General features: G+C 48.4%; 2 protein-coding genes and 1 long non-coding RNA gene across 3 annotated transcripts in view; 1 reads left to right on the top strand and 2 right to left on the bottom strand.

Moving 5' to 3' along the window:
• Positions 1-16906: 16906 nt before the first annotated feature.
• Actr5 (actin related protein 5) lies at positions 16907-39963 on the bottom strand. Its single transcript, XM_004666686.2, has 9 exons — positions 39589-39963; positions 38513-38742; positions 36911-37080; positions 31795-32012; positions 31031-31213; positions 24758-24874; positions 23973-24112; positions 22057-22189; positions 16907-17925 (listed from the first exon to the last, which is right to left on the bottom strand). The coding sequence occupies exons 1-9, from the start codon at positions 39961-39963 to the stop codon at positions 17668-17670; spliced, it is 1824 nt and encodes a 607-aa protein (XP_004666743.2). The 3' UTR covers positions 16907-17667.
• Positions 39964-57073: 17110 nt separating this feature from the next.
• Slc32a1 (solute carrier family 32 member 1) overlaps positions 57074-60876 on the bottom strand; it is a 4568-nt gene continuing 765 nt past the window's right edge. The window contains exon 2 of the mRNA XM_004666685.2: positions 57074-58679. Within this exon, the coding sequence (XP_004666742.1) occupies positions 57492-58679 (1188 nt within the window). The 3' untranslated portion in view covers positions 57074-57491. The remainder of the gene's footprint in view (positions 58680-60876) is intronic.
• Positions 58872-60876, top strand: part of LOC123462933 — a 2549-nt gene continuing 544 nt past the window's right edge. The window contains exons 1-2 of the long non-coding RNA XR_006638573.1: positions 58872-58970; positions 60175-60417. This is a non-coding gene — a long non-coding RNA (uncharacterized LOC123462933). The remainder of the gene's footprint in view (positions 58971-60174; positions 60418-60876) is intronic.

The raw sequence follows: 60876 nt of genomic DNA, 5'->3' as shown, positions 1-60876 counted from the left end.
AGTGAGTATGAGGATGTCCAAGGCCCCAGAGAAAGCAAGGGAAGATTTGAATCCAGCTCCATGTGCCTGCCAGACCTGTGTATGCCAGCTCCTGCCACTGGGCCTGCGGAGGCACCAGCACGGGTCGCCTGTCCTCTGCACTGCCCCAGACCCTTGACTGGGTCCTCTCCTCAAATCCTGGGTAGCTCACGCCGCCCAGCTCTGGCCCCACCTGTTTATGCTGGCCTGCCTTAGACAGTCCTCCCGAGACACCCCTGTACCCCTCCCACAGTTAAGAACAGACTGTACAAGGGTATCAATGGCCCAATGCCACCCCATAGCTCTGCACAGCGCCCCATTGGAGCCAGGCCTCCAACCCCCTGGACTCAGGCAGCAGCCAGATTGAGAAGCTCTGGCTCGCTGGGAACAGCGCCACCTTGTGTACAAAGTCAGAGTCGATTTCTCCAGGACAAGTATAACCCCGTCTGTGCCTGGAATGCCAGACACCAGTGAGGCCTGTCCCACTCAGCTTCCCCTGTTTGCAGACACCCGATGAGGCCAGCAAGAAGTGTAGGCCCACAGACTCCTAAGTGGATGCAATCAATGGTCCTTCAGGTTTCCTCCTCCTCCTCCTCCTCCTCCTCCTCCTGCCTCAGCCTCCCAAGTGCTGAGAATTACAGGTGGGCACCACCACCCCCAACTTGCCTGGCCTCTTTCTGCTGTGGTTTGAATGTAAACTGTGCCCCCCCCCCCAACAGGCTCATGTGTTTAAATACTTGGCCCCCAGCAGATGGCCCTGTTTGTGAAGGTTGTGGGGTGGAGTCTTGCTGAGGTGAGTCGGTTACAAGGGGGCTTTAACGCTTTGTGGGCTGGCCCTGCTTCCTGTTTGCTCCCTGCGTCCTGATTCTGGGGCAATGTGACCAGCTCTGCAGCCCCTTCAGCCTGCCATGCCTTCACAGCTGTGGCAGCGGGGATGGACTCTACCCTCTGGAACTGTAGCTCAAAATAACTCTCTCCTTCCTTAAGTTACTTTTGGTTCAGGCATTTATTTCCAGCAACAAGGAAGTAACTGATACACTTTTAATATCTGTGTGTGTGTGTTTCTGTTGTTGAAATAGTCTCAATATGTAACCCAGGCTGACCTCAAACTTCTGCAGCAATAGATAACTCCCTGTTGTTAGCCCTGTCTGCTTAGGTGCCCTTCTTTAAACTTAGACGGGCTGGAGAGAGGGCTTAGTGGTTAAGGCGTTCGCCTGCAAAGCCAAAGGATCCTGGTTTGACGCTTCAGGACTCACGTTAGCCAGATGCACAAGGGGGCGCAGGTGTCTGGAGTTCGTTTGCAGTGGCTGGTGTCCCTGGAGTGCCCATTCGCTCGCTCTCTTTCTTTCCCTCTTTCTCTCTCTCAAATAAATAAAATATATGTTAAAAACAAAAACAAAAAAACTTCTAGATGAGTCTCTTCTGCCACACGGCAAAACATTCCCCAGGTTGTCAATATAGAAAGTAACAAGCCCCTCCCCCCAGCTCTGGGATCCCTGGGGCCTTTTGCAGCCCTACTTGCTTGGAGCTCAGGTCTCCGAGGTCTCCGAGGTCTGAGAAGCACCTTCAGGGGAGGCTGGATCCAGAAGCCTCAGATGATGTGTGCTCCCCGCTCTCTGCTCGGCTCTTCCGGCATTCACTCTGCACGCAGGCCTTCCCTGCGTAGTGGGCGGGACTGGCCGTGTTTAACTCAGTGAACAGCTGGAGCCCCTGGGGACTTCCATTTGCTCGCGTGGCCATGTGCCATGCCAGGGCCTTCCATGTGACAGCCTGTGCCATGTCACGGTGACAGCTTGGCCATTTCTGACATCCAATCCGGGGACAGACAAGCAGTGACGTTGCCGTTGAGACTAATGTAACGCTAACAGTTTCATAATCGCTTTACTCTCTTGCCTCCTACTTAACCAAGGACATCCCCTATTTTAAGCTTATTTTTGTGCATTCTATAAGTCTATCCTCATATACATTTTAAAATAGTGTTTATTTATTCACAACCAGAGAGAGAGAGAGAGAGAGAATGGGGGCACGAGGGCCCCTTACCACTGCAGACAATCTCCAGAGGCAAACACCACTTTGTGCAGCAGATTTGGATCCGCAGGCTTTGCAAACAAGTGCCTTTAATTTCTAAGCCATCTCCTCAGTGCTTCTCTTTGATTTTTTTTAAATGTATGTAACAGCACACTATTCTTTGCTTATTTTCTCCCTTTCATTAGCATGGCCTTTATTTTTGCTTGGTTTTGGAGTTATTGTGGGGAGGGGAGGGAGGCAGGATCTCACTATGTAGCCCAAGATTGCCTTAAACATGTGATCCTCCTGCCTTAGACCCCCATGAGCTGGGGCTGCAGCCCTGTACCACCATGTCTGGCTTTATTATATTTCAAAAATTTATTTAGTTAGTTATCTGAGAGCGGGGTGAGGGGAGATAGAGAGATAGGATGGGCACACCAGAGCCTCCAGTCATTGCAAATGAACTCCAGATGCATGTGCCACTTTGTGCATCTGGCTTATGTGGGTACTGGGGAATAGAACCTGGGTTCTTTGGCTTTGCAAGCAAGCATTTTAACTGCTAAGCCATCTCTCCAGCCCCTACTATATTTCAAAAATCTTTTGGTCTGGCACTTTCATTTGTAATTATTACCATTCCCAATTATATGCATGCCCACATGCCTATTTGTACAGGGACATTTTTGCAGTACTATTCATAACAGAGTAAATTTGGAAACATTTATTCAAATGCCAGTCAGAGGTGGAGTGACTAAATAAGCCTCATGTGAGGTAGAGCATGATGGGATAATACTCAAATGTTAAGGCGAGTGAGAATTGTGCAGGAGCCATGCTAATGACCCCTCCAAAGCCTATTATGTGCCCCAAGGCCTGAATAAAGGGAAGTGCTGGGACAGCCAGGAAAGAAAAGAGGCGATCACCAATCTCTTCATCTATAATGAGATGCTAATAAATATACCAACAGCATTTAGGTACCTAACAAAGTTATTCTGAAAAATCACGGAGGACAATTCAGAGCAGTCCTGGAGACTCCTGGGGGAGGAAAGGAAGAAGAGAGGGGAAGGAAAGGAGCGAGGGAGGAGAGAGTGTGTCAGGAAGACAAGCCTGCATGTGGGGTGATATGTGTATATGTTTGCGGGTGTGGGCACACGCACGCCACAATGGACAAGCTGAGGTCACAGGACTACTTTGGACGTTGGTCCTTACCTTCCTCCACCTTGTTTAAAGAAGGGCCTCTTGCTGGGCGTGGTGGCGCACGCCTTTGATCCCAGCCTTCGCACTCGGGAGGCAGAGGTAGGAGGATCACCATGAGTTCGAGGCCACCCTGAGACTACATAGTGGATTCCAGGTCAGCCTGGGTTAGAGTGAGACCCTACCTCAAAAAAACAAAAAGAGGGCTGGAGAGATGGCTTAGCGGTTAAGCGCTTGCCTGTGAAGCCTAAGGACCCCGGTTCGAGGCTCGGTTCCCCAGGTCCCATGTTAGCCAGATGCACAAGGGGGCGCACGCATCTGGAGTTCGTTTGCAGAGGCTGGAAGCCCTGGCGCGCCCATTCTCTCTCTCTCCCTCTATCTGTCTTTCTCTCTGTGTCTGTCGCTCTCAAATAAATAAATAGATAAATAAAAAAAATTAAAAAAAAAAACAAAAAGAAGGAGGAGGAGGAGGAAGAGGAAGAGGAGGAGGAAGAGGGCCTCTTACAGTTTATTGCGCGTACGCCAGGCTGGCTGCACCATGAGCTCTCAGGGACGCGCCTGTCTCCTCCTGAATCTCACTGTAGGAGCGCCAGGGTTACAGATGCCCAAACTACTGCATATGGCTGTGTGTGGGTTCTGGGATTATTTTTTTTTTTTTTAGTATTTTTATTTATTTATTTGAGAGATAGGCAGTCACAGAGAGAAAGCATGGGCACACCAGGGCCTCCTGCCACTGCAAATGAACTCCAGAAGCATGTGCTACATTGTGCTTCTGGCTTGATGTGGGTCCTGGGGAATTGACCTTGGACCACCAGGCTTTGCAAGCAAGTGGCTCTAACCACTGAGCAAGGTCTTCAGTCCAGTTCTGGGGTTCCTTACACATGCAGGGCAAACACTTTGCCCACTGACCCACCTCCTCAGCCCTGCTATACTGGTATGGCATCTCTCTGTGTAGTTCAGGCTGCCCTTGAACTCCTGATCCTCCTACTTCAGCCTCTCAAGGCCCGGGAGTATAGGCATGTGCCCTCAAACCAGGACCATTTCTAAAAGTCTATTATAAAGTGACTAAAATAAACTGTTCATGATGAATTCCAGAATAAACAAGAGGGATGAATGGTGTGGACAAGTGAGTCTGGAAGTGCCCCAAGTATACAAGTCATTTTATAAATAATGAAAGTAGGATTTGAATCTGTGGAGAAAAGATGGATTACTCAGTAAATATGGCCTCAACTGACTGGTCACTTGAAAAGAAATTCAGTTCCAGCCCTATCACAAACCTCTGCCAAGACAAATTCCCTCTGGATGAGTAAATCACGGTTCACATATGCAATGAAATACTTATAGCAAAAGCAGACAAAATAAACAAAAGGGAAAGAAGCTATTAAAGATGAAGTATGAGGCCCAGCTAACATAACTCGATGCACCTTTTCATTTTCATTTTGTTTCTCTGCTGGCACTGGGGATAGAAGCCAGAGCCTCACATGCTAAACAAAAAACTGCTACAGAACCACACCCAGCCCAGCACGGATGATGCTGATGGTAGTTAGGAATGAACAGTGACGTGGCATTGTGGTTTAGATCTTCAATGTCCCCCAGAGATGGGTTAAAGGTGTGATCCCCGACTTGGTGCCCCTGACAGGTGGTGGAAGCTATAAGAGGTGGGCTCAGTGGGAGGTCTTGAGTTGCAGGGAAGCATATCTTTTTTAATTATTATTATTATTTGGTTTTTCGAGGTAGGGTCTCATTCTAGCTCAGGCTGACCTAGATTTCACTATATAGTCTCAGGGTGGCCTTGAACTCATGGTGATCCTCCTACCTCTGCCTCTCAAGTGCTGGGATTAAAGGCGTGCACCACCACATCCAGCTCCACCACCATGCCTGGCTTACATGTCTTTTTAAAAAAATATTCTTAATTATTTATTTATTTGAGAAAGAGAAAGAGAGAGAATGGGTGCACCGTGGCCTTCTAGCCACTGCAAACAAACTCCAGAAGCATAGGCCACCTTTGTGCATTGTGCATCTGGCTTACATAGGTGCTGGGGAATAGAACCTGGGTCCTTAGGCTTGCAGGCAAACACCTTACCCTCTAAGCCACCTCTCCAGCCAGAAAGTGTGCCTCTGAAGGGCACTCACATGTTCTCCTCTTCCACTTCCTCCTTTTCTGGCATTTTTGCTCCCACATAAGCTCCTCACTGTGATGCACTGCTTCTCCACAGGCCCCAAGGCGACAAGGCCAATGAGCCATGTACTGAACCGTCCAAAACCGTGCACAGAAAGGAACCCTCTTGCTTTTTAAGCTGACTGCCTCAGATGTTTGTCACAGTGACAACGAGCTGGTGGCCAGCACAGGCAGCCACATTAACATGAGTGCAGAAAGCAGCACAGTGTTTTTTTTCTCAGGGGGAAGGAGATTGGGTCAGTGTGATGGACCACATGGGGACATCTGGGGTTTCAGTGTGTATGTCACCATCCACGTCATACAGACATTGAGTTCTATGCCATTTTTGTATGGTTACAATAAAAGGGTCTAAATAACCAATTATTTGAAAACAGGTTCCCCCCCCCCCCCCGTTATCTCAGACTAAGACATTTCTAAGAATGGCACCAAACCCCCAAAGCAATGTTTAAAAAAGTGCTTGATTTTAGCCCATAAAGAGATTCTGTATGGAAATCAAATACCTCCACACTTAGATCTACTAGTTCTTATCGTGGGAAATGTTCACAGGGTTTTTGTGTTGCTTTGGTTTGGTTTTGCAGTGTGTGTGTGGGCGGGGGGTGGGGTTTGAACCCACGGCCTCCTGCACTCCAGATGTGGTGGTTTGAATCGCATGATCCCCATAAACTTGTGCGTTTTGAATGCTTGCTTCCCAGCTGCTGGTAATGTTGGAGGTGGAGCTTTACTGGAGGGAGGTGTGCTGTTGCGGGCAGGCTTAGAGGCGTTAAAGATGGAGTTTGGCTCATTGTCTTGTTGCTGCCGTCTCTCTGCTATGGTTGTATGATGAAGTGAGTCAGTTTCCTCCACTGTGCGGAAACTTCCCCTGGACACTGTAAGCCTGAAATAAACCCTCTCCTCCCATAAGCGGTTTCATTCTGTAGTCTCAGGGTGGCCTCGAACTCACAGCGATCCTCCTACCTCTGCCTCCCGAGTGCTGGGATTAAAGGCATATGCCACCGTACCTGGCTATTTTATTTCATTTACTTACCTATTTTGTTTTTTTGAGGTAGAGTCTCACTCTAGCTTAGGCTGACCTGGAATTCACTATGTATTCTCAGGGTGGCCTCGAACTCACAGCGATCCTCCTACCTCTGCCTTCCAGGTGCTTGGATTAAAGGTGTGTGCCACCACACCCGGTCAAAACTAATATTTTATTTATTTATTTATTTATTTATTTATTTATTTATTTAAGAGACAGACAGCAGAAGAGAGAAAGAGAGAATGGGCACTCCAGGGCCTCCAGCCACTGCAAACGAACTCTAGACATGTGTGCCCCCTTGTGCATCTGGCTAACGTGGGTCCTGGGGAATAGAACCAGGGTCCTTAGGCTTCACAGGCAAATGCCTTAACTGTTAAGCCTTCTCCCTAGCCTGAAACTAGTATTTTTAAAGAGAAAATATATCATGTGTTCATACTGATATTTGCAATTCAAATTTTGGATTACAGAATTTTATTTCACTTGATTTTATATTTTTATATCTTGTTATACAGTAATATTTGACTCCTAACATTAGCATATTTATTTGAATACAGATATATATATTTATCTCCAGAATCACCATACCAGTGCTATTATTGGCCCTTTCTTTTTGTTTTAGACCATATCCCACTAAAGATATACAAACTATTTTTTTCTCAACTGTGAAAGTCACCTAAAATAGCCATTTCAAGTAAGTCTTCCCAGTGGAGGCCGTCGCTGAGTTATATAATCAGGCTTCCACGCTCGGCTTTTAAGGCTTGCACTCTTATTTGAAGTTGGTTTGTTTTTAAGATTGTGTAGACATGCATGCTTTCCAACTCCAATGTGCAAAGCTCACACTGGCTTGTTTGCGATGTTGGGGATGGAAGCCAAGGCCTTGCGTATATGCAGGGCAAAATCTACCTCTGCCAGGTGTGGTGGCACATGCCTTTGACCCCAGCTCTTGGGAGGTAGAGGTTAGGAGGATCACCGAGAGTTTGAGGCCACCCTGAGACTCTGTGGTGAATTCTAGGTCAGCCTGGGCTAGAGTGAGACCCTACCTTGGGTGGTAGGGGGCGGGGAGCTCTACCCCTGAGATGTATTCCCAGTCTTCCAAAACATGGACTGTTTTGGTTTTTAGATAGGATCTTTCATTTTTGTTTTTTGAGGTAGGGTTTCACTCTAGCCCAGACTGACTTAGAATTCACTATGTAGTCTCAGGGTGGCCTTCAACTGACGGTAATCTTCCTACCTCTGCCTCCCGATTGCTGGGATTAAAGGTGTGCACCACCATGCCCAGTTAGACAGCCTTTCTTCCTTCCTTCCTTTCTTTCTTTTTCTTGTTTGTTCATTTGTTTTTCAAGGTAGGGTCTCAACTCTGGTCCAGGCTGACCTGGAATTCACTATGGAGTCTCAGGGTAGCCTCAAACCTACGGCAATCCTCCTACCTCTGCCTCCCGAGTGCTGGGATTAAAGGCGTGTGCAGCCACGCCTGGCTAGACAGAGTCTATGTAGCCCAGTCTGACCTCCAATTCTCAATGGGCCCTCCTGCCTCAGCCTCCCAAGTGTTGGAATTATAGGCGTTTGCCACCACACCCAGCTAGAATATGTGTTTTATTTATTTATTTGAGACAGAGAGAGGGGGAGAGGGAGAGAGAGAATAGGCACACCAGGGCCTCTAGCCACTGAAAATGAACTCCAGACACATGCACCACCATGTGCACCTGGCTTACATGGGACCTTGAGAATCTAACCAGGGTCCTTAGGCTTTGCCGGCATGCACCTTAACCGCTAAGCCATCCTTCCAGCCCTAAAATGTGACATAAGGGCTGGAGAGATGGCTTAGCAGTTAAGCGCTTGCCTGAGAAGCCTAATGACCCCGGTTCCAGGCTCGATTCCCCAGGTCCCACGTTATCCAGATGCACAAGGGGGCACATGTATCTGGAGTTCATTTGCAGTGGCTGATGGCCCTGGCACACCCATTCTCTCTCTCTCTCTCTGTCGTTCTCAAATAAATAAAAAAATAAAATAAAATAAAATGTGACATAAGCAATAAGTGATCTCAGCACTTTGGAAGTGGAAACAGAAGGGTCAGGAGTTCAAGGTCATCTCTCAACTACATGGGGAGTTTGGAGACCAGCCTGGAATACATGAGACTTTGTCTCAAAAAAACAAAACAAAAAAAAAAAGGGGCAGATCCGGGACTCGTGGCGGACAGTGACGTGGTCCATTGGATCCAAAACAGAGCGGGGGAGGAAGCCGTCGGCCCAGAGCAGCAGCAGCAGCGACGGCGGCGTTCCGTGGTCTTTCTGCCGAGACCCCGTCCTTCCCCGGCCCTCACCCTCCCCACCCGCCGGTGCTGTCTGGGCAGATTTAAACAGTCAAATAAAATCAAGCTGGGTAATCACGGCAGAAGGTGGCTTCGATCCCTGTGAGTGCGTTTGCTCCCATGAACATGCGATGAGAAGGCTGATCAATCTGTTGTGGCAGTCCCAGACCTCCTGCACAGACACAGAATGTCCCCGGGAATTGCCAGGACCCTCTGGTGACAATGGCACCAGTATCGCTATGATCTTGATGGCCTGGATGGTAATTGCGGTGATCTTGTTCTTGCTGAGACCGCCTAATCTAAGAGGATCCAACCTATCCGGGAAGCCAGCCAGTCCTCATGATGGACAGGATCCACCAGCTCTCCTGCAGACTAATTTTATGACATGGGAAGCAAAGACAGCGAACACCTTGCAAGAACAAATGACTGAAGATGATCAGAGTACTCTTAACACCGTTAGAACTGATTTCCTTTTGCACATGCAGTATGGGATGGTATTGTTTTCATGAGCTTCTAGAAAATTCACTTGCAACCTTCATTTTGCTTTCTACGTTGCCACCAGTCCTATTTACAGTATATTTGAGTAAATGATTACATTAAGAAGTTATATGGGGCTTGTTTGGTTGGACTGAACTTAAAACATTCCACTCATTCTGTTTGTGTGATCATCATTTTTGTGATGGTTTCTGGCCTAATTGAAGGAAGGTTGAGATTTCTGTATTTAAATATTTTAGTTTTAACAGGGCTTGAGTTTTTTCTTTTATCCGGTATTTATGAGGTTATTTGGGGTTATCTGTGCTTGAGAGACAATTAGAATCACCCTGTATTTCCATTACTGTGGCAGTTTATTTCTAGTGGCAGTTTTCTCTAGTTCTTGGGACTGTGTCAGCTTTGGGAATATTTTACAAGTTATAGCTGAAATCTGTGTCATTCATTACAACGCTTATGTGGCTAGAATGGAAAAGGGGAATTGGTTGTTGACTACTACTTTTTTACTCCCATTAAACATGTCTAATGTGAAATGCGCTTTAAATAAACATGATTGATTAATGTAAAAAAGGGGGGGGCTAGAGAGATGGCTCAGAAATTAAGGCGCTTGCTTACAAAGCCTAGGACCCAGGTTCTATTCCTCAGTACCCACATAAAGCCAGATGCATAAAGTGGCACATGCATCTGGAATTCATTTGCAGTTGCTAGAGGCCTTGGTGTGCCCATTCTATCTGCCCTTCTATTTCTCTCAAATAAATATTTAAAAAAAAAAAACACCACCTAACTAAACATTGACTGTCAAAACGTATTTTTTCAGGGCTGGAGAGATGGCTTAGCGGTTAAGGCATTTGTCTGTGAAGCCAAAGGACCCAGGTTTGATTCCCTAGTACCTATGTAAGCCAGATGCACAAGGGGCACATGCATCTGGAGTTCATTTGCAGTGGCTGCAGGCCCTGGTGTGCCCATTCTCTTTCTTCTCTCTCTGCTTGAAAATCAATAAATAAAAAAGAATAAAACAATGTTTTTTGGTGCCTATGTGAGTGGTATATACATGGTTAGGTGCAGATTCACGTGTGTGGAGGCTGTCGGGTGTCCTCTACCCCTCACTCATGTTTCCTTAAGACAATCTCTCACTGCATCTGGAGCTGCCACCTGTCCGCTAGACTAGTTGACCTGGAAGCCCAGCAATTCTGTCTTGGCTCCCCACAGGACTGGGATTACAGGTGTGCATGGCCAGTTTTAATTTTTTTTTTTAAATTTATTTATTTGAGAGAGTGAGAGAGAGGGAAAGAGGCAGAGAAAGAGAATGGGCGAACCAGGGCCTCCAGCCACTGCAAACGAACTCCTGACATGTGCGCCCCCTTGTGCATCTGGCTTACGTGGGTCCTGGGAATCGAACCAAGGTCCTTTGGCTTTGTAGGCAAATGCCTTAACTGCTAAGCCATCTCTCCAGCCCCACACTCAGTTTTTTTTAAATGTTTATTTTTACTTATTTGAAAGTGATGGACAGAGAGAGAAAGAGGCAGATAGAGAGACAGAATGGGCGCGCCAGGGCCTCTGGCCACTGCAAATGAACTCCAGACGCGTGTGCCCCCTTGTGCATCTGGCTAACTTGGGTCCTAGAGAATCGAGCCTCAAACCGGGGTCCTTAGGCTTCACAGGCAAGCGCTTAACCGCTAAGCCATCTCTCCAGCCCTCAGTTTTTTATATGTATGCTGAGGAAGCAAACTCAAGCCTCAGGCCCTCATGTCTGTGGCAAGTGCTTTTACCCATGGACCCATTTCCCCAGCCAGGGGAACAGAGCCTGGCTGTGTAGCCCAGGCCGCCCTGGAACTGCAGCCTTGGCCTCCCAAGTGCTGGGATTACATAAACACGGTCTTAAGGAAGCCACATTCGTAGCAGGAAGACAAACTCACAAAACTCTTCTGGCTCTCCAGCTCCTTATAACTTCACTGCGAAGCACAAGGTCGTCCACAGAAACATTATTACTTGGATGGGCATGTGACTCAGCAGGCAGAGTACCCGCTAAGCAAGCACAATGCCCCTAGTTCCATGCCCAGCACCACATAAACAGCATGGTAGCACATGTCTACAATGCCAGCACTCAGGAGTTGGAGACAAGAGGGTCAGAAGTTCAAAGTCACCCACAAGCTCACAGTGAGTTTGAGGCCAGCCCGATTACATGAGACCCTGTCTCCAAAGCAACAAAGGTTATTACATACACCTAAGAAAGGCTATTGATTTAAACATCTCTTTAGTTTATCTTTTGAAGTAGGGTCTCACTCTAGCCCAGGCTGGCTTGGAATTCACTATGTAGTCTCAGAGTGGCATTGAACTCACAGGATCCTCCTAAGTATGCCTTCTATGAGCAGGGATTAAAGGTGTGCCTACCACCCCAAGCCTATTTTTTTTTTGGGGGGGGGGTTCAAGGAAGGGTCTCACTCTGGCCCAGGCTGACCTGGAATTCACTAGGTAGTCTCAGGCTGGCCTCGAACTCATGGTGATCCTCCTACCTCTGTCTCCCAAGTGCTGGGATTAAAGGTGCACACCACCTCTCCTGGCCTTAAGCACATTTTTTTTTAACTTTTTTATTTATTTATTTGAGAGCAATGGACACAGAGAGAAAGACAGATAGAGGGAGAGAGAATGGGTGCGCCAGGGCTTCCAGCCTCTGCAAACGAACTCCAGACGCGTGCGCCCCCTTGTGCATCTGGCTAACGTGGGACTTGGGGAACCGAGCCTCGAACCGGGGTCCTTAGGCTTCACAGGCAAGCGCTTAACCGCTAAGCCATCTCTCCAGCCCCTTAAGCACATTTTTAAAAACAGCACACTGTCTCGTAAGCCAGGAGGTTTGAGTCCTGTCGTGTAACATTTGCTGCGGAGTGCAGACCAGGATAGGAGTCCTTTTATTTTTAAGTTTATTTTCATTGATTTGCAAGCAGAGGGAGATAGAAGAGGGAGCCGCGGCAAAGGAACTCCAGATGCCAAGAGCCTTGACCACTGAGCCATCTCCCCAGCCCCAGAAGTCCTGTTCCGGAGTCCGCATGGGGCCTGGGGGTAAAGGCGGGTTGGGGGCCACCTAAGGCCTCGTCCTAAGGCCTGGGGGACCAGCTTCCCATGCTCCGGAGCTGTGCTTGTGTTCAGGCTGGCAGGGAAAGGGGTCCTCCTTCTCAGTCAGGATTGGGTTCCCGAGGCCGGGCTCCCACTCCCCAGTATTCCATCCACGAACGAGAGCATAACCCACAGGCTGAGAACTCATTATGGAGGGGAAAGGGGAAACATGAAGTTCCAAAGTTCTTATTCTCTTTGACACAGGTTCTCACGTAGCCCAGGCTAGCCTACAACTCTCCATAGATTAGGCTGTCCTTAACTGCCTGACCCAGCCTCCACATTGCAAGTGTTGGTTAACACAGGCTGCCTCCACATCCAAGTCATTCTTTTTCTTATTTTTATTTTTTTGGGGGGGGCTTTGATAAGAGAAAGCCAGGGCCCCTAACCCACACAAATGAACTCCAGATGCATGCGCCAACTTGTGTAGTCAGCTTGCATGGATACTGGGGAATTGAACGTGGGTCATTTGGCTTTGTAGGCAAGTGCCTTAACCATTAAACTCTCTCTCCAGAACCCCCCCCCCTTTTTTTTGTATTTTTTGTTGTTCTGAGACAAGGTCTCACTTTAGCTCCAGACTGACCTGAAACTCACTGTGGTGGTTTGATTCAGGGGTCCCCCGTAAACTTAGGTGTTCTGAATGCTAGGTCCCCAGGTAATGGCTATTTGGGAATTAGATCCTCCTGGAGGCAGTGTATTGTTGGTGGTGTGCTTATGGGTGTTATAGCCAGCTTCCTCTTGCCAGTGTTTGGCACAATCTCCTGTTGCTATTGTTCATCTAATGTTGGCCAGGAGGTGATGTCCACCCTCTCTGCTCATGCCATCATTTCCCTCTGCCATCATGGAGTTTTCCTTTGAGTCTGTAAGCCAAAACACTTTTCCCACAGATGTTCTTGGTTGAGTGTTTTCTGCCAGCAATGCAAACCTTACCGCAACACTCACTACGTAGTCCAGGCTGGTCTCGAGCTCACAGTGACTCACTCTTACCTCAGCTTCCAAACCCAGCAACATGCTGTTTCTTAGATTACACAGAAAAGGAAGGGGTTTAGTTGAAAGGTGTTTAGTGGGAGTGGGGAGTTGCAGATAAGAGAAAGGTAATGCAGGGTGAATACAAGTGTCAAAATAAAATTTAAAATATTCTGTTTATTTTTATTTATTTGAGAGCAACAACAGAGAGGAAGAGGCAGATACAGAGAGAGAATGGGCACACCAGGGTTTCCAGCCACTGCAAATGAACTTCAGACGTGTGCGCCCACTTGTGCATCTGGCTTACATGGGTCTTGGGGAATCGAGCCTCAAACCAGGGTCCTTAGGCTTCACAGGCAAGCGTTTAACCACTAAACCACCTCTCCAGCCCTAAAATATTTTTTGAACTTTATGAGCATGCGTTCATGTGCACATACCAGGGTCTCTTGCTAATGCAAATGAACAGACACTTGTACCACTTTTCATGTCAGGTTTACAGGGATGGCTCGGGAACTGAATCCAAGTCTTTGAAAGGAGGCATATTTAACCAATGAACCATTTTCTCGGCCTGATCTCAGCTCAGTGCCCAAACTGCCACACTCTAAACTAACCTGTGTTCTGTTCTTTTTCCTAATAGCCTGCTCCTCTACGTTTGATCCTTTCCAAGCTGGGCATAGTGGTGCACACCTGTAATCCCAGAACCAAGCAGCTGAGGCAGGAGGATGAGGATTTAGAAGCCAGTCAGCTAGCACAGCAAGATCCTGCCTCAAAAATAAGGACTTGGGAGCTAGGATGTTAGACAGTGGTAGAGCGCTCAAAAAGCCCTAAGGTTAGATCTCTGCACCATCTGGACTCCAGAGAAAACTGTGCCATCAACAATAAGTAAATCTGGGCTGGGAATGGTGGTGGTGCACACCTTCAATCCCAGGGCTCAGGAGGCTGAGTTTAAGGCCAGCCTGGACTAGTGAGTCTCTACCTCTAAAAAACAAAAATAAGGGCTGGAGTGGTGGCTTATTGGTTAAGGCACTTGCTTGCAAAACTGAAGGACCCAGGTTTGATTCCCCAGTACCCACATGAGCTAGATGCACAAGGTGGCACATGCATCTGGAGTACATTTGCAGTAGCTGGAGATACTGGTGCACCTACTCTCTCTTCTATCTGCCTCTCTCTCTCAAATAATAAAAATTTAAAATATTAAAAATAAAACAACCAGGCATGGTGGCCATATCTTTAATCCCGGCACTTGGGAGGCAGAGGTAGGAGGATTGCTGTGGGCTTGAGGCCAGCTTGAGATTAATAATGAATTCCAGGTCAGCCTGGGCTAGAGCAAGACCCTACCTCAAAAAAAAAGGGGGGGAGAGGGTTAATCAAAATCTGAGAGGATATAGATTAATCAAGTGGAATCCTTCAGTTATGGACAATGGACCACTCAGGAGCAGAAAATTTTCAGTGCCAGGGATGGGATACTTCCAGTGAGTTGTTGGCCAGGGAGGTCCCTGATGCCCCCAAAACATTACAGGCCATTGCGGAGGCCCTTGGTTTTCCACCAGGAATAGATGGTAAGACCCTACTGCTGAAGACTCCACATACTTGGGCTGCAAGGCCACTGAGAAATCATGCTGGAACTGAGCTGATAACCTCCTCCATGCAGACCAGCTGACAGAAAGTTAGAAAAAGCCATTCTACATGCAGTTCAATGGGAGAAAGATACCACCAGTGAAGATACTCAACAGTGGACACTGCAAACCTTATAATTGGCCAGCCAGGCCAAATGAGCCAATGGGTGCAATAGTGGCACATCTGTCATGGTGGAAACCAACTGCCCTCCAACTGGATTGGAGGCCCACTCCAAGGAAGGGAATACATCCCTGATACTGAAAACTTCAAACAGGGGTAGTCATGAGCCCTAGGATTGTAACATCTGATGTCTGGATAAGCGTATATTCTATGCTTATCAAACTGCCCAGTAAGCACTTTTCTTAATATTCATACCTTTATATTAATGCTACTCTCACTTTGGATAGAGAATCTTCTCTTTTCAGATGGCAGTGACCTTGGGACGACTCAGAATGTATCATGGTGCTGGAAAGAAGTAACTAGAGTACCAAATATCATCTCGATCACACCTTCCAAGGCTCACGGTCTAGTGCAGAAGAGGTGGCGGAAAGAATGTAAGAGCCATAGGAAGGGTTGGACTCCTTACAACGTGCTCCCTCCAGACAAAAAATTGGCTTCAATATCCATGACCTCACAGTGCCTGACACTACCTACACAAGACCATCATAAGAGGAGGAAAGGATCATGGCATCCAAATAGAGACTTATTGAGATGGGGAATGGATGTGATGGAGAACGATATTTCAAGGGGGAAAAGGGGGGGGGAGGGTATTACATGGGATATTTTTTATAATCATGGAAAATGTTTAATAAAATTGAGGAAAAAAATAGACCTGAAAAAAAATCTGTCCCCTTTCCACAATCCGCCCTGAATGCAGAAAAGACCCTTCAGAGATTTTGCCATGTTACTGTGGTGCCCTCCAACCAGCCACCAGATGGCACCAGAGGACCTACTGGCTCACCCTGTTACTATGAAGCAAGGCTGGGCAGGCACTGAGCAATGCTGGGATTGACTGGGTGTGACTGGTTGCCTCTCACATGTCCTGGTGTAGCTCAGCAGTACTGTAACCTCCTCCCCACCACCAGGACTGGACCAGCTGGTCAGAGGTGGGCTGCCACCACAAGCTGTCAGTGCCAGAGGCCAAGGCCAAACCAGCCAAGGTCCTCAGAACCCTCAGAGCTGCAGGAAACAACTCCCGTTCTCAGGGAGCATGTCACAGCGTAAAAGATCAGAGGGGACCTGGAGGCAAAGGTGCACTGAGCGAGGACTTGGCTGGTGGTTTGTGGAAGGGCTGCTTAGGACAACCAAGGTGCAGACTGCTGCCTCACAGGAAAAGGTCAGGACTCTGCAGAAGGGGTGAGCATACCTCAAGGGAGGGAAATGAGCTCACGGCTTAGCTCCTGACCTCCAGCCCTCCACCTACAGCCCCGACTGCTGTCTGCTTGGCGAGGAGGTGCCATGCTCACCTGCCTGAGCTCTTTTGCCATCAGGCCCCGACTTCCACCACTGTGGCAGACCCCAGACTGCTAGTGGTTAGTGCAGCCCCTCAGCCTGCACGGCGCTGTGAAGACGTCTCTCTGTGGAGACTGGTCTCGACTTCCTTACAACTACCTCTCTAAGCTCGAGTTTCTTGCCACCCCTCAGTCCTTGGCTTGGCCGTGGATGGTCAATGGCTGACTCAGGGGCCAACGCCTTGGGAGCTCATGGGTCAGCAGGTGTCTTCTATCTCCTCCACCATCCCCACTTCTACTGAAGTGTCCCAGCCCTTGAGAGCTGGAGATGAAGGCTGTTACCCTGGGGCAAGCGCACGGGTTCTGAAGGGGCCGCATCACAGGGGTGGGCTGGAGGCTCTGTGGGATCTAAAGGTATGGATTCTGTGCTATTAGCAGCTCAGGGGCCTTCTGGGCCCAGTTCTTAGGTGTGTTTGAGAGTTAAAATTCTTGACAAGAATCTGTAAGAAGTCGGTAAAGCATAATGATGCACCCTTATTAAGGAGACTGAGGCAGGAAGATTAAGAGTTTAAGGCCAGTATGGGCTGTTTAACAAGATCCTGTCTCCGACAGCAGAAAGGAGAGGGAGGGTGTCCACCCACCCAGGGGAGGCCGTGCAGAACATCAACAGCACAGCACATGGAACCAACAGTCAGAGGGCGAGCCGCCTTCTTCTTTTTCTAGAAAGGCTGCATAGAGTGGGAGTTTCCAGAAAAGAAAGCAGCTACTCGGGTTGGGCCATGAGCCCCAGGAAGGGCTGTCCATTCAGAACAGGGAACCAAGCAGGTCCCTGGCCAGCAGAACGACTGCTCCCGGTGAGGACCTCCGGGCCTTGTCTTCTTGCTTGTAAGGGGAGTGGGGAGGGGAGTAGTTCCACCACTAAGGTTGTGGTGACTGATTTTACAACCTGAACAAGTGCCTTCATACACACACGCCTGACCTCCATGAAGGGCCTTCACATAACTTCACAATAAATGCATAATATTTACATTGACAAATGTAAATGGGAAGGTTTTTAAACCAAACAACAAGTGCAAAGAGGAATGTCTGGGCCATGTGTCCACCTGTCGTCCTTCACTACTCAGGACATGGCTGCCACATCTTATCACAGCTCCCCAAATGCCAAAGGCTGCTCGGGCCCTCATGCAGCAGCCCCCAGATGAATGTAGCCAAGGAGGAACTCCGCCACCCCGTCACCTGTTCTTCCCAGGGGAATTCCAGTCTGCAGCCAAACGTGGCTGGTGGACTTGGGCAGCTTGTCCCACGCCGGGTCATCGCTCTACTAGGTCTGCTCGCCGGTGCCACTTCCACTGGCTCCCAAGCCTCTGCTGGGTGCCTGGGCCTCAGAGGCACGCGAGGCCTGCTTGGGTAGGCGAATGGGGACATAGATGTTGGAGGCACAGTGCTCCTTGAGGTACTCGCCTCCTTTTTCCTCGTAGTCCTTCCTGGTGACCCAGGCTCCACTGTCTTCTAGGTGGTCCAAGGCCCAGTCCCGGGCACCGTACCAGGCGTCCAGCACAGGGTTCGAGGCAAGCTGAACCTGGAACCAGAAGAAGATGCTCACTAGTGTGTCAAAGAGCAGTTTGCTAGCTCCCATGACACTGTCAACCACAAGCTGTCAGGAAGGGGCTATGTGGAGCCTCACACAAGTAGCTCTGGCCACGGTGAGAGGCCCCTGGGAGAAATGATAGCAAGTGAAGTGATCAGGGTACTGTGAGAGGCCACTAAAGCCAAGCTCCTGTTGCTCTTACACAGAGCAAAGCTGAGAAGCTGCAGCTTGTAAGGGTCCCTCAACTAGCCTGACCCGACCAGTCAGCCACACTAATGCCAGGCTCCTATCAGGCCTCCTGTGCTCTGGAGTCGTTGGCCTTCATTCTCACTGCCTTCTCGACTTCCACCAACAATAGGAGTTCCAAGTTCAAATGATTTCAGAACTGCCGGAAGTAAACAGCAGGCCACACAGAGCAGAACTGACAGGCACAGCTGGAGAACAAGGACAACAGAAGTGCAAGCCTGGAGCACGGCATGGTGGCACACTCGAAAGGCTGAGGCAAGAGGAGGTGAGTTCTGGGTCAGCCTAGGCTAGAGCTTGACCCTTTTTCATAAAGCCAGGGAAAATCCGGGCGTGGTAGCGCACGCCTTTCATCCCAGCACTCAGGAGGCAGGGGTAGGAGGACTGCCGTGAGTGTGAGGCCACCCTGAGAATACACAGGGAATTTCAGGTCAGCCTGGGGTACAGTGAGACCCTACCTCAAACCTCCACCCCCACAAAAAAAGAAAAAGAAACAATAAAGCCAGGAAAGAAAATGCCCATGACAAGGGACTGTGCAAAGAGGTCTTTTTCCTACTGGGTAACAATAACCCCACTCTGGCTTAGGATGAGATCAGGTGCCTGATACTCTGCCTGGTACAAAGTAATCAATACATGATCATTGTTACTAGGAAAAAGCAGGAACATGTATGGTCAGTAACAGACTACTGCCAGGCATGTGAACGCACACCTTTAATCCAGTGCTCTTAAGTGTAGCAGGAGGACGGCAGTGAGTGCAAGGTTAGCCTGGGGCTACAGAGTGAGCTCTAGGTCAAACAGGGCTAGAGACCCTACCTTGAACAAAACAAATAAAACATTACACAGCCATCGTAAGAATGCTTTGAAAAAACACTAACTGATAAACTTCCATGACTATCTGAAAGCTCAAACTATATGGCCTAAAAATCAACAACCTCTTTTTTGTTAAAATCATACACATTATAAGAACATGTCATGCTGGGCATGGTGGTGCATGCCTTTAATCCCAGCACCTGGGAGGCAGGGGTTGGAGGATCACTGTGAGTTCAAGGCCAACCTGAGATGACATAGTGAATTCCAAGATAGCCTGGACTAGCGTGAGACCCGACCCCAAAACCTTAACAAAGCAAACAACATGTCCTGGGCTGGAGAGATGGCTTAGCAGTTAAGGCACTTGCCTGTGAAACCTAAGAACTCATGTTCAAATCTCCATGTCCCATGTAGCCAGACACAGAGACACAAGTGTGCAATGTTGCACATGCACCACAAGGGGACGCATGTATCTGGAGTTCATTTGTAGCAGGCTGAAGGTCCTGGTGCGCCCATTTTCTCTCTCTCTCAAAAATAAAAAAATAGGGCTGGAGAGATGGCATAGCGATTAAGTGCTTGCCTGTGAAGCCTAAGGACCCCGGTTCGAGGCTCGGTTCCCCAGGTCCCACGTTAGCCAGATGCACAAGGGGGCGCACGCATCTGGAGTTCGTTTGCAGAGGCTGGAAGCCCTGGTGCACCCATTCTCTCTCTCTCCCTCTATCTTTCTTTCTGTGTCTGTCGCTCTCAAATAAATAAATAAATAAATAAATAAATAAAATTTAAAAATCAATAAATAAAAATATATCCTGAAAACAAAAAGGCTGGGTTTGGTGGCACACCTTAAATCCCAGCACTTGGGAGGAAAAGGTACCAGGATTGCCACCCTGAGACTACAAAGTGAATTCCAGGTCAGCCTGGGCTAGAGTAAGACCCCCCCACACACACCTTGAAAAACTAAAAAAAAAAAAAAAAAAAAAAATCGGGCTGGAGAGATGGCTTAGCAGTTAAAGCACTTGCCTGTAAAGCCAAAGGACCCAGGTTTGATTCTCAAGAACCCACATAAGCCAGACTGACAAGATGGAGCATGTGTCTGAATTCGTTTGCAGTGGCTAGAGGCCCTGGTGTACCCACTCTCTGCTGCGCTCTCCCTTTGCCTCTTTCTCTCTCAAATAAATAAATAATTTTTTTAAAAGTATGTCCTGAAAATATAAACAACACTACTCAGAGAAACAGACCTTTTTTTTTTGGTTTTTCAAGGTAGGGTCTCATTCTAGCCCAGGCTGACCTGGAATTCAGTATGTAGTCTCAGGGTAACCTCGAATTCAGTGATCCTCCTACCTCTGCCTCCTGAGTGCCAGGATTAAAGGAGCGCACCACCATACCCAGCTTCAGAACTCACTTTTAAAAAAAGCCATCCCCCTCAGCTTCAGCAATGCTGAACCTCATCTCCAGCTGACTCTTTCCTGAACTCCATTATGGTACCCCTGGTCTTCATGTCCCTTTAAAGGCTGTTATTTAGGACTTAATTCTTGGCTTCACCTACTTTCTTCAAGAGTTCCCTCCAGTTCCAGTGAGAGGATGTGAGTCCACTTCCCACCTCTTTCCCCGAGTGTTCACCAGGTCATCTCTTCCTGTTTGTCCCACTGGAAGCTCAGCCCACCTCTCATGTTCCTTCCCTTCAGGCCTCATTCCTAGTCTAGTGAACATCATTTCTTTTTTTCTGAGACAAGGTTTGGATGGTCTCAAACTCACTATGTAGGTCTCAACTCTCAGTCCTCCTGCCCCAGCCTCTCAGGTGGTAAAATTATGGGAGACACCATACCTAGCAGGAATGTCCTGGTTGCTAAATAGGCTTCACATTCACTTGGGACTATCTCAGGTCCCACTCCTTCTCTCCCTGAATCTGCCCACTTTTCTCCCTTAATCACTCTCAGAGCAACTAAGACGCAGCCCAGAGGTAAAGCAATCTAAGGTCCTGGGATCCATTCCCAGTGCTGCTTTAAAAATAAAGAGAGAGAAGGAAAGGAGGGAGGGGGAAGAGGGAAGGAGGGAAGGAAGGGAGAGAGGAGGGAGGAAGGAAGGAAGGAAGGAAGACAACACCCTTTCCTCTCCCTTGACCACGGCCTTCATATTTCCTATATTGCTCCCCAGCACTGCCACATCAAGGTAAGGAGTTCCGACAGGGAAGGCTTCCTGGAGGGAGTGACAGCTACACCAACTGCTGAGAAAGCTGGAATGAGCTAGGAAGACTATTCCACAGAAAGGCATACAGCATGTGCAAACAGCTCAGGCAGGAAAGCACACAGCACATCTGCAGCACAGCAGCTCACTGTGGCTGAAGTAGAGGGTGGCAGGGGGTGAAAAGACAGCCCTGTTCAGTCAGATCACAGGGGCCCCTACAAGGCTTGGTGAAAGGAAGGAATGAAGGCTGCACATCAAAAGATAAGCTGCCACCTAAGAGATCTCCCACTACCACTGTTTCTTCTGAGTATGTCAAGTTGTCATGCTAAAGTATAACTCAATCACTCTCAGGCTCCTTCTCAGTCCCCATGGCCCGCAGCTGACAGCTGTGCAGGGACAGGTTAACAAGGCAGGCCGCCCTCTTCTCCTAGAAAAGCACCTGGAGAAAAGAAGTACGCCAAACAAGCCAAAGGCAGTCCGCGCTCTCGGGAGAGCAAAGTGGAGAGAGGCTGGGCCACCTGCAGCAGAGCCTCCCTGGGCTCAGGGCTCTCGCACGCTCAGCGTCCCTTTCCCAGCTCGCAGGAAGAAGCAGAAGCCAACATGACTCCCGTCCTGCTTCAGAAATGACACAGGCTCAACCAGAAGCCACAGGCTGCCAACAGTGGGGGACTCCAGATGACAGAAATACAATTATTGTCATTCACCACTGCACTTTTTCTGTTGGGCCATCAGGGCCTTTATTCTGTGGCCCAAGCTGACCCTGAACTCAGAGCGACCTCCTACCTCAGCCCTGAGTGCCGGGGTCGGCGGCGTGAACCACCGCAGCGGCTTCCCTCCTACGCTCAGAGAGCACTGCCTCCCTCAGCAGCGGGCGAGACAAGCAGCGGTTACCTGGAAGGAAGACTGAAAGGGCCTCATCTCCAGCAGCTCCTTCTCAACCCTGGCTTTCATCCCTGGGTACATCACATTCCCACCAGTGAGGAAAACATTCTGGACCAATGTCTCCTGAACATCCTTTGGGTACCTGGAGGAGAAATGCATGTCCAACTTGAATATTCAAATACACCTTATAGACATGGAAATGCTAGCTGTTAGCACAAAACAATCTAACTTTTAAATTTTTTCACTTATTTATTTGGGAAAGAAACAGAGAAAGAGAATGGGCACACCAGGGCCTCTGGCAGCTGCAAACAAACTCCAGATTCATGTGCTACCTTGTGCATCTGGCTTGCATGGGCCCAGGGGAATCAAACCTGGATCATCTGGCTTTGCAGGCAAGTGCCTTAACCTCTAAGCCATCTCTCCAGCCTCAATCTAACTTTTAAATATCTACATGAAAAGTTAAAGGATACAGAAAGTCTAAATTATCATTTCTTATATATGTCTCTATACCTATTCCAGTTTTTCCACTTATCTAGTCAAAACCTCAGCTTGAGCTGGGCTTGGTGGGAGTCTCAGGGTGGCTCTGAACTCACGGTGATCCTCCTTCCTCTGCCTCCTGAGCGCTAGGATTAAAGGCATGTACCACCATGCCTGGCTTTTTCTGCTTTTGTTAACACGTTTTCAAAAAATCAACTTCATCAAAGATGAATTTATCTACATTTTGACAAAAGCTGACAGATTTATATGGCTCAGTAATCATCACCACAATCAAGACATGTCCATCATCCCCAAAGTTCTGCCTCTCCTTCAGGCTGAGGGCTTACCTCCCCATCAGTGCCCCCTTTTTTTAAATCTGCTTTATTTTGTTTGGAGATGGAGTCTCAGCTGGAGATACAGCTCAGTGGCAGAGGACTTACCTAGCACGTGTAAGGCCCTGGGTCTGAGTCCCAAAACCACAAAAAGTAATTTTTGAGATGGGAATCGTGCAATGTTGTGCAGGTTGGTCTTGAACCCATGGCACCAGTGACCCTCCCACATCAACATCTCAAGCACCTGGGACTACAGACGCATGCCACCGTGCACCTGGCTTTTTTTGTTTTAGTATTTTCATTTGTTTCAGAAAGACAGAGAGAGTGGGCACACCAGAACCTCTTGCTTCTGTAAATGAACTCTAGATGCATGCCCAACATTGAATCTGCACATGGATTTTTAACATGACATGCTTTTATTTTATACATTTATTTTTCACTCACTATTAAGACAAAGTTCAAGGTTACCCAAAATATTAGATTAAAAGAGATTTTTTTTTTCTTGCTAAGTGCATTGCTCCATCCTATTCTAACCAGAGGCAGCCACAGCACTACAAACCATGTCTCCATGTGTCTAACTTCAGCTATGAACATTCAGTGTGGGAAATGTCTATGCGGGTGGGAATAGGAACTGTGCACGCTTACAGAATGTACGGCCGTATAAACAGGTGTCTCTGAGAAGGGGGGAAAGTCTTCCACAGCACTGAAATAGTTGGGGTGACTTCAAATCACCAGTCTTTCTAGGCATGGTGCTGCAAACCTATGATTCCAGCTGGTAGCAAGGCTGAGGCAGAAAAACTGCCTTGAGCTGAAGGCCAGCCTGGGCTACACAGCAAGACTTTGTCCAGACAGACAGACAGACAGAACTAGTTTTAGGTAATGAAGTTTCCCATGAAAGCCAGCATCTATGTTACCCCATGCTGCTCAAAGTTCTTAACACTCTCTAATGCATGTTTGGAAACAATGACAGAGCCCCGTTTGTGTGCAGGCCTGGGGACAGGGAAGAGAGCAGCTAATGAAGGACGAGCTGAGCAGACCAGACCTTCTAGGGCCCACGCAGCAAGCCTTTCAAAACGGCTCAGGAGAGGACAGGGAAAGGAAGCATCACCATCTCACCTGTCCAGCACGTACTGAAGCGTCTCGGCAAGCCCTGCCTGCTCTTCTCCTATGAGAGACGGCTGGAAAATAATCTCTGGTGCTCGAATTCTCTCTGTCCCAACAAACAGCTGATGATACGCTGCCAAGTTAAACACGGGCTTTAAAACCCAAAGTTTAAGAGACAATTTTAGACCATAATGACAATTGCGCCCCTTGCCCATTTCCTTAAACTGCCTATCCTTATCCAGCAAGCTTCTCTGTTCAGGCCAGAATCCCCTCCCCAACGCTTCACTTGATGACTCCATTATCTACCTCCATCCAACCTCAGAATGACAAATCCCCACACACTCACTGTGCTATGGTCTCAAGCTGCAGGATGAGACTGGAGATTGGCAGTAAAAATGCTAACGGGGAAGACCCTATGTCTACCCACCCTGGCTTAGCCCCTGGTCTTTACATGTAGCAAGAACGTCCCTAGGTACTCCCCTCCCCACCAAGGCCTCGGGCACAGGTCAATTTATGTGGCTGCCACTGTAATGACAAGAGACTTAGTCCAGTGAGGATTAAGTACAATGACACTGATTAAATGTAAAGGAAACCACTAAAAGCCAGTCTGTAAGTCGAAGAACCCCATCACTTAACGGAAAGTTTCTGCCAAGGACAGTTTCTCACATTCAGATGGTGGCACTGGTACCTCAACCAACCATCAGGAAAACCTCTCACTAGCATAAAACACAAATTGGACTAAATGATTATGCCAACAGCTTCCAAGAGATGTGTGGTCTTAGCCGCAAGAGTCAAACCTGGACGGTGGTGACAGGCTTCTCTACTTCCGGTGCTTCCTCCGAGAACAGGGGCTCAAAATCATTCATGCTCTCCACCTCCTCCAGCGATGGCTCCAGCTGCTCCAGGTCAGGTGTCTAAGAACAGACCCAAACGGATAAACATCACCGACCTTATAGCTCCAGCATGCCTTAGTTCCATTCCACTTCACTGTCCTAAAAATGAATCGGGTTTTGCCCAATGCTCCAGAAGCTTATATGAAAACTAAGACCATTCTTTGAAGCAATTAAGAATAAACATGCTGGGCTTGAGATGGCTCAGCAGTTAAGGTACTTACCTGCAAATCCTTAGGATCCAGGTTCTAATCCCCAGTACCCACAAGGTAGCACAAGTGTCTAGAGTTTGTTTGCAATGGCTGGAGGCCCATTCTCTCTATCTGCCCCCCATCAAGTTAAAAAAAAAAAAAAAGACTAGGGCTGGAGAGATGGCTTAGTGGTTAAGGCACTTGCCTGCAAAGCCTAAGGACCCAGGTTCAATTCTCCAGGTCCCACATAAGCCAGATGCACAAGGTGGCACATGTGTCTGGAGTTCGTTTGCAGTGGCTAGAGGTCCCGGTGTACCCATTTTCTACCCCCCCCCGTCTCAAATAAAAAATAAATAATAAAAAAAAGACTGACTAAAATACTAAAATGGACTCTGCTCTTATCACGTACCTTTCCTCTTAGACAAGCCTTACCAATTCCTGCAGAAGCCTTTGCCAAATGCCAGTTCCAGGCCAGGGCCTGAGAGACCGGCTGCTCATACTGATACCACCACGCACACTACTCTAGAGCACTGGGTGTGATCATGGGTATCCTACACAGAGCTACGCTAACAGGAAGACTGAAGGTAAATACATGTGGGCCTAACAAGGAGTGTCTTAACAGCAGGTCTCATCTTTGCTGGTCATGTGACTAAAGGTCCCAGGTGCCAGAGACTCTTATCCACGGAATCAGTCTCCTCTTCAATGATCTTGGATGGGGCCTATTCCCTAAGGAGGGTGGAACTAGAGATGTCTTCAGTCAACTGCTATGTGAAAGACAGATGAGCCCTACCTTCTACACTCAAAGGGGAGAAGTGACAGAAAGAAACAAGTTGCTACATCCCAGGGAAGGATGCTCTAACAATGACAACAGTTGTGGCCCAGACTGTCGTAGAGGGTGGTGTCTCAGCAGAGTTCAGGTACACTAAGTGACAACAGCCAAATGTGCCTGACAGAAGATTCTCACCCTCAGCATATGTCCCAAGTTCCTCCCTATGCTTGGATTCTATAACCACATGAATTACCAATGAAATTCAGAGAATTTAAATATACTTCTCTACTTACCTAGAGTATAGATCAAGACTGGCATTCATACTTACTCCTAAGTAAGCAGTCCCCCTCACCCCCACCAAGTCACCCACCACAAAACCATTTGGTACCAATGGGCGAAGAGAATGCGTTAACAGTGTGCTATAAACTCTGTCCAGTCTGCAAGGTTCTATCACATTGAATGAGTACTCTGCAGGCACGAGGGCAAACCCTAGAGAGAATCTTCATCTGAGACTGGAGGGCAGGATGGAAAGGCTGCTGTACAGGGGCAATTTAGAGAGGAATGAGGCTGGCCATCTTGACCAAAGCTGACCCGGCTTCAGGTCTGCCCTGCAGACATCACTGCTGCGCCTCGGGCTGAGCGGCGGCACACTGGAAGTGATGGCCACTTGTCAGGGACAAAGCTGCGGCACCAAGGGTTTTCTCTGCCTCAAGCTGGGATCGCACAACCACGATGTGAGCAAGAGGGGCTTTAGGAGCAGAAAATATCTGTCTACTCAAGGTTGGGGTGGGGTCCCAGAGCTGAGAGAGCCTGGCTGCACAAATGGCAGGCTTCTCTGGCAAGCCATGGTGCTGTGATCAGAATAAGCTGAAAGCCCAGTCTCTGCTGGCTGGGCACTAACTCCTCTCCTCAGAAATGACCTCAGAGGAGGAAGGCTCCTTAGCAGAAGATCATAAAGGGCTCACCCAAGTTTCCTCTCACGTGAGAAGACTGGGAAGCACAGGCGTGTGGCATGTGTGTGCGGTCAGCTCCGGCGTGCACGGCAGACGCAGGCACCCGAGCGGCACCGCCGGGAAAGGTGCCTCTGAGCCACCTCTGTGTCTGCAGTCTCTCCTTAGGACATGGCCTGAGGCAGGGTCAGGTGAGCACTGGATACTGCTTCCTCTAGCCTTTTAATCAAGCATCCACTTGATCCCTTCCTGGATTGGTCACACAAAAATGTGTCTGTGAACTGAAAGTTAACAGGCAAAACTTGTGCCCTCCTCAACAGCGTGGCAAAGGCACGGCAGAACCTGGGATTCCTACCTACAGCTGTGCTCCCCCACATCCTGTAACGTGGACTCCCCTCCCCTTGAGTTTCCAGCCCTGAGGACTCCCACAGGAGACCACTGGAAGATGTCAAGTAACCTGGGAGGATCACACACTCCTCCCGCCTTCTCCCGCTGAAGCTGAACACTCTGGCCGCTGTCAGGATGCTCCCTCTTGGAAATCAGCTGCTGAGCGGCTGCCTAAAGCCCAAAGCACACGGAAAGGACATGCCAGACTCGGGTCTGTGCTTGCTGAGCTGGGCCTTGGGAGTCTGGGAAGGGTAAGTGAAAACCCTCCACATGACGCCCGCACAGGTGCAAGGAGTGGTTGTGCCGTCTGAATTCCTGCCCATCAAACCCAGGAGTCCAACTGACTGGCAGCTGCTTTGCACCCTTAAGCCCACACACAACAAGTAAGTGAAACATGCTGCTACAATAACAACAATAAAAAAAGCAGTTTAAAAATCCCAGGTGATTTAACCCAATTCACCATTCCAATTCCTTAAGGTGGGTTTCAATACAAACTTAGGCTTACACATTATCTACTCATTTTAACTGAATTATATTGTTGAGAAGTACTAAAAATTACTTTTGGAAAGGTAGAACTGGCTAGCCAGTTTCATGGTCAGACTTCTCCCCTGAATGAGGCTGTAACTTACTGACCAGAGCATAAAAGAAATAGGCTGAAGAGACGGCTTAGCGGTTAAGGCACTTGCCTTGCCTGCGAAGCCAAGGGACTCGTTCTATTCTCCAGGCATGGTGACACACAACTTTAATCCCAGCATTTAGGAGGCTGAAGTAGGAGGACTGCTATATATGCCTGGGTTGAGTAAAACTGCTCAGGCTAAGAGGGGTTACATGGGGAAGAGGTTCAAAGGCCCTGGACTGGAGCCAGTCAACAGAGACAAAGAATGGTGGCTGAGAGCAGAAACCATAGAGAAGCTGCAGCTGGGAGCCTGTGCTATCAAAACGAGCTTCATGCTGAGTCCAACATAGCTCAGACATCACTGATGGACACCACCCACCCCCAGCATCAAACAGCATGGCATGGATTATTCTAAAGACTAGTACTAAAGAGTTTAGCCTGGTGTGGTGGTGCACCCTTTTAATCCCAGCACTCAGGAGACAGAGGTAGGAGGAAGACTGCTGTGAGTTCAAGGACACCCTGTAACTACACAGTGAATTCCAGGTCAGCCTGAACTAGAAGACCCTACCTAGAGTTTAAAGGAAGTGGTCTTAAGGGCTGGGAAGTAGTTCAATTGGTAAGCACTTGCCTAGCATGAACAAAGCTCTAGGTTTGCATAAACCAAGAATGGTGGGGCACCGCCTATAACCTAAGCTATACAGAGTTCAAAGCCAGCCTGGGATGTATAAAAGCCTATCTCAAAAAGGGAGGGAGACAGAAAAACAACTTTTTCTTTTTTTGAGGTAGGGTGCTGCTCTAGCCCAGACTGACCTGGAATTCACTATGTAGTCTCAGGGTGGCCTCAAACTCACAGCGATCCTCCCACCCCTGCCTCCCGCATGCTTGCATTAAAGGCATGCACAACAACGCCTGGCCAAAAAAAAAAAAAAAATCTTTTTTGTACCTTTTTATGAGAGAGAGAGAGAGAGAATTGGCACGCCAGGGCCTCCAGCCACTGCAATCGAACTCCAGACGTGTGCACCAGCTATGTACACGTGTGACCTTGCACACTTGTGTGACCTCATGCATCTGGCGTACATGGGATCTGAAGAGCCAAACATGAATTCTTAGACTTCACAAGCAAGCACTTTAACCAGTAAGCCATCTCTCCAGCCCAAAAAATTATTTTAAAATTTAAAAAAAATAGCTGGGCCTGGTGGCATATGCCTTTAATCCCAACACTTGGGAGGCAGAGTTAGGAGGATTGCCATGAGTTTGAAGCCACCCTGAGACTACACAGCAAATTCCAGGTCAATCTGAGCTAGTGAAACACTACCTCAAAAGCCAAAATAAATAAATCAAATTAAAAACAAAATGCCAGGCGTGGTGGCACACACCTTTAATCCCAGCACTTGGGAGGCAGAGGTAGGAGGATTGTTGAGAGTTCAATGCCAGCCTGAGACTACACAGTGAATTCCAGGTCAGCTTGGGATACAGCAAGACCCTACCTCGAAAAAACAAAAATAATAAAATAAAATAAACACCTATGGATGATAGGACACACCTACTATCTCAGCACTCAGGAGGGAGAGGGAGGAGCCAGCTGGGCTACACAGTGAGACTTTGCCTTAAAAAAAAAAAAAAAAAAAAAAAAGGATGGAGCTGAGGAGATGGCTCACTGGTTAAAGTGGCTGCTTACAAAACCTGTCATCTGGGGTTCAACTCTCCAGTGCCCATGCAGAGTCATATTAAAAAGCTAGCACAAGCATCTGGCTTTCCTTTGCAGTGGCAAGAGACCCTGGCCCACACACCAGATCCCCACATATGTGCAAATAAGTAAAAAGCAGGGCATGTCGCTCATGTCTTTCATCCCAGAATCCAAAAGGCTGAAGGAAGAGGATTATTATGCTGGAAGCCAGCCTGGGAACCACGTAAGTTCCAGGTCAGCCTGAGATGGTGAATGAGACTCTGCCTCAAAAAACCAACCAAAAACAAAACACACACACAAAAATTTTTTTTTTGGTTTTACAACGTAGGGTCTTTCTTGTCCAGCCTAGGCTGACCTGGAATTTACTATGTAGTCTTAAGCTCCTGAGTGCTGGGATAAAAGGCATGTGCCATCAGGCCTGTCAGAAAACAAACAAAATAAATGAATGAATGAAGTAACAAAATAGATATAAAAACAAAAAGCTGGGCTGGAGAGCTGGCTTAGTGGTTAAGGTGCTTGTCTCATGTTCTGCATAAGCCACATGCACAAGGTTGTACGCACATCTGGAGTTCGACTGCAGTGTCTGGAGGCCCTGACGTGCCAACTATCACTCTCATTTAAAAAAAAAAAAGGCTGGGCATGGTGGCACACACCTTTAATCCCAGCACTTGGGAGGAAGAGGTAGGAAGTTGTTCAAGGCCACCCTAAGACTACATAGTGAATTCCAGGTCAGCCTCAGCTGAAGCAAGACCCTACCTCAAAAAAAAAAAAAAAAAAAAAAAAGAGCTACCAACTGACATGGTTAATCCTGCCTCAGAAGTGTCACAAAATGGGGCACAGATCAGTGGGAGAGTGTGTGACTACAGAAGTGCCATAAGGCAGAGTATACACTCCTCTGGTCTGGAACCTATGGGAAGATCAAGTCAGTTACACTTAGTAACACTCTATTAAAGTTCTAGAGACAGGAGATCCAGCCAATGGCTCCTAGGCCAAATGGCCAGGCAGGCCAATGGTGTCAGGGCCTAGAGCCCCACAGCCTCAGCTCAATTCTGCCACGTGAAGAGTCCACTGGCAGAAACCAGAGAGGAAAGGAATCCAAGCACTTACTCCGAATCAGTCTTTAGACCTAGTTAGAAGCAAATCTCAAGTCAACCCATCAACATTTTACTGAACAGCTCTACTAGTCTATAAAGCATGTATGAAGTGGGCACCCATCCCCAGGGAACACCACGGCAGAAGACAAAGTGAAGGATCAAGTTCAATGCACTCAAAACAGGAGCAGAAAGCTTAAAGCAGGCGGCTGTCATGTAACAATGAGAACAGCAGACTCTACGACTGGTGAGCAAATAACCTTCCTATTCCACACCACATGTCCCCTCCCAATGGTGAGATCCTGCTGGTCCAGGTTCCGTGCCATCGCTACTGCCACCCACATTCCTACTGATGTCACCAATCAAGGTGCTCTCTTCTTACACCTGGTCACAACCCCTTTGATGTCAGCCTTCGTGAGACACTTCCCCCCTCAGAACTGACCCCCTTAAATGACCTGAAGGAGTCTCCCTCCCAAGGCCTCAGGTCACCTCTGGCTTGCTGTCCACCACGTCCACCTCAAGGCTGGCCTCAGCCTGCAGGATTTTCTGCTTAGCTTGCTCCACTGCTGAGCTGAGCTTCTGTATGTAGGACTGCAGCTCTTCTGGGGAGTCCATGTTCAGCTCCATCAGCGCTTTGTGAAACTGATCCATGTGGCCGTCCTCTAGGAGCTCCTGAAACCACAGCAGCCACGGCTCTGAGACACAAGCGGAGCAGTGGCAAACTCACAGGACAAGTCGCTAAGGAGCCAAATGAAGAGCAACAAGAGGGGCTCCCGGGGTTCTCCAGCCTGCCTCCATGCAGTTACCCCTTCAGCCCACCACACCTGCGTCCCTCTCCAGCTATCTGGGCCAGTGAGCATGGCCTCCTTATTTCAGCACCATCCAACTTGGCAAAACTAATCTCTGGTGACAGATGTCAGAAATGTCACTACTTCCTGATCTGACAGCAGACACAAGCATGTGCACCCCTGTGAAAACGCAGAGACGTGCACCTACTGTTTGTGCACTTATGTGGAGAAGTTAGAAACAAAAAAGAGGAAATTACATGACAAAACTAAATCACTGAAGCTAGAATGAGGGCACAGTTCTTCAGAAAACCTGCTCTTCCACTCTACTGCCAATCTCAACGACTCTGATGACCACCTGGACTCTGCCACCCAAACGGTGACCTAAACAGTCAATGCGCTTTATGGCTGAGAACGGATGGAGTGGGGAAAAGAACTCGCAGGGACGGGTCCCGCCTCAGGCGTCACCTGCACGCAGAGCAGTCGGTCCAGCCGCTCCTGATCCAGCTGCAGCTTCTCCTCCCGCCGCCGGGCATTGAGCTCCTGCAGCCGCCGGAGCTGCTGCTGCCGCCGGCCCTGCTTCCCCTCGGCCGTCAGGGTGCTGCCCAAGAGCCTGCTGGAGAACGGGAGCTGCATCTTGTGGACGCTGTTCTCATAGTAGTCAGGACACCGCCACTTCTGCAATTCTGCCAGGGAGCATTTGGGAAGGACAGAAATTAAAGTGCTACTAACACAAACGTCAGAAAGTCAAAACCAAGTATGACGGAGAGCAGAGTCATAGAGGGGAAAGGAGGGGAGGGGAGGGGAGGGAAATACCATGGTTTGTTGTATGTAAGTATAAAAGTTGTCAATAATATACATATAATTTTCAAGGGCTGGAGAGATGGCTTAGCAGTTAAGGCACGTGCCTGCAAAGTCAAAGGACTCATGTTCAATTCCTCAATGCCCATGAAAGCCAGATGCACAAGGAGGCACATGCATCTGGAGTTTGTTTGCAGTGGCTGGAGGCCCTGGCACGCCCATTCTCTCTCTCTACCTGCCTATTTCTTTATCTCTCTCTCTCTCAAATAAATAAATAAAAAATATATATATATACACACACACACACACACACATATATATATATACACACACATATATACACTATATGTGGAAAATATATATATATATATATATATATATATATATATATATATTTTTTTTTTAATAAATTAACTTCAAAGCCATGTGTGGTGACACATACATTTAATCCCAGCACTCGGAAGGCAGAGATAGGAGGACCCCCATGCGTTTGAGGTCACCTTAAGACTACGTAGTGAATTCCAGGTCAGCCTGGACTAGAATGAGAACCTGCCTCAAAAAGGGGGGGCAGCTGGAGAGAGGGCTTAGCAGTTAAGGCACTTAACTATGAAGCCTAAGGACCCACTTCATGAAATCTGGGCATAACACTGCAGACCTATTATAAAAGAACTGCCAAACGATATTCTTCAGATAGAATTCATTAAGAAGGAAGTCTGAAACTCCAGAATGAAGGAAAAGCAATAGAAATAATAAGTCCAATAAATCGTAGAAGGCTAATAGTCTCATGGGTGTCATATATATAAAAATATATGAAAGTGGGCTGGAGAGATGGCTTAGTGGTTAAGGCACTTGCCTGTGAAGCCTAAGGAGCCATGTTCTATTCTTCAGGTCCCACGTAAGCCAGATGCACAAGGTGATGCAAGCACGCAAGGTTGCACATGAACACAAGATGGCATACATGTCTAGAGTTCAATTATAGTGGCTGGAGGCTCTGGTGCGCCAATACCATACAAAAATAAAAGTATATGAAAGGGACTAGGGAGATGGTAAGCCTAAGGACCTGAGTTCAGATCTCCAGAACCCATGGCATGTAACCACAGTGCTGGGGAGGTACAGACAACAAGGTCCACAGGGCTCACTGGCTAGCTAGTCTAGCCAAAGTGTTAAGCTCCAGGGTCAGCAAGAGACTATCTCAAAGAATAAAAGTTAAGTGGTCGAGGAGAGCATCCAGTGTCTACCTCTGGCCTCCACATACACACACGTTCCCAGACATACACAGAACCACCACACATAAACACATACACATGCAAAAGAAATGTTTAACAACAAAAAGTAAAAATCTGCTGGGCATGGTGGCGCACACCTTTAATCCCAGCACTCAGGAGGCAGAGGTAGGAGGATCGCAGTGAGTTTGAGACCACCCTGAGACTGCATAGTGAATTCCAGGTCAGCCTGAGCTAGTGAGACTGTACCTTGAAAAAACAAAACAAATATACATATATAATAATAAAATAAATAAATAACATAAAAATAAAAACCCTTCAGTCTGATGGGGTTTCAACGTATGTTGATGTACAACAAGCCAAAAGGAAAGAATACAGTCTAGCACCAACATTTCTACATTCCCCTTGAAGTGGTATATATTGATTCTAAGTAGATTGTATGAAGTTATATTTGCTGTTATCTCCAAAGTAACCACCTAAAAAAGGAGACATGGCAAGAGAGATTTAAATGGAACATAAAAAGAAAAGTTCAAGTAACCTACAAGGCCGAAGAGGAAAAAAGGTGACTCTAAATTCAAACATGACTAAACTTATTGCAAATGGTCTTAACAGATGAATTAAATAATTGACATACGGGACTTAAAAAAAAAAAAAAAAAAGCCAGGCATGGTAGCACAAGCCTTTAATCCCGGCACTTGGGAGGCAGAGGTAGGAGGATCGCCATGAGTTCAAGGCCAGCATGGTGACATATACTTTTAATGCCAGCACTTGGGATTGCCTCAAGCCAGCCTGGGCTACAGAGTGAGTACCAGGTCAGCCTGGGCCAAAATGAGACCCTGCTTAAAAAACAAAAGGCTGAGCCAGGCGTGGTAGCCCATGCCTTTAGTTGCAGTACTCGGGAGGCAGAGGCAGAGGTAGAGGTAGGAGGATTGCCGTGAGTTTGAGGCCGCCCTGAGATTACCTAGTGAATTCCCACAGACACACACAGAACCACCATACATAAACACATACACATGCAAAAGAAATGTTTAACAACAAAAAATAAAAATCTGCCAGGTGTGGTGGTGCACACCTTTAATCCCAGCACTCGGGAGGCAGAGGTAGGAGGATCACTGTGAGTTCGAGGCCACTCTGAGACTACATGGTGTATTCCTGGTCAGCCTAGGCTAGTGAGACCCAACCTTGAAAAACCAGAAAAATAATAATTATGGAGCTGGAGAGATGACTCAGCAGTTAAGGTGCTTACTTGCAAAGCCCAAGGACCTGGGTTCAATTCCTTAGTACTCATGTAAGCCAGATGCACAAAGTGGCACATGCATCTGGAGTTTGCACTGGCTAGAGGCCCTTGTGTACCGATTCTCTCTATCAAATAAATAATAAATAAAATATTTTTAAAAAACGAGTTTGGAGATAGCCTGGGCCCAAATACTCCAAAACAAGAATCAGAAAAAGAAAAAAAGGAAAAAAAAATCATGGAAAATGTTAATAAAAATTAAATTTTTTTTTAAAAAAAGGAAAAAAAAAAGCAGAGGAAAAGGTCATATAGCTTACACAGTAATTAAGTATTTGTTTTTAAGTTAACACTCTTGGCTACAGGCAGTATTCTTATCACTGCCCACCCTCTGCCCCTGCAGTGCACTAAGTAAACCTTTCTGTTGCAAAAATAAAAATCAAGGGCTGGAGAGATGGCTTAGCGGTTAAGCGCTTGCCTGTGAAGCCTAAGGACCCCAGTCCGAGGCTTGATTCCCCAGAACCCACGTTAGCCAGATGCACAAGGGAGCGCACGCGTCTGGAGTTCAATTGCAGTGGCTGGAGACTCCGGCATGCCCATTCTCTGTCTCTCTCTCGCTCTCTGCCTCTTTCTCTCTGTCACTCTCAAATAAATAAGTAAAAATGAATTTAAAAAAATTTTTAAAGAAATAAAATAAAAATCAAGGGCTGGAGAGATGGCTTAGCAGTTAAGCACTCGCCTTTGAAGCCTAAGGACCCAGGTTTGATTCCCCAGTACCCACATAAACCAGATGCATAAGATGGCACACGCATCTGGCGTTCGTTTGCAGTGGCTAGAGGCCCTGGTGCACGCCCCCCACTTTCTCTCACTCTCTCTCTCTCTCTGCCACTCTCTCTCCCCCTTCACTCTCTCACAAATAATTAATTAAAAATAAGTAAATAAATATCAATTAGGTAATATTTTTTTTTTCCAGGTAATGTCTCACTCTAGTCCAGACTGACCTGGAATTCACTATGTAGTCTCAGGCTGGCCTTGAACTCACAGCAATCCTCCTACTTCTGTCTCCCAAGTGCTGGGATTAAGGGCGTGCACCACCACACCCGGCTAAAGTAGTACTTTTAGTCAAGAAAACTCACCCTACACCATGGGAAAAAAGCGGTATTTATAGCGGTAGTGTCCATAGTTCTTGGGTTTTACACCTGAATTATTTACCTATGTTGGGAATACATTATTTCGTTACATTTATGCCTTAAGACAACAGCAATTCAAAGTACTGCCAATGGGGCTGGGCGTGGTGGTGCACGCCTTTAATCCCAGCATTGGGGAGGCAGAGGTAGGAGGATTACCTTGAGTTCGAGGCCAGCCTGAGACTACATAGTGAATTCCAGGTCAGCCTGGGCTAGAGTAAGACCCTACCTTGAAAAACAATAAAAATAAAAATAAAAAATAAAAAAAAGAAAAACAATAAAAACAAACAAAACAAAGTACTGCCAATGTAAAATACAATCAGAAGCTCAAGATATGAGGAGGCTAAGGCAGGAGGTTCCAGGGTTGGAGGGTACACACAGAGCTAGAGGCCACCTTGTGCTACAAAATGAGATCCAGGCTCTCAAAACAGTAATACTGATAGCAGTAGTATCTAATGCTTCTGGAGGAGACACCATTCTAAGGATGTAAGATCAAGCAATTGTAGCTGTTTCTAAGCTTAAACTTTTAAAAAAAAATTATTTTAACTGTTTTTGTTGTTGTTGTTTGGTTGGTTGGTTTTTGTATTTTGGGAGTAGAGTCTTACTCTGTAGGAACAGGTTGGCCTCAAACTTTACAGCAATCCTCCTACCTCTGCCTCCCCAGTGCTGGGATTAAAGGCGTGCCACCATACCCAGCCTAAACTTTTTAATCTAGCATGTTCTGCTCCCTCTTAAACTGAGCCAGGAGTGATGGTTCACACCTATAACCCCAGTACTCTGGAAGCTGAAGGAGGATCACCATGAGTTCAAGGTCAGCCTAGGCTAGAGTGAATTCCAGGTCAGCCTTGCCTAAAGTGAGACCCTACTTTGAGAAAGAAAGAAAAAAATTAAGTTGGCTTCTGCAACAAATTTAAAGTTATACTGGAGACCCATCATAGAAGCTACCCAATTAGGAAGGGAACCCACTTAAGTAAGTTAGCAGTTTACTGAGAAACATCAGAAAGTGAATACCAGAAGGAAGTGGGGGAGGTGCTAAAACCAAGTCTAAAACTGAGCAAGCAAAAGGTCATGCACAGGTATCAATGTCAAGAACAGCCCAAAGGTCAGCAAGGCCACATGTGTCACACCGTCCCGCGCATCACCTGCGCTGTAGTCCTCGGCGATGTAGCTGTGCTCCCGCAGGATCTCCTCCGTGCGGCTGAGTGTGACGGCTGCCAGGTGTCCCGGGTACTTTAGCTGCAGCAGCCGCTGCAGGTAGCCGGCCGCCTGGCTTCCTCCGAGGTTGATGCGCTTGCAGTTTCTGGCATCCAGTCTACAACCAAGTCATAGAAACATCATTTTGAACAACACAAAGGACAAACTATAGACAGAACATCTTGGGGGAAAGTGAGACAGCTGTGGTGGTTTGCATTGGATGTTTCTTATAAACTCATGTTTTCTCAATGCTTGTTCCCCAGCAGATAGCAATTGGGGCATGTGCCACCACGCCTGGCTAGAATCCGTACTGAAACAAGCTCACAACAGCAGTATATCTCCCTATGCAATTCCCTTCTACTGATGTAAATAGATGAAGTAACCATATGCACACTGGTTCAGTGTCACCTCCTGAGGCCAGAGGTTCCTCTCACGTGAAGCAAGGAAGAAAAGCAGATTAACTTCCTTTTTAAAAAAAGTTTTAAAATTTTTACTTAAAATTTTTGTTCATTTTTTATTTATTTGAGAGTGACAGCACAGAGTGAAAGCCAGTCAGAGAGAGAGAGAGAATGGGCACACCAGGGCCTCCAGCCACTGCAAAGGAACTCCAGACATGTACGACCCCTTGTGCATCTGGCTAACATGGATCCTGGGGAATGGAGCCTCAAACTGGGGTCCTTAGGCTTCACAAGCAAGCACTTAACCACTAACCCATCTCTCCAGCCCTAAAATTTTTTATTATTGATAATTTCCATAATTATAGACAACAAACTATGATAATCCCCTCCCCCCACTTTCCCCTTCATTCACAACTCCACTCTTCCTCAAAACCCTCTCCATCAGTCTCTGTTTTATTTGTATCATCATCTTTTCCTCCAATTATGATGGTCTTGTGTGAGTAGAGCCAGGCACTGCGAACTCATGGATTAGACCATTCTGTGTCTGGAAGAGTACATTGTAAGGAGTCCTACCCTCCTTCTGGGCATTTCTTTGGTTTTTATTCTTATTATTGACAACTTCCATGATTGTAAACAATATACCATGGCAATTCCCTCCCTCCCCCAACTTTCCCCTTTGAAACTCCACTCTCCATCATATCCCCTCCCCCTCTCAGTCAGTTGCTTTTGTTCTGTCTTATCTTTTCCTCCTATTATGATGGTCCTGTGTAGGTAGTATCAGGCACTGTGAGATCATGTATTAAACTTTCTTTTTTTTTTTTTTTGGTTTTTCGAGGTAGGGTCTCACTCGGGTTCAGGCTGACTTGGAATTCACTATGTAGTCTCAGGGTGGCCTCGAACTCTCGCCGATCCTCCTACCTCTGCCTCCCAAGTGCTGGGATTAAAGGCGTGCGCCACCACGCCCGGCTTATTAAACTTTCTTAATGTGAACAAACATGAGTGGCAAAGGACCAGAACTGGCTGCTTATGGAAAAGCTGCTGCTGTACCACGCCTCACCAGGAGATGCCAGCACAGAACCATCTGGTGATCCTAGGTGTTCTGGGAAAAGGATAAATCTTCGACATAACATAAAAATAATGTGTACAACTCACCTTCCTTCTAAGATGGGTAAGATATGTGTACACTGGTATCCAGACGAAATGATGAGGCCGCTGGACAGTGAGTTCTTTGGCATGTTGTGGTAGAAGCTGAAGAGGCTGTCTATCCCATAGGCCACCTTTGGGATCCGATAGCATTCGAAAAGGAGCTCGGACATCATTTGGCGAGAATAGAGTGGGTTGCACACAGCTTCTGTCAAAACTATGGGATGATCAACACAGCCCTACTTTTAAAGAAAAGGACAAAAAAAAGAGTATTAATAAAACATTCTTTTTAAAATCTGATTCTTATTTGCCTTTGATCTCCAATTACAATTCCAATAAGAAGCAACTGTAAAACATCTCAGGCTGGAGAGATGTACTCAGTGGTTAAGGCAGTTGACTGCAAAGCCTAAGGACCTGAGTTCGATTCCCCTCTGCACACGTGAAGCCAGATGCACAAGGTAACACAAGGAGTCTAGAGTCTGCAGTGGCTAGACACCCTGACGTGCCCACTCTATCCCCGTCTTCCCCAAATAATGACACAAAAAACTTTAACACTGGTACCAAATTGACTGTATTCACTGAGCATAATTTAAAAAAAAATGTTATCTAACCAGAAAAAAAAAATTGTGTGTGTGTGGTTTTCTCAAGGTAGGGTCTTACTGTAGCACAGGCTGACCTAGAACTCACTATGTAGTCTCAGGGTGGCCTTGAAGTCATGGCGATCCTCCTACCTCTCTCCCAAGTGCTGGGATTAAAGGCGTGCACCACCACGCTCGGCTTAAAAAAAAATTATTTTTGAGAATACGGAAATAGTTGGTTAAGCCAACCTCCAACCAAACCTGCAAATTATGTTGTCTCTATCTGCAACCTACAGAATGTCACATCCGCTAAGACACTAGCCTCCGTCGAGGGGAATGCTGCAGAACCCTTCCTACTGGTTCCCATGAGTCCACACAAAGCCACTACCGATACTTTTGGGATTAAAAAACAAAAAAACAGCGTTGTCTGGTCACTGCTGTAACCCCACGTCCTGGCTAAAAACACTTCGGGCGAAACGAGCAGATCCCAGCCGAGTGGGCCGTCACCTGCGAGGACACCCCGAGGTGCTGGAAGCTGTAGTCCAGCAGCAGCTCCTGCAGCTCCAGGTTGACCGGCACGTTGCGGTCGAAGGGCGAGCGCAGCATCCAGCGCAGCGGCTCCAGGCTGCCCAGCGCGTTGCCCACCTGCGGACCCGCGGCGCCCCGGGCCCCGCCCCGGCCGCGGGCACACACCGCACGGAACTGCAGGCGCGGCTCGGGGCCAGGGTCCGGCCCGGGACACGCCCAGCCGGCGCGGGCCTGGAACGACCCATTGTCCAGCACCAGCGGCACCGGCTGCGAGCCAAAGACCACCGGCCCGGTCTCCAGCACGGGGTCCGGGGCGGCAGGGGCATCGCGGAACCTGAACACGTTAGCCTCCATCTCGGCAGGCGCGGGCCCCGCCCCCCGGCGCAACGTGCGTCGCGAAGCCCCGCCCCCCGACGCAACGTGCGTCACGAAGCCCCGCTTCCCCCGGCTGACGCCGCGCAGCTGCGGGCCTCAGGCTGCTTCCGTGCGCGAAGGCCGGCCCGGCGCTCCCGTCTCGCGCGCCCCGGCTGTTCCAGGACGTTCTTTGGACCTTTGATCCTCGCCCGCCTTGGCTGCGGACTCCGCTGCTGCTTAATCTCGTCCCCGGCAGCCTGTAAATGTCCACGCCCCTTCGCTGGAACCGGGACTACCGGGCACGAAGCTCCGCCCCAATGCGTAACGCCGACAGAGCCCGCCCCTTCCGGTCAGCCTGCCTAAGCCCCGCCTCCCCGCCAGCCGCGCCCCACGCCGAGGAACGAAGCTCCGTTTTCTCCCGTGGGGAGCTGGAGGGTTCCAGAAGTAGACCCCCACCCCCTGCTAAGCGTGGGGCAGTCAAGGAAACTCGGCGATGGCGTTACTGACTGTTCAGTTTCTTGGCCTGGCAGCTCATTGCGAAATTGCGTTCCTTTTATCAGCTGTCTACTTAATATGTGCCTTTCAAAAAGTATGTTTATGGGCTGGAGAGCTGGCTCAGTGGTTAAGGCACTTGCCTTCGAAGCCTAATGACCTGGGTTCAAATCCCTCAGTACACACGTAAAGCCATATGCGCAGAGTGGCACATGCAACTGCAGTTTGTAGCAGCTGGAGACCCTGGTGTGCCCATTCATGTTTTCTCTCTGTCTTTCTCTGCTCGAAAATAAGTAAAATACATTTTTTTAAGTGCATTTAAGGGGCTGGAGAGATGGCTTAGCAGTTAAGGCACTTGCCTGTGAAGCCCAAGTGTCCAGGTTCAATGGGTACTGTGAAATACCCATGTAAAACAGATGCACATCATGGCACATGAGTCTGGAGTTTGTTGGCAGTGGCTGGAGGCCCTGGCATGCCCATTCTCTTCTCTCTGTCTCTTTCTCTGTTCCTCTCTAATTAATTAATTAATTAATTAAATTTTAAAAGTATGTTTAAGCTGGGCATGGTGGTGCTCGCCTTTAGTCCCAGCCCAGAGGAGGCAGAAGTAGGAGGATTGCCATGAGTTCCAGGCCACCCTGAGATGACATAGTGAATTCCAGGTCAGCCTGGGCTACAGTGAGACCCTACCTTGAGCTCCACCCCCAAAAGTATTCTTATTTTTCTGTTCAAGATCTAAAAATTACTCAGTTAACTCTCAAGGATTGTCCACTCACTAAGGTCTCAAACAGATATGTATATATAATTATGCCCAGATTGCGGAGTCCCCAAAGACCACCCAATGCACACATATGCAACAGCAAAGAGCTTTATTTGGGGCTTAAGCTCGGACTCTTGACTTCACCAAGGCAGTGGATCCTTACAAGAGCCCTGAGCAGCAGGGGGGCAGGTTTTTTATAGGGATTTGAACAAGGAAGTAGGGAGAAGTAGGGGAATGGTTACATGATTGGTTGAGTTAAGCAGTAACTGCACCTGTATTTTTCTGATAGGCTTAGGATACTGGTGGGCAAAGCTGGTGGGCAGGGGGCTAGGGGAACTCCAAGCAGATTAGGTCACCTTTACTGTAATTGGCTATGTGTATTTGAGGAATTTAAGCAAACTTATCTATGACCACAGGAACGCATGGTGCAGACAGTCTGTTCCCCCTTATCAGGAAACTGACCTTGCCGGGAAGTAGAAACAGGCTTATTGATGATTCTGAGGCTTATTATGGCTTCCTGAGTCCTTCAATATACCAATATACATACATACATACATACACACACACACACACACACACATATATAGTCTCTTTTACTACTGTAACATCCCCACAGGGTCACCTTACTAGATGAAATCATGTCACTAAATTCCAGCAAATGGGAAACTGGGAGTAAAGATGATGTGCCAGTCCCCTTTTTAAAAGAATATATTTATTTACTTATTTATGTGCAAGCAGAGAGATAAGAGACAGAGAAAGACAGAATACGGGTAAGCTAGGACCTCTAACCACTGCAAATGAACTCCAGATACATGTGCCACTTTGGGTATCTGCCTTTTCCTGGGTACTGGGGATTTGAACCTGAGCCATCAGGCTTTTCAGGTAAGCCCTTAACTGCAGAGCCATCTCTGGAGCTCCTACTGTTTTTAAAATATATTTGTTTGAGCTGGGCATGGTGGCACACACCTTTAATCCCAGAGGTAGGAGGTTCACCATGAGTTAGAGGCCACCCTGAGACTACATAGTGAATTCCAGGTTAGCCTGGGCTACAGTGAAACCCTACCTTGGAACACCAAAAAAAAGTTATTTGAGGGTTGGAGAGATGGCTTAGCAGTTAAGGCTCAGGCTTAGTTTTAACCTAAAACTTTGGATATCTGCCCATTTTCCTCTTGCCACTAGCTAAGAGGATTCTATCATTAAGTGACACATAGTTGTGCTTTTTACTAAATGAACTCCAAACTGGCCACTAGTTATCTAAACATCACTCAATTACTTCAGTCACATAAAACAGTATCAGGCTGGAGAGATGGCTTAGCAGTTAAGGCACTTGCCAGCAAAGTCTAAGGACTCATGTTCAACTCTCTAGGTCCCATATAACCCAGATGCACAGTGATCACGCTCACAAGGTTGCATGTGCACACAAAGAGGCACACGCATCTGGAATTCAATTGCGGTGGCTAGAGGCACTGTTGTGCCAATCCTATCACTCTCTTTCTCTCACTCTCTCGCATTAAATGGGGGGGGGGAGGCTGGAAAGATGGCTTAGTTGCTAAGGCACCTGCCTGCAAAGCCAAAGGACCCAGGTTCGGTTCCCCAGGACCCATGTAAGCCAGATGCACAAGGGGGCATGTCATCTGGAGTTCGTTTGCAGTGGCTGGAGGCCCTGGCATGCCCAGTCTCTATCTCTCTATCTCTCTTTCTCCCTCCCTCCCTCCCTGCCTATTTCTGTATCTCTCTCTCTCTCAAATAAATAAAAAAAAAATAAAGTTTTTTTAAAAAACTATAGTATCAGTACAGGTGTGGTAACCCACACCTATAATCTCAGCACTTTTGAGGTAAAAACAGAAGGATCAGGACTTTAAGGCCAGTCTCAACGACACACTGAGTTTAAGGCCAGCTTGAGCTACATGAAATCTTGTCCGAAAGAAACAAAAATGGGTTCCTGGGATGTAGTTCAGATGGTAGAGTGCTTGCTTAGTATGTATGAAGACCTGGGTTCCATCACCAGCACTGCATAAAGCCAAGTGTGGTGATGCATGCTTGTAACCTCAGTGATAGGGAGATGGATCAAGACAGGAGGATCACGACTTCAAGGTGGGGCTGGGAATGTAGCTCAGAGGCAGAGCATTTACCTAGCATTCACAAATCTCTAGGTGCAATCCCTACCTAGCACCACAAACAAAACAACAAAGAAAAGAGTCTCCTGACTCATGAGTCCCATGTTTTATTTCTCTTAGTTTACTCCCTTCCTGGATTTTGCTTTTTTGAAGGGGTGGGGTTATTTTTATTGTTTGTTTTGTTTTTGACCTGGGTCTTACTCTGTATCCTAGGCTGACATTGAACTCCCAGTAATCCTCAACTTCCCAAATGTTGGGATTACAGGCATGAGCGAGCCATCAAGCCAGTTTACTCCCTTGTTTGGAGTAGATGCCATAGTTATTCTGAAATACTATGCAGTGTATAGAAAGTGAAAATGTTTCACAACTTGAAATTTTTTTTTTTTTCGAGATAGGGTCTCACTCTAGTGCAGGCTGATCTGGAATTCACTATGTAATCTCAGGGTGTCCTTGAACTCATGGTGATCCTCCTACCTCTGCCTCCGGAGTACTAGGATTAGAGGCATGCGCCACCATGCCTGGTTTTGAATTTTTTTGTTTGTTTGTTTTGTTTTGTTTTTCAAGGAGGGGTCTCACTCTGGTCCAGGCTGACCTGGAATTAACTCTGTAGTCTCAGGGTGGCCTCGAACTCATGGTGATCCTCCTACCTCTGCCTCCCGAGTGCTGGGATTAAAGGCGTGCGCCACCACACCTGGTGCTGGTTTTGAAATTTTTAATTCTATATACATATTAGGCTTTTAAAAACTTATTTGAAAGAGAAAACGAGGCAGAGAGGGAGAGACACAGAGAGAGAATGGGTGTGCCAGAGCCTTCAGCCATGTGTTGATGTGCGTCTGGCTTACATGGGACCTGAAGATTCAAAAATGAGTTCTTAGGCTTCATAGGCAAGCACCTTAATCACTAAGCCATCTCTCCAGCCCTAAGTTTATTATTTTTATAGAGAAAGAAAGTATGTGTGTGTGTGTATATATGAATGAATCTATGTATGTGTACACCAAGGCCACTTACCATCGCAAATGAACTCCTGACACATAACATTTTGTGCATCTGGCTTTTATAGGTACTAGGGAATCAAACCTGGGTGAGTAGGTTTTGCAATCAAACACCTTTGACCACTGAGCAACCTTCCCAGCCCAAGACCTTGAATTTTTTGAGGTAGGGTCTCACTACTCTAGCCCAGGCTGACCTGGAATTCACTATGGAGTCTCAGGGTGGCCTCCAACTCACGGCGATCCTCCTACCTCTGCCTCCCAAGTGCTGGGATCAAAGGCGTGCACCACCATTCCCAGCCGGAATTCTTTAAATGTCTTTATTTTAATGCTTGGATGAAAATCTGGTTGAATTCCTCCTAAAGACTGTATATGGTTCCTTCTCAACACAGCAGTTCAAGTGTTAGTTCTCCCCCCACCCCCCCAGCAGAGGTAGGGTATCTCTCTCTAGCCCACGCTGACCAGGAATTCACACTGTAGTCTCAGGGTGGCCTAGAAATCACAGTGACCCTCCTACCTCTGCCTCCTGAGTGCTGAGATTAAAGACTGGTGCCACTACACCGAGCTTTGTTTTGTTTATGTATTTGGTTATTTTTGTTTTTTTTTCCAGGTAGGGTCTCACTCTAGCCCAGCCTGACCTGGAATTCATCCTTTTCTTTGGTTTTTGGAGATAGGGTCTAACTCTGGCCCCAGCTGACCTGGAATTAACTATATAGTCTCAGGGTGGCTTTGAACTCACAGTGATCCTCCTACCTCTGCCTCCCAAATGCTGGGATTAAAGGCGTGAGCCACCACACCCCGTTTATCTTTTATTTTTAAATTTATCTTTTTTTTCTTCCTAAGGCAGGGTCTCACTTTAGCCCAGGCTGACTCACTATAACTCACTCTGTAATCCCAGGCTGGCCTCTAATTCACAGCAATCCTCCTACCTCTGCCTTCTGTTTGCTGGGATTAAAGGCATGAACCACTATGCTCAGCCTTTTTAAAAACATTTTACTTTGTTTGTTTTTTGAGGTAGGGTTTCACTGCAGCTCAGGCTGACATGGAATTCACTATGTAGTCTAAGTGGCCATGAACTCATGGCGATCCTCCTACCCCTTCCTCCCAAGTGTTGGGTTAATTTTTATTTTATTTCATTTTATTTATGTGAGAGAGATAGAGGGAGGGACAGAAAGAGAGAGAATGGCACATCAGGATCTTCAGCCACTGTAAATGAACTCCAGATGTATGTGCGACCTTGTGCATCTGACATATGTGGGTACCAGCGAATTGAAACTGGGTCCTTTGGCTTCATAGACAAATGCCTTAACCACTAAGCAATCTCTCCAGCCCCCCCACCACCACCACCACTTTTTTTGTTTGTCTTTTTGAGATAGGGTTTCACTCTAGCTCAGGCTGACCTGGAATTCACTATGTAGTCTCAGGGTAGCCTCGAACGCAGGGCAATCCTCCTACCTCTGCCTTCCACTGCCTCCCAAGTGTTGGGATTAAAGGTGTGAGCTACCATGCTCGGCTCCTTTTAAAAAATTTTTTTGGTTGAGTTTCAGGCTAGAATCCAGGCTGTAGCCCAAGCTGGCCTTGAACTAAAAGGGTTCCTCTACCTCAGCTTCCCAAGTGTGGAATTAAAGGCATGGGCTACCTCGCCTGACTTGGAAGTAATTTTGGGCTGGCCTTGAGCTCACAGGGATCCTTCTACCTCAGTCTTCCCAGCACTGGGATTAAAGGTGTGCACCACCACGCCCAGCTGACAAATCTTTTTGGAGACAAGATCTTTAATTTTTCTTTGAAATAAGTAAATCCAGAGAGAGAGAACAGGAAAGGAATGGAAGTATGAACCAGGGATGGAAAGCAACACTTCTCTGGATTTTGTTTGTTTTTCGAGGTAGGGTCTCACTCTCTCCCAGGCTGACCTGGAATTCACTATGTAGTCTCAGGGTGGCCTCAAACTCACAGAGATCCTCCTACCTCTGCCTCCCCAGTGCTGGGACTAGAGGTGTGTGCCACCACGCCAGCTTCCTTCTCCCCTCAACTCTTTGCTAGGACTTCCTATATCGGTTCCCACTTGAGTTACCCTATTCACGTGCCTCAAATGTGACCCTAGCATTCCAGTCTGTGGCTGGGGAATCCCAACTACAGGCAGCCAAGCTCTTGCCCTCTCCCCTTTGTCCTTGAACTGCCCCTCTCTCCCAATTGCCTGTCTGCTTTACTTGCGTTCATTCTTGGACGCCAGTCCTTCATATTCCCTCTCTGAAGAGGAGCCACATCAAAACTTACCCAGCCTTTGTCTCGCTCTTCTTTGGCAAGCTTCTCAGTGTGTCTCTGCCACACCAAGAATTGGGAACAAGCCAGGCATGGTGGCGCACATCTTTAATCCTAGCATGTGGGAAGCAGAGGTAAGAGTAACACTGTGAGTTTGAGGTTTTAGGTCAGCCTGGGTTAAAGGGAGACCCTACCACAAAAAAAAAAAACAAAAAAAAAAAAAACAGAAATGGACAAAATTCCTGAAAACAGTCCAAGGTTGTCCTCAGGGCTACACATGCATGTGTGTGCACACACACACGCCCATACACATACAAACATGTCTACATGCTTGCCTTAACCACACACACACACACACACACACACACACATCCAAAAAAGAAAAAGGAAAAAAGAAGTATAGTTTCCATGGAGCCCTTTTTCCTTTTCCCTCTTTTTCTTTCTTCTATTGATTCATCCACTGATCCCTCCTTTCATCAGCTCTTCCACTGACCCCACTCGTGTATCCTTGCCTTCATTGACTCATCCACCTATTCACTTCCTCATCCACCCAATCATTGACTTTCATGAAAGCATCTACCCGCTAGCACATCCATTTTTAATCAACCTACTGCCTCCCCTACACACACCTACATATCGGTGATCCCAAGTCAATGGCACCTCAGGAGGAAAAGAAGTAGTAGTCATTATTGTTTTCTGAATTTAGGGTTGGAAGTGGAAGGGAGATCTCTGAGAAGCACCTCATTTGATTCTCTTTCTCCTAGCCTAGCCTGTGCCTAACGGGTAGATATTTGGGAGCTCCACTATGCCAGATTAGGATCCTGAAAATAAACTGTCTTAGCTTTTGGCTTTCCCCAAAAGCAGACTGAGACAAAGAATCAGGTGCAACTCATTTGTACAGCAATCCCAGGAAGGGCAGTGAGGAAGTAGGGAAGGCAGGGGGAGTCAGCACATGCCTGATGAGCCAGCAGTCACCTCTGAGACATCCTGTACAGAACTGTGGTGATTTGATTCAGGTGTCCCCCATACACTTAGGTGTTCTGAATGCTAGGTTCACAGCTGTTGGAGATTTGGGAACTAAAGCCTCTTGGAGGCAGTGTATTGTTGGGAGTGGGCTTATGAGTAATATAGCCAGTTTCCCCTTACCAGTGCTTAGCACACTCTCCTGTTGCTATTGTCCACCTTATGTTGGCCAGGGGGGTGATGTCCACCCTCTGCTTATGCCATCATTTTCCCCTGCCATCATGGAGCTTCCCCTTGAGTCTGTTAGCCAAAATAAACCTCCCCCCCCAACCCCCTGCCAAAGCTGCACTTGGTCAGGTGATTTCTGCTAGCAATGTGAACTTGACTGCAACAGTGAAATTGGTATCAGGAGTGGGGTCATTTGCTGATAGACACCTGACTGTGTGGCTTTGGCCTTTTGGAGCTGATTTTCAAGAGGAATGTGGAAGGATTTGAAACCTTGGCCTAAGGGATGCCTTGCAGTGCTGTAAGTACAGCTTGATAGAATATTCTGGTCAAACTCAGACCTGAATGCAGTAAGAACTGTAAGTAAGACTGTGAGGTTTGGCTTATGATGGTGAGAAAGAGATTTACTTTGACTGGGCTAGAAGCAGTTTGTGTGAGAGGCTTGCTGTTATGCCCCTGTCCTGAGAATTTGTGTAGTATTGTTTTGCATAGAAATGGACTGGTGTGAGCAGAGGGATATGACACAGAAAAATTGAAATATTTGGGCTGAAACTTCTGCCTATTAAGCTACAATTACATAAGATTACAACCTTTGAAAATGGGCCAGCTGACCTGCACTGGGGCAACAGGAAGAATGTAGACCCTTTTTAAGGGTCCTGAATGTTCAAGGAGTGCCCTGTTCTTCAAAGTCTGCTTTATTCCCCCCAGATTAACAAATTGGCACCCCACCTCGTATTATGGCATATAATAAATGCAGGAAAGAGAGGGTCATTGAATTCGCAACACCGTCTTGTGTTTTGGAAACGTGGGCAGTGTGTAGCAGGTTTGCTGGATGCCTGCGTGAAGAGCTGATGGAGCCATGAGGAAGGACAGTGGGTTGCAGTGAAGACCCAGTGGAGATGCAGGACCATGAGATGGCTGCTAAGGAAACCTACTGGCCCAGATGAAGTTTTTCAGGACTGTGAGTAGCCTAGCTGGAGGAGTAGAATTGGAACTCCAGAGTCTTGTTGCTGGTTAGGATTGTAGAACATGGAGACCTGTCACTGACTAGAGTTGTTGGACTTGGAGCTACAGAGTTTGATGTTTGCCCTATTTAAATCTTGTATTAGTTGAACATTTCTTTGCTATGTCCAATGCCATCTTTTGTAGTGTGTTTATTCTGGGCCATTATGGATATTTTGGGAATGTTTTGGTGTTATGGCTCAGTTAAAAGACCTTGGATTATGGGGATGTTTGAACATCATTAGGATTGATAAAAACTATGGGGAATATATATACACATATACATATATATGTGTGTGTGTGTAATTTATTTATTTATTTATGAGAGAGAAAGAGGGGGAGAGAGAGAGAGAGAGAATGGGTGCATCAGGGCTTCCAGTCACTGCAAATGAACTCTAGATGCATGCGACCCCTTGTGCATCTGGTTTAAACGGGTCCTGGAGAGTCGAATGGGGATCCATTGGCTTTGCTGGCTTTGCAGGCAAATGCCTTAACCACTAAGCCATCTCTCCAGCCCCTATGGGGACTTTTTTTTTTTTAAATTTTTATTTTATTTATTTATTTGAGAGCGACAGACAGAGAGAAAGACAGATAGAGGGAGAGAGAGAGAATGGGCGCGCCAGGGCTTCCAGCCTCTGCAAACGAACTCCAGACGCGTGCGCCCCCTTGTGCATCTGGCTAACGTAGGACCTGGGGAACCGAGCCTCGAACCGGGGTCCTTAGGCTTCACAGGCAAGCGCTTAACCGCTAAGCCATCTCTCCAGCCCCCTATGGGGACTTTTAAAGGGACTGAATGCTTTGCATTTTACATCGTGGACAGTTATCAGTTTATGGGGGCCAGGGGCAGAATGTGGTGGTTTGATTCAGGTGTCTCCCATAAACTTAGGTGTTCTGAATGTCAGGTTCCCAGCTGATGGAGATTTGGGAACTAACACCTCCTGGAGGCAGTATATTGTTGGGGGTGGTCTTATGGGTATTATAGCCAGACAGTGTCTCCTTGCCATTGTTTGGCATACTCTCCTATTGCTATTGTCCACCTTTTTTGGCCAGGGAGTAATGTCCACCCTCTGCTCATTTTCACCTGCCATCATGGAGCTTCCCCTGGAGTCTGTAAGCCAAAATACCTCCCCTCCGCCCCCGAAAGCTGCTCTTGGTCAGGTGATTTAAGCCAGCAATGCAAACCTGACAGCAACAAGCACCTTCTGAGATGCCTTGTGGAGCAGCCCTTCAATATTGCATCAGAGGGCCAGAGGCAGGCGTATAGCAATAACTGGCTCAGTGTTGGGGGATAATCCCAGGACTCCAAGCCGTGCTCCTCCGCCTCCTAGGGAGCCCTCAGGGAGATGAGACAAGAGTCCAGTGGATATGTTGCCAGTGGCTTAGTACTATCAGAAGTCCAAGTGTCCACAGCTTCAGGTGAACTCACCTGCACTAGAGGACATAGAGTGGGACGCTGACAATTGCCACAGAGACCATGTTTGCCTTCTTTGCTGCTGCAGCCCCAGGGCCAGAACAGTGCTTAGCCCATAAATGCTTGATGAGTAAATACACAGGTGCCTGCCACACTTTGAAGCAGGTGACTGGGTAGCACTAAACCTTTCCTTCATGTGCCTCCCTCTGGCTGCACTTCCTTCTGAGCTTTTCCGAGCACAGTCTATACCTGGTCCCTTTCTACAGCACCCTCAGCCTACAGTTTCCCTGCCTCCAAGGGGTGCTGATAGCTATTGGAAGCATAAAACTCCCCCTACTCCCTCCCCCATGTGTCTGATCCCCTATCACTGATCATTTTCTTTCTGGGTGTCCCTGGAGAGAGGCCCTACTCAATACTCCCCTTCGTGCCCCACAGCTGACAAGAGGTGCCCACAACACCATTGAGAAATCTCTAGAAAACACTCACCCCTGGTCTCTAGGGGACAGTGCTCGTGCCCCAAGCCCTGCCTCGTACCTAGGGCTGGGGACAGCATGTAAAACACTGTCTTCAGAAGAAAAAAGAAAAATTAAGAAATACAAAATAAATAAACAAACAAGAAGGAAGATAAAAGGTATTTGATGTGATGTTTTATTTTGTGACTGGTGTTGCTAGGTAGCCCAGGCTGGCCCAGGGCTCAAGTTCCTTCCATGTGCTGGGATTAAAGGCATGCGCCACCATGCCTAGATTTGCAATACTTTTTACAATAAGAACTATGAAATGAACCATGAGGTTCAAAATGGTATCGTGGGGCAACAGAGATGGTTCAGCAATGGTTAAGGTGCTTGTCTGCAATGCCTAATGGCCCCAGGCTTGATTCCCCAGTGCCCACATAAAGCCAGATGCACCTGGAGTTCATTTGCAGTGACTAGAGGCCCTGGCACACCCATTCATGTTCTCTCTCTCTCTGTCTCTCCTTGAAAATAAATACATAAAATATTTTTTTTAAATAGTGTGATAGAGGTGAAGAGATGGCTTAGTTAAAGCACTTGCCTGCAAAGCCTAAGGACCCAGGTTTGATTCCCAGGTACCCATGCACAGATGCACAAGGTGGAGCATGCATCTGGAGTTCGTTTGCAGTGGCTGGAGGCCCTGGCATGCCCATTCTCTCTCTCTCTCTCTCTCTGTAATAAATAATTTTTTTAAATATCTTTTTTTTTTTTTTTTTGGTTTTTCGAGGTAGGGTCTCACTCTGGTCCAGGCTGACCTGGAATTCACTCTGTCATCTCAGGGTGGCCTTGAACTCACGGTGATCCTCCTACCTCTGCCTCCCGAGTGCTGGGATTAAAGGCGTGCGCCACCACGCCCGGCTAAAATATCTTAAAAATAGTATGATGGACAAAACAGTAGAATTCGAAATAAAGACAGGATGGGTATGTGTCACTGATATTTCCTTTTCCCTCAGAGTCCAGAGCAGAAGGGCTTAGCATAACGCTGCTGTGTTATCCACATGTCACAGCCACTGCCCTGCATGCTTAAGACCATGATGTCTTCCCAGGCTCAGAAAGCCAAACGCCACATGTTCTCTCTCATAGGTGGATCCTAACTATAAATATTTAGACCTATATGTGAGGTGGAGTAAAGATCAGTAGCAGAGGCCAGTAAGCTAGAAATGGGCTATAAGGGAGGGAGGGAGGAGAGGGGAGGACTTAAGGAGATGGTATTGTATGTATGTAATTAGGTGAACAGATTACTGGGGGTGGAATGACCTAAGTGAGGTCAGGGGAAGATATTGAGTAAAGGAAGTGTGGGGGAGGGTTAATCAAAATTTAAGATGCTGCCTGGCAAGGTGGCGCATGCCTTTAGTCCTAACACGTGGGAAGCAGAGATAGGAGAATTGCCATGAGTTCAAGGCCACCCTGAGACTACATAGTCTACATAGTGAATTCCAGGTTAACCTGGGCTAGAGCAAGACCCTACCTTAAAAAAAATTAAAAAAAATTTTAAGATGTTATGAATTAGCCATATGGAAACCTGCCTTTTTGGGGAATGGCACACTCAGAAGCCATAGATTGTTACTAGAAAATTTTCAGTGCAAAGGATGGGTACCTTCCTTTGGTTGTTGGGCAGGGAAGTCCCTGATTCCCCCAAAACATTATGGGCCATTGCCAAGGCTCTTGGTTTCCCATCGGTAATAGATGGTGAGACCCTACTGCTGAAGACTCCATATGCTTGGGCTGCAAGATCACTGAGAAATCGGGCTGGAGCTGAGCTGAAAACCTCCTCTGTGTAGACCAGCTGACAGAAATCTGGAAAATGCTATGTTGTATGCAACTGTATGGGAGACAGAAGTCACCAGTAGTGATCAAAGTGGACACTGCAAGTCTTAAGATTGGTGATCCAGACAAAATGAGCCAATGGGTGCAATAGTGGCATGTCTGTTATGGGGGAAACCAACTGCTCTCTAATTGGACTGGAGACCCGCTCTATGGGAGAGAGTAAATGCCTGGTACTGAAAACCTGGTCAAAAGCCTATGGCAGGGAGGTCACAAGCCCTATGGGTGTAACGCCTGCTGTTGTCTGGCTAAATGCATATATTATGCTCACCAAACTACCCTGTAAGCACTTTACTTAATATTCTTACCTGTATATTAATGCTACTTTCACTTTTGGTTAGAGAAGCTTTTCTGTTGGTGATGACCACTGGGATGACCCAAAGAGCACCATAATGCTGAGAAGTGACAGAGGAGTGCTCAGCACTGAAATGTCTCTATCACACCCTCCAAGGCTCAGGGTTCATTTTGGAAGAGGTGGTGAAAAGAATGTAAGAGCCTAAGGAAGGGTAGGACTCCTACAATGCAATTGTCCAGACACAAAATGGCCTTGACATCCTTGACCTTGCAGTGCCTAGTACTACCTACACAAGGCCCTCATAATAGGAGGAAAAGGTAATGACATCAAAATAAAAGAGAGACTAATTGGAAGGGGGAGAAGCTATGATAGTGGATTTGTGAAGGGGAAAGTGGGGCATGGGAGGGAATTATCATGGTTTATTGTCTATAATTATGAAAGTTGTCAATAAAAAAACTGGAAACATGGACTGAATTTTTTTTTCAAGGTAGGGTCTCACTCTAGCCCAGGCTGACCTGGAACGCATTCTGTAGTCCCAGACTGTCCTTGAACTTCCAGTGACCCTCCTACCTCTGCCTCCTGAGTGCTAGGATTAAAGGCATGTGCCACCATGTCTGGACTTAATTATTTTTTTAAGGTAGATTGTTGAACAGATGAGTGTTGTGATAACCTTTCAGTTTTGGTGGTGGGTATCCATTTGTTGAGAATACAACTCATTCATCTCTTCTGCATGTTGGAAATTTTTGCATAACATGGAAAAGGCAAAAGCCAAATAGCACTGGGAAAGACCCGCAACGTCAACTCAAGCCAGTCCCACCTGGAATGTCTAGGTGTCCAGGCCTGCATCTCTCTCACACTCCCAGTCATCATGAGGGCTGATCTTTTTGTGGGATCTGCCCCTTCCTTGACCAAAGCCCTTCCTGGCTTTTGTGTCTGGACTCTCCCTCCCCAATAGAAGGACTGGATCCTATCCATGTTCTCAAGGGTCCCCAAAGACCTGTTCAGCTGCCTTCCTCTGGCAAGGCTCCAAAGCAGGGGCCATGTCAAGCCCTGGGTTAGGGCATATCATATAACAACAGCATTCCATAGTGTAGCATCAGTACAGTCTGGAGAAACAACAATCAAAGGTTTCCTTTTGAAATGTGATGGTTAAATAAAACATGCTAGGGTGGAGCAATAATTAACTAGCAGGGACAGGGGAGGCAGAAACATTTAGCATGCAGGTGTGCTCTAAAGAGTTACTTAAATTGTCAAGGTGAGGCTGGAGAGATGGCTTAGCAGTTAAGGCACTTGCCAGTGAAGCCTAAGGTCCCATGTTCGACTCTCCATATCCCACATAATCCATACACACGAAGGTAAGGCAAGCACAAGGTCACGCATGCCCACTAGGCAGTGCCAGGAACTGGATTTCAATTGCACTGGCTGAGGCCCTAGCATACCAATTCTCTTTCTCTCTTAAAAAAATAGTGAAGAGGGCTGGAGAGATGGCTTAGCAGTTAAGGCGTTTGTTGCAAAACCAGAGAATCCCAGCTCTCCAGGACCCACCTAAGCCAGATGCATAAAGGGGCGCATGCATCTGGAGTGTGTTTACAGTGGCACACCCACTCTCTCCCTCTCTCTTTCTCAAATAAATGAATAAATAAATATTTTTAAAAGGGGGACCCTCAAGGGGTCCCAGAGCATGGGGCCCATATACCAACACCTCTCTGATGCACATGGGACAGTTTATTTGGGGTCTACAACAAATGGAAACAGGGTGCTCTGTAAGAACTGATGGGAACCTTGGAGGGCTGATACAGAGTCCTCCTCTCCAAGCAGTTCAAAGCCAGGAGAAGCTTTGCCCATTCTCTCTGCTCTCATTGGCTAAGTTATGGTGTAGTTTTAACTTCTACTCATGCACTTTGTGGGTAGGTGAAGGAGTGATGAGATGGGTCTCATCTATTCCTGCTCTCCATTTCCTCCAGCAGCCTAGATGCCCATCTGGGGATTTGTATAGACACACTAGGGTGCAGAGTTCCCTTTGAAAGTAGGAGCCCACCTCTGCCTCTGGCAGGAATTGCCTTTGAGCATCTGGGCAAGCTGAACCCAAAGGCAGGAGCCAGGATCCAGTGTGTGGGGGTGAGGGGGATGCAGGCGAGCCTCAGAGGTGACAGCTACGGGCCATAACCTGCCTGCTCATCTCATTTGTCCTTCTAAAGATGGGAAGAACAGAACTGGAGCAGCATGACACCCCCCTCTTCTTCTGAGGAAATTGTGGCTTTTTCTGAAGGCTACAGACTGGACTCTAACTCTAGCAGACACCCTGGGATCCACTGAGAAGCAGACACAAGGCAGCGGGTGGACAGTCAGCATGCTCCCCCCCACCCCGGGGAGGCTTTGGTGGTCACGGAGGATAGGAAACTGATGGCTCTTTGGCGTGCCCGGGGAAACCGAACAAACCACAGCAGTGACAAAATTAGACAATGAGGGGAGTGGGCATCTCAAATTAATCAGAGCCACAGCTGCTGAGGGCATTGGGCCCCATTCCCCTTCTCCCTCCCCTACCACCACTCTGTGGCTGCTGAACCAGTATTCCAGGTCACCTTGGTCACACATGCCTATCAGAGCATGTCCACATGATGACACACACACACACCCCTATGAAACTAACTCTCTCCCTCCTGTTGCAGAGGGATATGCACACTCTGCTTAGACACACTCTAGATTCTTCTGAGACACTGGTCACATCTGGAGAAAGTGTTCTGTAAGAAGGCCTGTGTATATGGCTTCTCTCACAGTGAGGGAGGACCCCACAGCAGCCCAGCCCTCTTGTGCTCCCAGACCTTATCATCTGGGAAGTCTACCCCAATCCTTCCCAAAGTCTGGGGAGCAGGAATGAGATAGACACACAGAGGGGAGGGAAAGAGGAAAGGGGGGGAAGAGGAGGGGAATTCAGACAAATACATTCTCAGAACAAGGAGATAAGGGGAAACTCACATACCCGGGGCTATTGATTGGAAATGGTCATCGCTTTGCAGGGGCCATGTAAACCCTGACTGGACTGCTCAGGGATGCTGCCTGGATGGAGGAGCTTCTGCAAGATAGGCTCCTGGTCCTGGAGACCTGGTACAACCTTCTTATTTCGTTTTATTATTTGTGTGTGTGTGTGTGTGTGTGTGTGTGTGTGTGTGTGTGCAAGAGAGAGAGAGTGAGCAAGCAGACAAACTCCAGTTGCATTCACCAAATTTTACATGGGTACTGGGGAATACAGTCCAGGGCAGCAGGCTTTGTAAGCAAGGGTCTTTAACCACTGAAGCATCTCTCCAGCCCCCTACCTTACTTCTTCGGGGCTCTTTTCACAACCCTGCCCCTCCTCCCACATATACATGCTAAATACTCCTAGAGGATAGGTCTGAGTTTATGGCACCCGACACAGCCACAGCTCTAATGGCTGCCTGTCGATAGATATTGGTTGAATAAACTTGCAGGGTTTTTATTCGTATCAGCACACCATCCTGTTTAGTATCGGAGGCTGAAAGAGCCCACCACGTTCTCAGATAGATCCTTCCCATCTTAGCAGCAAGGAGTCCACTAAGGCACATTGCTCCAGCATCCAGGTGCTAAACAACCTCCTACTGCTCCTGGGAACCCCATCCCCCAACAGGTAGGGTCTCACTCTAGCCCAGACGAACCTGAAATTCACTATGTAGTCTCAGGGTGGCTTTGAACTCATGGCGATCCAACCAAAGTTGCTTCTGCACCCTGCCAGATTTCACTAGGTGAGAGCTGGGTCCCTGCCCTTCCCCTCCCCCACACACCTGTCACTTGCCCGCCACCGCGCTGGGCTGTGGCGTACAGGAGTCCAGAAACGCCTTTGTTTCTTCTTTATTTGCGGATATAATTATGCACCGCACTCTAAATTAGAGATAGATTTTTTTGTTCTGATATACATTTCATCGTATTCACCACGAGCACACCACACGCACAGAAAAACAGTTCCACAACCTGATTAACACTGCACAAGATGAGTTTGGATTCCTGAAAACCGGCAGGCAAACCGGCCCCGCTGCCGCGGCTCCTCCCCGGCTTCGGCGACGGAAATCGCCCACCCGGAATGAATGACCCGGTCAGCCGCTCTGGCTGCAGGCTGAAATGTCTCGGGGATGGGAAGCGCTCTTGCTGGAAATGGCTGGACGTTGCAGATTCCAAGCACTTGGATGGCTGTGAAATGTCCCCCACCCACCCCAACCCAAGGTCAAGTTTTCGCGCCTGTGTGAGCTGGGCCCTTTTCTCTCCCTTCTCACCCCACCCACCCCTCACTCATTGACTGTCGTCGTGGTGGGGGGAGGTCCCCTCCAGGAGGGTCAGAAAACATTGCCCACAAATGCGTCCCCGCCTCCCTAACTCCCCAAATCAGAGCGTTGCGGGAAAGAAAGGACAACAGAGACGCAGACGCGAGGGATCTGGGCTCCCTATCCCCTCCCACCTCCCCATCCCCGAATAATCCGAGATCTAGGGACCAGAGATGTTAAAAAAAAAAAAAAAAGCGCAGTGGCGGCGGTGGCACGGCGCACGGGAGGAGGGAAGGAAGGAGGGAGGGAGGGGGTGCTTGGTGGTGGCGGTGGGGGGGGCACTGTTGGCGGCGGGTGGGAAGACGGGGAGCGCGGGAGCGTGGCGTGGGCCGGGGGCTGGTTCCCTTCCGCGCCCTAGTCCTCCGCGTTGGTTCGGTAGGCCTCGATGAGCCCCTCGAGGGAGTGCACGAAGCCGGACACGCTGCAGATGCCACCGATGACGAAGATGGCCACGTCGAAGAAGACCTGGTGCCACAGCAGCTTGCGCCAGAGTAGGCGCAGGTGGAAGAGGCTGGGCAGCAGGAAGCAGAGGCCGGCGCCCGTGAGGCTGCCCGTGAGGCCCATGAGCAGCGCGAAGTGCGGCACGTAGATGGCCATGAGCAGCGTGAAGACCACGAGCGCGCAGCGCAGCGTCAGGCCCCAAGACTTGAGCCTGCCGTCGCCTCCGTAGCAGGCCGGGAAGAAGGCCCGGCTGCCTTCCTGGAACAGCGATTTCTCCAACACCTCGACGGCGGCGAAGAAGGGCAGAGGGTAGGACAACAGGGCCTTGGCCACCAGGAAGATGTTGACCACGGCGCGGATGGAACCGGGCAGGTTATCCGTGATGACTTCCTTGGTCTCGTCGGCCCAGGTGAGGTAGGCGACGAGCGCGAAGAGACCCTTGAGCACGCAGGCGGCGATGTGTGTCCAATTCATCATGCAGTGGAACTCGCTGGGCTGCTGCATGTTGCCCTCGAGCGAGGGCAGGAAGATCTGCGACGTGTAGCTGAACACGATGATGCCGATGGAGATGGGGAACTTCTTGACGTCGATGTAGAACTTGACCTTCTCCCAGGCCCAGTCGCGGGCCCGCGACAGGCAGTAAGCGATGACCAGGATGTTGATGACGAAGTGGGCCAGGGTGCACAGCAGGCTGAACTTGGACACGGCCTTGAGGTTCTTCAGGAAGGCGCACGGCAGCAACACCGCCGTGGCGATGATGGACCAGGATTTCTGCGACACGGGCAAGCCCGGGAAGCTGTTGTACATGAGGTTTCCGCTCACCACCACGTACAGGATGCACGTCATCACCAGCTCGATGATCTGCGCCACGTTGACCACGCGGCCGCCCAGCGTGGGGAAGCGCGGCGCGCAGCACGCGTTGGCTATGGCCACGTACGAGTCCCGCACGCGCACCACCTCGCCGTCCTCGTTCTCCTCGTACAGGCACGCGATGAGGATCTTGCCCGTGTAGCAGCACACCACCGCCGCGAAGATGATGAGGAACAACCCTAGGTAGCCGCCGTGCAGGATGGCGTAGGGAAGGCCCAGCACGAACATACCCTGCGATGCAGAGAGGCAACCAGAAGAGGGCGCTGAGCCGACGAGGCTTTGGGCAGTGGGAGGGTGGTGGGCGTGGCCTACAGCGGTCGCTAGGGGGCGCCAGTGAGCGAAGGCATTCCGCCTAAGCCACCCGGATGCGAAGGGAGGAAGAGTGGAGGCTGTGCAAGGAGCCCTGGTGCCAAGCCTGGTGTTGAAGTATAAAGACGGAGAGGGGAGGTGTTTATGTGCATGCAGAGAAGGGAAAGTAAAGCCGGGCCTGGTGGCACGCGCCTTTCATCTCGGGAGGCTGAGGTAGGAAGGTCGCTGTGAGTTCGAGGCCACCTCGAACTTCCCCCTCCTCGTCCCATCCCCCCAAAAAGTAATCTCATGGCTGGGAAGTAGGGGGGGGGAGGCTCTGGGAGTAGTGGGAATATGGACATCCTTGGTGATGGTTCATGGTGCTACATGCAGAAGTGGGAACCAGGGAGAATAGAAAGGGCTGGAAGGAGCCTGGTTCTGGCGCCAAAAAAGAGGGGGGGGAGCGGGGTAAGGCGCTTAGACTGATTCATTAGGGAAGAGTGGCCACGGGGAACCAGAGAAGGAAAGGAGATGGAGGAAAGAGGAACGGGGATTGAAAGTGGTAGAAGCCAGAAAGGAGGGACTGTGACTGTGCTTTGGGGGAGGCGAAGAGCTATGGGGAACAGGGGTGGAGTACGGCTGGAAACACGGAGGCCAAGTTAGGACCAGTCTGGTGTGCCAGACGCCAGCAAAGGGCTATTTAGTGGGAGCTGTAGAGGTGGGCAGGATAGGGACCCTTTCTATCCCCAAAATGTAACGGCCTGCCGTGGGAAAGCCAAGACCAGCCCGGGGTCTAGAACCCGAAGCTCTGGGGCTGGGTACATCAGGCTACAGACGGATGGCTTTTTTTCCATCCGCATGAGGAAAATTGCTAACGAAATCCAGGGTCCCTAGGACGTGAGCCCCTCCAGGTTACTGCCCCAGCCTCTCTCCAGGCCTATCAAACGGGCCCTTGAAAGACATCTGGGGGAAGGCGGCAGGTGGCAGCGAAGGTGGGCCCGGGTCCCCAGCCCTGTCCCCTAGCCTGTCAAGACTATCTCGCCCGGCCCAGAAGTGGGAAGAGCTTCCAATGCAGACACTCAGGAGTCCGGCTGACTGTCGCCGGTCCAGAGCTCCCCAGCAGTCCCCTTCTGCACCCAGGAAACCTAGGCTTTGAGCCTCAACGATTCTGCTATCTGGAGACTCTGTGGGACCCACGTACAGGGCCCAGGGGCACCCCCAGCTGAGGCCTCCTCCACCCCGCAGGCTGGGATTTGTCAGCCCCTGCCAGCTCCCAGAGTCGTTGTGAGGACTTTAATCGTCCCTGTAGCGGGGTCCAGGGCCTCCTGGTGGGGATGGGGCTGGGATGGGGGTTGGGAGCGAGGGGAAGAGCTGAAGGGCTTAAGACCCTGGAGAGTTCTAAGCTTGTGTGTGTGTGTGTGTTGGGGGGGATGTCTAGCTAGGGTCACGTGGAAGAAGAGCGCTGAGCTTCTGCGGTGCAGCCGGGATTTCGGGCAACAGGGACTGATTTGTGCGCACCTACGTAGCACGGAGACCAGAGCTGTTTGTGTGCAGCTGCCTGGATGTCTGGAACGGGCCTGTAACGGAGGGAGCCCACGGTGGTCCCGACTGCCTGACGGTGTGCCTGCGTCTGTGCTCGCGTTATGTCCAAGCTAGTGCCGTTGGCGCCTGCCACGTTGAGGTATGTGCCGCCGTCTGGGGATGTATGCGGGTGTATTTGGGGTAATCTTGGGATCTATAAATAGGCGTATCATGTGACGTTCGTTCGTGGGGAAAGGGGCTCCGGGCATGTGCCTGCCTAGGTATATGTACGTGGGCACGCTTGATGCGTATAGGTTGGGAGGAGTCTTCCCCACTCAGCTATTTCCCAGCTTCCTTCCTCCCGACCCACAGCTGTGAATCCATTCCAGAGGCCAGGGCAAAAACTCTCCCTTCCAATCCTGATCTTCTGCCCCTCCCCCTCGCTCCTTCCCCAGCCCCTCCCCCGTTTCCCCAGCTTCTGCTGGGTCTCTAAGGGTGCGTCTCCCACCAGGACCTCAGCGGGGCCGTCCTACAGTAGCCGGGGCAGTGGGAGGCCGAGTGAATCAGGGCAGGACCACCTGGGGGCGTAGATCCCCTCCCCCCCCCCAGCGTAGCAGAG

This window comes from Jaculus jaculus, chromosome 8, assembly GCF_020740685.1.
Source record: "Jaculus jaculus isolate mJacJac1 chromosome 8, mJacJac1.mat.Y.cur, whole genome shotgun sequence".
Lineage (NCBI taxonomy): Eukaryota > Metazoa > Chordata > Mammalia > Rodentia > Dipodidae > Jaculus > Jaculus jaculus.
This window is presented reverse-complemented; position numbering and strand designations above follow the sequence as displayed.

Excerpts from the sequence above, each read along its gene's own strand:
- Actr5 (XM_004666686.2), bottom strand. The coding sequence starts at position 39,963 with ATGGAGGCTAACGTGTTCAGGTTCCGCGATGCCCCTGCCGCCCCGGAC. Across the intron at positions 38,743-39,588 it reads ACCTCGGGGTGTCCTCGCAG|GGCTGTGTTGATCATCCCAT; the intron begins GTGACGGCCCAC and ends CTTTAAAAGTAG. Across the intron at positions 32,013-36,910 it reads CGCCGAGGACTACAGCGCAG|AATTGCAGAAGTGGCGGTGT; the intron begins GTGATGCGCGGG and ends GCTCCCTGGCAG.